General features: G+C 39.3%; 2 protein-coding genes, 1 long non-coding RNA gene and 1 pseudogene across 3 annotated transcripts in view; all 4 read right to left on the bottom strand.

The window, feature by feature from the left end:
• The window catches only part of vash1 (vasohibin 1), an 18829-nt gene extending 2870 nt beyond the window's left edge, over positions 1–15959 (bottom strand). The window contains exons 1-5 of the mRNA XM_026285236.1: positions 14941–15959; positions 3517–3605; positions 2515–2571; positions 2230–2304; positions 503–884 (exon numbers count right to left, since the gene is read on the bottom strand). Of these exons, the coding sequence (XP_026141021.1) occupies positions 503–884; positions 2230–2304; positions 2515–2571; positions 3517–3605; positions 14941–15270 (933 nt within the window). The 5' untranslated portion in view covers positions 15271–15959. The remainder of the gene's footprint in view (positions 1–502; positions 885–2229; positions 2305–2514; positions 2572–3516; positions 3606–14940) is intronic.
• A 31223-nt stretch (positions 15960–47182) lies between these two features.
• Positions 47183–51120, bottom strand: LOC113117877 (uncharacterized). Its single transcript, XR_003294216.1, has 3 exons — positions 49853–51120; positions 47431–47562; positions 47183–47270 (listed from the first exon to the last, which is right to left on the bottom strand). It is a non-coding gene; the product is annotated as an uncharacterized LOC113117877 (long non-coding RNA).
• A 3441-nt stretch (positions 51121–54561) lies between these two features.
• On the bottom strand, positions 54562–57806 carry LOC113116930 (uncharacterized protein K02A2.6-like; annotated as a pseudogene).
• Positions 57807–59226: 1420 nt separating this feature from the next.
• On the bottom strand, positions 59227–61677 carry LOC113117876 (uncharacterized protein K02A2.6-like). The gene has a single exon (XM_026286793.1). The coding sequence runs from the start codon at positions 61627–61629 to the stop codon at positions 60016–60018; it is 1614 nt and encodes a 537-aa protein (XP_026142578.1). The 5' UTR covers positions 61630–61677; the 3' UTR covers positions 59227–60015.
• Positions 61678–72089: the final 10412 nt, after the last annotated feature.

Here is a 72089-nt window from a genome sequence, read left to right as displayed (position 1 = left end):
TAGTGTCACTAAATAAGTGTACAAATCTTGTCTAGTAATACTTTATTTTAGTGCTGCCTTTGACACCAAAGATTATGCCATTTTCTTGGACAGATTAGAGAAATTCATTTTGCTTTTGTGGACAAGAATTAAGAAGTTTGCATGATCGCCTGCCACTTTTTTTTACAAGAGGAACAGTCAAATCTAATGCAAATTGAGTATGGAATGCCACAAGGCTCTGTGTTGGATCCATTTTGCATTTAGACAACCTAGAGAAGTACGATAAAAGTTTTTGAGAAACCTGTTTGTAAATAATCATTTTTGCAATTCCATTTGGTGCAGCACACCTTCACCTTTACATTTGCTGAAAGCATGTCATTTCTGAGACACATTTCTCTGATACCGGTCAGGTAAATTTTATGTGAGGTATTCCTTACAAAATTACTGATAGCACCTTTGTTTCTACACACAATTTGGTACTGTCAGCAGTATTATGATTTAACCATAGGTGTATCATCCGTACCTTCAACCTCATATCCCGAGTGTGTCTCTCCAACTCTTTCCTCAGCTCTTCTTTGGACAGCTTGTCCACATCCAGCACCGAATGCTTCCACTCAATCTGCTCCACACTGTGTGGGTCGTGTGACACATAATGACCGATCTTGACCTTGCACAGTGTGTGCCAGTACCTCCGATAAGCCACCTGGAACTCTTGAAGGAGGTCCGTGAGTGTTTTGTACTCCAGCGGTTTGTACATCAAATCCTCGCGGCGACTGATGCCCAGAGCACCAAAGCGACCGCCGCTGTGGACACCCAGCACAATGTGACGAAAATGACTCCCTGAGAATTGCGTTTTAAAGCTGAGAGGAAACCGCTCGACGGTCGGCATGCTGTTGGTGAGGTAACTGAAGCATCAGCTGTGTTAAGGGAGTCAGTGGTAATATATACAACAGACAGCTGTGTAGAGAGGGAGTGTTAAAGTCAGCATGAAATGAAAATCTACTTTCTAAATTCATGCTGATGTCAATGAGAAAGATTTATCCATACGTTTCATTTAAAAAATAAAACAAGCTTTCCATCAGTGTCCAATTACAAATTAATAAACATTTTAGGCTACATTGTTTTCATATTTAAGAACTATCTAATCAAAATCTTTTTTTTTCACCTTTTGTTTTATCTAGTTTAGTTTTTATTATGTCTTTACCATTTAAGACAGTCTGACAGAGCACTTTTATGGACCCAGCAGGCAATAATCTTTACAAATCTGTCTAAGCCCTTAATTCTGGACATCTCCAGGACACCCAAGAAATCCTTCATCCTTCTTTATGTCACTAAAATGTTTAGAAGATTACATAAAGAATGAACTGGATTCGGAACTTATTTTGATCAACAAGTAAACATAAGTTAATTATAGATCCATCTCAAATTTTCCATTTATGTCATAAATTTTTAGTTTAGATCAGAATTTAGCCATAGCACAATGACTGAACTTATCAGAGTTAATTTTATATCCTGATTGGGGTTTAATCTAATTTCTTATACTATTCAATCGCTGCCTTTAACACCAAAGATCATGCCATTCTCTTGGACAGATTAGAGTATTATATTAACATTTGTGAACAAGCATTAAGATGTTTGTATTATTGCTACCACTTTTTGTGGAAAACGAACTGTCAAAACTAACACAAATTAAATATGGAGTGCCACAAAGCTCTGTATTAGGTCCTCTGTTGTTTTCATTTCATGAAAATGGGATTTTAATGGAAAACAACTCTATATTTATTCAGTGGCTCTGTATTTACTACATACTAGAAGTTAGTTGAGTGCATTTTGAATAAGAATACATATAAACATGTAAAACATATTAACATTATTGTCCAAAAAAAAAAGAAAAAAGAAGAAGAAATAAATCCATAAGACCAGACGATTGCAATGCATTACTTGCTGAATGTCCTTTAGTAATAAACAAGATCAGCTGGTTGAAAATGCTACAGCAAAAGCTTCTATCAAAACCAAAACATAATTTGATAATTTCACTTTGATCCGAACACTTTAAGCAGCATTTTCAGTCCAGATTGTTTCTGAATGACACATCTGAAGCAGCTGTTATTGAATGATGGAGAAGTTCAAAGCTAGCCTGAACCAACCACAAACACAACTTGTATGAGTGCAGCTATTACACTTTTCATATGCTCAATGTATATGTTATTAAAATTTTAATATTTTCAATCCAGTTCAAGTAAAGGATACATTCCGAGGATAACGGCTTCCAAACATTTAATTGGTAGAGATTCTCTTGTCATTTCCTTGGCAATGTCCATCAATCTGAAAAACACATTGTAGATAATTATGCAACAAGAGTCTGTTTGCAAATTATATTTTTAAAAGATGAAAATTAATTATAAGGTCTATTATTAATAATAATAATAATAATAATAATTGAAAGTACTGAATTTCGTAAGCTAACAGCAGGAGTTTGCTTTAATTGAAGGATAAAGCTTTATGAAAGTAGACAGATGTGTGGACGGGTCTTACGCTGTGAGTGGCCTGATCTTCTTGATCTCAAAAAACTGTGTTCCAGTGTGATTGTATCTGACAGACAACGTTAAGCTCAGAACACTGTCAGGAGAAAAACAATGCACTATATAAAGTCAGCCAATATATCAAAGTTTATAGAAAATAACCTATATTATGAGTGAAATATATCATGAGAATTTCTGAATATATATACAGAGAAAAATGTCATGTAACAAATCATTGTGTCAAACATTGGCCAAACCAACAGCACACACAATGTTTCATTGTTCTTGACATTTTCTGATATTTCAGCTGTCATCATCATCAGAGTGAAAAACACTGAGCTCTTGTGGCCTAAATTCCATCTGCCTACAACATGACAATAAGCTGAAATCACTCGAAAAAATGTAATGGACAACAATCGCCAAACCCAAAGTCTCTGTTCACTGAAAACGTGTTTTTGCTGTCAAATCTTGTCTGATTGTGATCAAGTAAAGGTCAGAATAAGGTCAGTAATATCTCCAGATGAACTCTTACTGGACTGAAGCAGCTCAGCTTTACTTGATTCTACATCAATCATGTTTTAGAGTCTCAAATCTGATCCTCAGGATCTTTTGAGGAGCGTTTGTTTCCAGAAGCTTTACTTTCACTGTTCCTCAACAGAGGAATGATAAATAAACTAGTTTATTAAAAGAAATGTCATGTTTTTTGAATCATGACTTCCTGACGAGTTATATTTTATGATTTTAACTTTTTTCTTTGTTCTTTTTGGAGTTTGGTATCATAAACCACCAAACTAGTTTGGGCGAACTATTTCTTTAAAATGATCTACAGCATTAGTTCATGCTGACCGATTCCTGACCAGTGTTCATGATAGAGTCTGGACCAGTGTGATAGAGTCTACTCCAATAATGAACAATTTACCGACATTATAAAGTTCATTCAGCATACAGTAACAATGAGGAACAACATCAGCACATCGATGTCTCTCCTGACAGACGAGCGAGAAAGAAAGGATACTGCAAGTCCCTGATGTATCTCTGTATGGCTTCCAGACGCTGGGGAATACTGCTGTTGGGCTGGAATGTAGGCACACTTGGTACTGGTATCTACAGGGTTAAAGAAGAGTTAACAGCTGGACAGAGACATCACGTCATGTTAATTAACGACAGACCATGATATACAGTCCAAGCTGATCAGTCCTTGATTCAGTGTGAAAGGATGGTAATATAGGCTAGTGACAAATGGTCAAAAAGTGCTTTAGTTTTCGAGATACCCCTACCGGAGGTAGAACTAAACCCAACAATGTTTTTCTTAATCTCTAAGGTCTCCCATATATGAAATGGATTCTTGGCTAAAAATATTTTACTGCTAAGATTGTTAAATTAACAGATATTGTTATACACCACAAAACCAATAAAGGACTAAAATATAGCCTGTCCGTATGGGAGTTAAGGCATATAAACTAATGCAGATCAATCACACAAGCTCTGAGAGCTTTGAAACTTGACATGTTTGTAGTCAGGAAGTTGATTTAACTACTAGAAAAGACTGGATGTGAATATCTTGATGTATGGAATAAATAGACACATGTAAACACATATCTAAAATAAGCGGACATGCACAAATTTTATATCTATGCAGAATGTTTTCATTTACTTTGTGCTTGCTTTGCCTGGCATTATCATAGAAACACATATGATGGCTTGTTGGAAAGGTGGGGTTGTGCTGAATCCAGCAATACCAAATATGTAAATATATGATAAAAGAGAAGTGTTCTGTCACTCAATGTATGAGGTGTCCAAAATGAATGAAAATGGAACACTGACATAATTGAGTCCAAACCCATTCATTATCAGTGGTGAGGAGAATGTTGAGAAATTCAAATATAAGAGACATCAAAAAATATTAAATATGGCACCTTGTACTATATGGAAACAAAGATTGAAATCGAAAGATAACACCTTACCATAGCACAAACAGGAGACCAGGAGTTTTAACTTAATGAACTTTTTAATAAAACTATAACTTAACTTCACACAATACAACTTAAATTATTAATATGTAAATATATAATAAAAGAGAAGTGTTCTGTCACTCAATGTATGAGGTGTCCAAAATGAAAGAACGATGGACAAAATAGCCTCAAGTCCAAATCACATTAACAGTGGAGAGAGAAATGTTGACAAATTCATGGTTACTGCAAAGTAACTTACATTAGGTAAGTGCTGATCTATATTTATGATACATTTAATAATGATACATTTCATAAGGCACAGTATACTATACAATTCATATGAACCACAGATCCAATTGAATCAGGTTAACACTGGAATGGAACACCTTTATTAAAATATCGTCACTGACGGGCAGAATCCTCGCATGTCCAAATTTTGTCTATTTCATATTTTTTCACAATTCAATGCTATTGGTCAAACCCCACGTGGTAAACAATCTAAAGTGTTGAAAATAGATTGAGAGCAATTCTCTTAACTCCATTGGGCACTTCAACTGTCTGAGAATCCTCGTAACGCCACCTCTTCTTCCCTCCGCGGCAGGAACTTCCACGGCATTTTGTGTCCTCAGGATTTAAAGTCGCAACGATTGAGAAATCCTCGTCGAGCAACACATAAAGCAAGCCTTAACTCTGATTTTATCTATTTTAAACTATGATATCAGTTATTGATGTATTTTAAATGTCTACTTATTACTAGGCAAGGCAAGGCAAGTTTATTTATATAGCACATTTCATACACAATGGTAATTCAAAGTGCTTTACATAAAATAAAGTAAAATAATCATGAAGAAAAATAATAAAAATAAAGACAAGCAATTTTAAAACTTTTAAAATTATGAAAAACACTGCTTAACTAAAATGAATTTAAAAACAGTTAGAAAATGATTTTACATAAAAAAAAGTGAAAATATAGTGCAATCAGTTCGGACATTGCACAGTGCTCATTTAATAAATGCACAGCTAAACAATGAGTTTTGAGTCTAGATTTAAATGTTACTAGTGTTTTAGCACATCTGATCTCTTCTGGAAGCAGATTCCAACTGCAGGCAGCATAGTAACTAAAGGAGGACTCCCCTTGTTTTGTGTGAACCTTTGGTATTTCTAACTGACTTGATCCTAGTGATCTGAGTGCTCTGTTAGGTTTATATTCAGTGAACATATCTGCAATATATTTCGGTCCTAGGTCATTTAGTGACTTATATACGAGTAAAAGTACTTTAAAATCAATCCTATATTTAACTGGAAGCCAGTGTAAGGACCTGAGGACTGGTGTGATATGCTCAGATTTTCTGGTTCTAGTCATAATCCTGGCAGCAGTGTTCTGCATGAGCTGCAGCTGTCTAATGGTCTTTTTGGGAAGGCCGGTGAGGAGGCCATTACAATAGTCCACCCTGCTGGTGATGAAGGCATGAACAAGTTTCTCCATGTCTTGGCTGGAAACAAAACCTCTAATTCTTGCAATGTTTTTGAGATGATAGTATGCTGATTTAGCTACTGCTTTGACATGACTACTGAAACTCAGGCCGGTCTCCAGAATCACACCAAGATTCCTGACATGATTTTTAGTTGTTTGACCCCTAGAGTCAAGGTATGCATTCACCTTGAACACTTCATGTTTGTTTCCAAATGCAATGACTTCAGTTTTTTCCTTGTTTAGCTGAAGAAAGCTCTGGCACATCCAACTATTAATTTTATCAATGCATTGGCAGAGGGAGTCAATAGGCGGATCTTTTGTGATGTCATTGTTTATGTTTGTCGCGTTGCATCATGGGAATCGTGTGGCAGGAAACACCGCTAGATACCTGTAATTTGATTGTTTTGCACGTTTGGAGGAGGATTTAGAGAAGAGGATGGTTCACTCTTGCTGTGTGGTCGATTGTACGGTTAGTTGGGGGCCTGATAAAAAGTTTTTTCGAATTCCCTCCGAAAAGGATAGCGAAAAATGAAAGAAATGGTTGCGTGCAATTAGGCGATTGAACCTGGACGTTCCGAAGAAAGCCTGCAGCTTCTGATCGAGTTTGTGAGGCACATTTTGTTCATGGTAAGTCTTAGTGACTATGTATTTATAGAAGATTGAATAAAAATAAATAAAACTGAGTCAAATCAACCGAGTCATATGTTTTCGCTTTCTGATTCAGGTGTCCCAAACCGCAATCCACAGCACCCAGACTATGTTCCTCACATCATTCTGTAGCTGTGCTTTGCTGCAAGCCTCACTAGTACATGCAGCATTTGTAAGTCCTATCCTGACAGCTGCTTCTACTTTAAACATTAAAGCTGCTACACGACTGCATGTTTCTCCAAGACTGGATTTGTAAGAAGGAGAAATGTGTAAGCTGTGATATACAATTTTTCACCATTAGTACAGACGCCATTGAAAGTCTCACACTGAAAACAATTGAATTGGTACAACAGTCACTAAATTTTCAGTAAATAAATAAGTAAATAAGAACACTGATCAATGAAGACTTACCCGGATTTGCAGTCGCAGTGAGCAGTGATTATTTTGCCGTTCTCTTTGGCGATCACCCACGGGAGATGCGAATCATGCTGTGACTCTGCTTGGCCAGGTCTAACCTCTGCTTTTAGCACGATCACTGCTTTCTGTTTGGCAGAAAAGATTGGCCCAACTTTTTGAGAAACAAAATAATCATAGGCCTTCAGACTTTTGAAAGCCTTTAATCTTTCATGAGTGAAGGGTCCAGGGGTTTCTATTAAATAAGAATAAATGTCTCCCCAGCAGATTGGTGGCCAAGACACGGGCGAGTCGGACCAACGTTTTTTGTCATCCCAGATTTCATATTTGCTTTGAATAGCTTCGATTTTGTCACCAATACAAATTTTGAGCTTCTCTCCAAACCTCCTCCGGTCTTCAGATGTTAAAGTGCTTATTTATTGAGGATTTTGCCCGCTAAAGGCCCTTCACACCAAGCACGATAACTATAAAGATAACGATAAAGATATAGTTCTAAAAATTGTTCTCAATATTAAAGAATAGCAGAGTCCACACCATAACTATAACAATAAAGAAACAATATCGTTGGAATCACTTTCAGAATGATTTTCCCCCCTGATGAACGATAAAACATTGCCAACCAATCAGAATCAATCCTGCTGTAATGAGCTCGAGAATTTAAAGCAGCAGACATGCCGGTAAATCTGGGTATCATCAGCATAGCTGTGATAGGCAATTTGGTTCTTTCTCATTATTTGACTTAGTGGAAGCATATACAGGCTAAACAAGAGCGGTGCAAGAATTGACCCTTGTGGCACTCCACATGTCATGGACGTCCACTTAGACTTATGCTCTCCTAGACTCACATAATAGCCTCTCCCTTCTAAGTATGACCTGAACCATTTGAGTACCATCCCAGAAAGCCCAACCCAGTTTTCCAGTCTCTGTAGAAGTATGTTATGATCGATAGTACTAGGGTTATTATTACTAGGCTTATTATACTTGTGCATTGAAGTTTTAAAATGTATCTAATTTCTAATTCTACTTGTATTGAATTAAATGTTTTGGATACCAGCATTAAATTATTGTTTTTATTATTATTTTACTGACTCAAAGTTGGCACTGTGCATGTAAAATGCCCCAAGTAGGCCAACAGGTTTTATTTATGGGAGAAAAAAGGTCTGTCTACTGGCGCCAAGTAAGCCTATCTTTGCATAACTGTTTTTCATTTCTTACAATAACGAATGAAAATCGTTAGGTTAGATACATTTGAGTAGGCTTGTTTTGTTAAAAATCCATAGCTGTAATGCTTCGGTAATGGTCCACACAGCTGTAATGCTCCACACAGCTCACGCTGAAAAGCGACGCAGTGCTTTACTAGGAGACTGGCCCCATTCTCTCTTACACGGATGCTTCACTAGCATCATCGAATGCCTATCAGAATCCGGGAGTTAAGACCGCAGTTTGAGCCAGTGGCTTGAATTGATATAGCTCAGGCCCTGGCCCTGTGTCCTCAGACACCTCGACATCCTCCACTTCAGGTGAAGGTGGGGGAGAAAAGTCCTCTACTTGAAATGAACGCTCTGTTGCAAAACTACTTGCGTCACTAGAGTCACTCTCCATTTTAGCGACTCTAACAGCAGCTGTCAATTAATCTGTCACTGAGGGTCTCAGGTTCACGCCCCACCGGCTCAGCCCTGCCCTTGGTTTGTCCCCTCTATCTCCGCTGTGCTCTGCCCACTTTTTAACATTTTTCAAATATTGCCAGTGGGTGGAGTCAGGCTCTGACCAGGGGTTTAGTTACCCCTTAAAGACTTATCTCTTGTCAAAAGGCTCGACACGACCGCAGACTTTGATGAACACTGCTGGCAGCAACGACGTCTGTGTCTGTATCATTCTTATCAATGAGTGCATAACCTCGTATCTCCCCACTCCCAAGTCATAAAAATCTTGTATCTCAGATTAAACATGATTTTGTCCCACCCTCTTTGTTTTTTGATGATGGAAGCATAAAGAAGACAACAGCAGCTGCCAAGTGTAAAAGAACCATCAGCATATATCATTGATGGCATGGATCTTCTTCAAATGCTCAATGATTCAGCCTTTCAAACGTACAATGACCTGGGTGAGTGTGTCTGGAAAAAGATCGCAACTTTAATGGGAAAGGAAGGTAACAGCTGTGTCGTTATAGTTTTTGATAGATATGACCACCAACACTCAATCAAAGATCTTGAAAGACAAAGAAGAGGCACCAAGATGGGCATCCTAGCACCAACCTGGATGAACTGAGGTGTCAGCAGCAAATCTACCCCCAACAGAAGATGGCTTCCAGCAACATGTGCTGAGAGCCATGTACCTAACAGCAGTGTGGCATCACAGCCACCTGGCCAAAACTCTTCTCTGGAACCCAGTTGGTAGAGGATGAAGGCTCAGAGAAGGTGGCTGCATTTAATCTGTGATGTTCCAGAAGGCACCAGCACCTAAAGGAGTTAGAGACCTCACCCACCTCTACTGTAAAAACGAAAACTGCACCGATGCCACCAAATGCCAGTGTCTTTCTGTGGGCTTGACCTGCACAGGGTTTTGCTCTTGCCCTGACTGTCCAAATATGACCCACTTTGTCACAGATGACAATGTGGATGAGTGGTGTGTTGCAGTTGTAACATCATGGGGGGTTGACCCCAAAATGTTTCAAGAGGGTCTGGCTGCAGGCTTGTACTTACACTCTCAGACTTGCACACTCAGACATTTGCACTCCCGCTAGTGACATCACTTGCAGTCTTTATTTTTTATTTTGTTTATTTTTTTTATTACTTTTCGTTTGAATTTCCCAACATTTTATAAAGCCAGGTTGTGAAGACAAGAAAAAAGAAACTAAATTACAATGTCACTTGCAATTGCTACTTGAACTCTCCGCTACCTGTGACATCACTTGCAATCAACACAAATCGTGCATGTTGCCAATGGAGACAAGACGCTGTGGTGGTGATTAAATTATTAAAACTAATTTAGTACTATAACGTACAGGGTCCTGCGAGAAAAAGACAAGATCGGCAAATCCATGGCCAGAACACCAGAATATGAACATTTGCACAAAGTCTCTAGCTAAGCATAGAAAAAAAAACACTTAACATGGCTTAATATATTAAGATGCTATTAAAATATCAAATTAAATGTACAGTTCATTAATATAAGGAATATGTAGTATAGTATAGTATAGTATTTTCCTCACATACCGCAAAATGTGGCATAATGGACATAGATGAGAAAGGCCAAACTCATGCTTCTCTACTTTATTAAAATACATAACTAATATGTACAGGCAAGCAGGTGAGCCCAGAATAAACGCAACACGCAAAGTTTCACATTAAGCATTTTTCCATATAGAATAAACTGTCTACAACTTGTTTATATCACTGTCTTTGTCCATTAACCTACATTATGTGTTTTATTTATAATGATTTTCTATAGGAGGAAAATGTTTAATGTACAATTTAACGCACTGCGTTCTGTACTCGTCTTCTTGCCTGTACGGAGTTGATCCTTTTAAAATCACTTAATGCATAATGCCGTTCATATTTGCTGGTCTGTATATACTTAGAGTCAACAACAAGACATATAGGCTAGGCCTACTAAATTGTCTTTATCATCTTAGTCTGTTATTAGGCCACATTAAGTGTTATGTTGTATGGGAGGACAAAGTTTGCACATTGTGTTCATAGCCATCTGCTTGACTTGCAGTAAATTGAATAATAACTATATATCGAATTTGATCTTTTAATTGAACTTAATGTGTCTGAATACATTATGCCATATTAAGTGTTAGGTTTTTTCTACAGGAGGAAAACGCTTAACAAAAGACTTTGTGCATTGCGTTCATATTCTGCTGTTCTGTGGCCAAGGTCTGTGCTTGTCTTTTTCTTGCAGGACCCTGTACGTTATAGTACTAAATTAGTTTTAATCGTTTAATCACAACCACAGCGTCTTGTCTCCAGTGGCAACATGCACGATTTGTGTTGATTGCAAGTGAAGTCACAGGTAGCGAAGAGTGCAAGTAGCGATTGCAATTGACATTGTAATTTAGTTTATTTTTTCTTGTCTTCGCCACATGGCAACTGTTATAAAATGTTGGGAAATTCAAACAAAAAGTTATCAATAAATAGAACAAAATAAAAAATAAAGACTGCAAGTGACGTCGCTAGCAGAAGCAGTGTCTGAGAGTGCAAGTGCAAGTCTGCAGCCAGACCCTTCTCCAATGGTTACCAAAAGCAGTTGATGTTCCAAATGGTTGCTGCTAGAAAATAAACTAAACAGCCTGAGAAGACAGGGCTCATTTCCCCGAAGAGTGTTTGTTTCTTTAGTTAGATTGCCATTTGTTTTATTTAAGACAGTAATTTAGGTTGTATTGTATGAAGTTAAGTTATAGTTTTATTAAAAAGTTCATTAAGTTAAAACTCCTGGTCTCCTGTTTGTGCTATGGTAAGGTGTTATCTTTCGATTTCAATCTTTGTTTCCATATAGTACAAGGTGCCATATTTAATATTTTTTGATGTCTCTTATATTTGAATTTCTCAACATTCTCCTCACCACTGATAATGAATGGGTTTGGACTCAATTATGTCAGTGTTCCATTTTCATTCATTTTAGACACCTCATACATTGAGTGACAGAACACTTCTCTTTTATCATATATTTACATATTTGGTATTGCTGGATTCAGCACAACCCCACCTTTCCAACAAGCCATCATATGTGTTTCTATGATAATGCCAGGCAAAGCAAGCACAAAGTAAATGAAAACATTCTGCATAGATATTAAATTTGTGCATGTCCGCTTATTTTAGATATGTGTTTACATGTGTCTATTTATTCCATACATCAAGATATTCACATCCAGTCTTTTCTAGTAGTTAAATCAACTTCCTGACTACAAACATGTCAAGTTTCAAAGCTCTCAGAGCTTGTGTGATTGATCTGCATTAGTTTATATGCCTTAACTCCCATACGGACAGGCTATATTTTTGTCCTTTATTGATTTTGGGGTGTATAACAATATCTGTTAATTTAACAATCTTAGCAGTAAAATATTTTTAGCCAAGAATCCATTTCATTTATGGGAGACCTTAGAGATTAAGAAAAACATTGTTGGGTTTAGTTCTACCTCCGGTAGGGGTATCTCGAAAATTCAGGGGCAGTGTCACTAGCCTAATAGACTATATAGGAGTCAAAAGCTGTTTTTCACGGTGATGCCATAGAATAACTATTTTTAGTTCCCCAAAGAACCTTTAAAAACCACTTATTTCTTAGTGTGAAAATCCTTTTTGTGCAATGGAAAGATTCCATGGATGTAAAAGGTGTTTCATGGATTAAAAAATTGCCAATAAAGAAACTTTTATATTTAGAGTGTTTATATATCAGCGGAGCAGTAACGGTCTGGATCTGGGTTCGGCTGAACTCAATGGATATTGATTAGATGCATCTGCTCTGATCATTCCACAGGGGACGAATTAAAGAAATAAAGCCAGTAAGACAGACGGAAAGCAGTCTTCAAACTGCTGGGATATATCACTGATAGCACTAATAGAGTGCTGCAGGGATGAGGTATTTTTATAGACCAAAACCCAGAAATGAGTTCTAATTTTAGCACTTCTGTGTCCATCGTCCTTAAGTTGATTCGTTTTTTTTTTTTTTTTTTTTTTTAAATGGGTTATGGGTTAAATGCCTTAAATACGGTCTATGGTGAACATAAACTCAAGATATTTTCATGTTTTATTCCACAACATTAAATATCTAAGTAAAAACCCCTTGAAGTGACTAACAAGTATCTAAATGGGACAAGAAGGGATCAGGACATTAGTCTTCTATATAACATTAGTCTTGGACACTGACTTGTATTTCGGCTCCAAAATTCATAAAGGTTGTGCTTATTCATGAAGATTGTGATCAACAAACTTTTGTTGTAGGGTGATGTGAACTTCATCATCACCGCAGAGCTGTAATGTAAGAGTTAGAATAGGATCATGAATCACAGATGTCTTGGTATCTATTGCATCTCTTTTGCTTCAATGACAGCACCGAAGCTTCTTAAGCAAAACCTCATTGTATCCTTCGTCTGAAATATTTCTAAAACTTTTTCAATGAGGTCTGGCCCTGAGAAAAACATCTTAAAGTTGAATTCAGTTACGTAACTGTACATAACGAGTTTTTTTTGTTTTCGATTTGTTTTATTTCGTTAAGTAGTCATTTAAACCTTTGTATAGACACATTTATTATGTCTGTGAGGCATGCATTCACTGAGTTTCGGTTCATTAATGTACTCCTGTTAAAGAAGAGCCGCATAAAGTGCATCATGTTTGTTTTCTTTATTTTCTAAAAGCACAACTTTTTGCTGATGTTGTGAGTGCACACAAATAAAAGTAGACCCTTTGCAGTTACAAATGATGCATTACTCTTACCTTAATGAGCAAAAACAACAATGTATTTACTGAAAAATAATGCAAGTGATCATGCTGGTGTCTCCATGTCCTGAAGCATCTATTGGATATAGCGCACATTTATCTGGGTCTAACGTTTAAACATTGTTATATGCTTGAACTTTATATTTATACATTTTATTTTAGGCAAGTCGTGATGATTTGAAATGCTAAACTGATCAAACATAAGCTCACTATCTGCCGCTGGTTGCTTGGTCGTTATAAAAAAATAAAAAAAATAAATAAATAAAAAGTAAAAAAATATATATGCTCCAAACGTTTTTTTTTCCCTCCTTAAATTAACTTAATAATAAAAAAATTAAAATAAAAAAAATGAAATTAAACATAATCACTTTGCTATTACATACAAAACTGAAGTATTTTAATAGCTGAAACTGTAGTATAAGCTGTTTAGGCAGTGTTTAGCTGTTCAAATCGGACACTAGAGCATCCCTTCATTCACACACAGTGAAGATCTGATCAGAATCAGTGGAGATGGGCCAAGTCTGGAAGATTGTGCTGCTAGAGAGAGTGTGGCCAGCTGGTTTAACTTTTGTTCTGGTGCACCTAAGAAAAAGGCTCACCAGTGCAAAATGTTAGATGGCATTTTATTATTCTTTTTTTTTTTTCCTGACCTTTGATGATCCAGTTCAACCACACTAATAAGCAAAAATGTGCTTGTATTGTGTAAATGTATTTGTGTTTGATTTGAGTTATGGCTGAATATTGTTGAACTTTGTTCTCCTGCATCATATTCTTCACGTGATTAGTTTAAGCAGCGTGATCTACTGTTCAGTTTCCTTCAGCCTGAGGCACATTCACTTCACTTTTTATGTGAAAAGGTTTTTATATTTGTAAAAGAAGATCTTTTTATATTAGAAACAAAAAAGCAAGCCCTGCCCAGATTTAATAAGTAACTCAAAAGTAACTAGCACATTACTTTCCATTAAAAGTAACTAAGTAAAGTAGTTAGTTACTTCTTTTAGGGAGTAATCAATATTGTAACATTACTTTAAAAGAAAATTTTCCCAAGACCTACAGATCTATGTTCTTTATTAATACTTAAAGTGCTCTATTTTCAAATACTAATTTTATACTTCGTATGCTAAAAATTATTCTTTATTAAACTTCAGAATATCTCAACTGTGCTATTTCAGGAAACCGTGAATATGCACTAAAATGCGCTTTTAACATACTATCTCTTTATTTAAATAAATAAACAGTCACCACTGAAAGATGGTTTCTACGAGCAGTTATTAAATACATGTTTTAAATACAGAGATAGTGACACATTTTAGTTCATATTCATGGTGTCCCCAAATAGCAGAGTTGAGATGTTGTTAAGAAGTACTAAAGAATCATTTTTTGCATACTAATTACAAAGTTAATGAGTGAAACCAGAGCACTTTATGTGCATTATTTTTTGTTTTAACATGGGAAAGGGCCCCCAGAAGAACACCCACCGGGTGTTTGTTCAGGTTTCTCATGTGAAGCTGTACCTTGGGGAGGTCGCTGGTTCCCCGTATCCTCCTGGCCACTGCTTCTCCATCCGGGTGGATGCGGGCCACGTGCCGCCACATCTGCTCCCAGGTCTCCTCGTTTATGGGCAGACCCCCCCTGTTAATAATGAACGGTATCCCACCATCCCTCAGGTCTTCTCCTTCGTCCTCCTGCTCCTCGTCTCGCTCCAGACTGAGAGCAGTCCGCAGCATCCTCAGTCCAACAGAAGAGCACGGCTGACTCAAACAAGTCCTGATTCCTGGGTTCTTCTGGATGATCCTCCTCGGAGAGGAGCCGTGATGGACGGTCCCGCAGCAGGACACCGGCATGGACAGCCCACAACCCGGCCGGAGATAGGAATTCTAGGACCTTCTTAAAAGCACGATTAGGAAATTGCTGTGGGCCCCTAGAAACCCCTGGGCCCCTTCTGACCTCTGGGTCCAGCAGAGCCACGGCCCTCGGGGGGATGGCTGGGGTGTCCGGACACAATCTGACCCCCAGCCGCAGCTCTGTCAACATATATCAAGCAGCATACTAGTTCTGACAGCATGCAGAGCAAACACAACACGTTATAAAGCACGTATCTTCTGATCACAGCTTACAGTAGCACCAGACTGACTCCCCTCTGATTTATACACAAACAGCGTGTCAGATCACAAACAAACAGCATTTGATCTTAGATTATACATTTAAATGTAATACGCGACCGCGGAGAACACAGAAGTCACGTGGACGCGTTTAAATCAGGTGTAAGTGACGAAAACGAGCGGTTTTACAGACAATGAGAGGACAGCCGCTCCTCTGACGTCACCGGACCGCCGGCCGCGCGCTCGCTGTCAGTCACGCGCTTATTAAACACGGTGCGATGGAGTGCAGTGGTTTTCCGTGTCCAGCTTTATTTTGTCTCGGTGTAGGGTCCGAGCCATCGCCCTGCCGAGTCACAGATCCCGTTATACGACGCTGATTGTGATGCCTGATTCATGAACGACTCGTTCTTATGAACAGAATCATTTTAAAGACCCGATCGAATCGATTCGCGAAGCGCTTGTAGAACACCGGACTGTACGAGTTTGTATTAAGGGTAAAACTGAGATTGGACACCGGACTGGAGCAATAGTATTATATGTTACAGTAATGTTACAGAAGAAATAGCATTATTTTAACCTGCTGTTTATTACTGATGTAAATGTATTAATAATAAAGGTTGATACAACAGTTGATGCAGCTATTACTTCTAATAATTTACAAAAAGTGCTGAACAACGATTATATGCCAAAAATAAAGTACAATTCCATGCGGAAACTTACTAGGAATGTTTTTGAATTCAGAATGCCGTTAACAAATTGATGTTAATATAAATAATAATTTGATATCAACATTTGCCACATGCAACTATATAACATAATAATAAACAATAATTTTATGACAGAAAAGAAAGTAAAATTCCACGCGGAAACTTTGGAACGCTTTAGAGTGCTGACTCGGTTGTGAATCAGTTCATTGAAACGAACCGTCCGAACGAACCGATTGGCTAAAACGATTCAGATTCTCTGGCGCTGAAGACGTGGTTGACTCTCCCAAATCCCTGGAAAAACGCGCATGCGCACAACGATAAGATTAGATCTTGGCAAAGACATCTTCAATATAAAGTCCGTATAAGGAAAAATATGTTTTTCTTACTGGGATGTTACAGAAAATGGATGCATTAGTTATGGCTAACTCCAGGGCATATGCAATAATTAAATAACTACTGCATTTTTATTATTATTATTATTATTATTATTATTATTATTATTATTTTACAGAAAACACACCTCACAGTTTTTGAGAAAAGCCATAGAAAATTGAATAATTTCAATCCTGGTGAGACTGACAGTGGTGGCTTTTTTAGAAAATAGTAAACAGAAGAATTATCACATACACACACACACACACACACACACACACACACACACACACACGTCACTGCAATTAAAGAACTATAAATAACAACAAAAAATTAAATAAAAAATACCCCAAGATCAGTGTGACATTTTGCCTCACTTGTTTTAATTAAAAATGTGCATCAGTCAGTGTCTGATGTGTGTATGAAGCATAAAAACACATCAAAAACAAGTCTCAATGATAAGAGACATTTCAGAGTTCAGAAATGAAAGAAAAACAAATTAAAGAACACACACACACACAAACAACGAAAACATATTTGGTTGCAATTGCTTTAAAAGCATGTAAATGTGAAAGCAGCGCTGGAGCTGAAGCGGTTTCTGAGGACAGAAGTGAGTCTCAGAGATCTGTTTTCAGGCCCAACTCTGTGTTTTACCTTTGCTCCCAATATTTGGCCATATATATATATATATAAAAGAAACAAGAATGCTAAAGAAATCAAAATACAAGAAATTCAGTAGTTTTGGCATGATGTGTATGCACAATAGGCTAGTGACAAATGGTCAAAAAGTGCTTTAGTTTTCGAGATACCCCTACCGGAGGTAGAACTAAACCCAACAATGTTTTTCCTCATCTCTAAGGTCTCCCTTATATGAAATGGATTCTTGGATAAAAATATTTTACTGCTAAGATTGTTAAATTAACAGATATTGTTATACACCACAAAACCAATAAATTACTAAAATATAGCCTGTCCGTATGGGAGTTAAGGCATATAAACTAATGTAGATCAATCACACAAGCTCTGAGAGCTTTGAAACTTGACATGTTTGTAGTCAGGAAGTTGATTTAACTACTTGAAAAGACTGGATGTGAATATCTTGATGTATGGAATAAATAGAGACATGTAAACACATATCTAAAATAAGCGGACATGCACAAATTTAATATCTATGCAGAATGTTTTCATTTACTTTGTGCTTGCTTTGCCTGGCATTATCATAGAAACACATATGATGGCGTGTTGGAAAGGTGGGGTTGTGCTGAATCCATGAATGTAAATATATAATAAAAGAGAAGTGTTCTGTCACTCAATGTATGAGGTGTCCAAAATGAAAGAACGCTGGACAAAATAGCCTCACGTCCAAATCACATTATCAGTGGTGAGAAGAATGTTGACAAATTCATGTTTACTGCAAAGTAACTTACATTAGGTAAGTGCTGATCTATATTTATGATACATTTAATAATGATACATTTCATATGGCACAGTATATTATACAATTCATATGAACCACAGATCCAATTGAATCAGGTTAACATTGGAATGGAACACCTTTATTAAAATATCGTCACTGTCGGGCAGAATCCTCGCATGTCCAAATTTTGTCTATTTCATATTTTTTCACAATTTAATGCTATTGGTCAAACCCCACGTGGTAAACAATCTAAAGTGTTGAAAATAGATTGAGAGCAAATCTCTTAACTCCATTGGACACTTCAGCTGTCTGAGAATCCTCTTAACTCCACCTCTTCTTCACTCCGCAGCAGGAGTTCCACGCCATTTTGTGTCCTCAGGATTTTAAGTCACAACGATAGAGAAATCCTCGTCGAGCAACACATAAAGCAAGCCTTAACTCTGATTTTATCTGTTTTAAACTATGATATCAGTTATTGGTGTATTTTAAATGTCTACTTATTACTAGGCAAGGCAAGGCAAGTTTATTTATATAGCACATTTCGTACACAATGGTAATTCAAAGTGCTTTACATAAAATAAAGTAAAATAATCATGAAGAAAAATAATAACAAAAATAAAGACAAGCAATTTTAAAATGATGAAAAAACTACTTAACTAAAATTAATTTAAAAACAGTTAGAAAATGATTTTACATTAAAAAAAACAGTGAAAATATAGTGCAATCAGTTCGGACATTGCACAGTGCTCATTCAATAAATGCACAGCTAAACAGAGTTTTAAGTCTACATTTAAATGTGACTAGTGTTTTAGCACATCTGATCTCTTCTGGAAGCTGATTCCAACTGTGGGCAGCATAGTAACTAAAGGCGGACTCCCCTTGTTTTGAGTGAACCCTTTGTATTTCTAACTGACTAGATCCTAGTCTGTTAGGTTTATATTCAGTGAGAATATCTGCAATATATTTCGGTCCTAGGTCATTTAGTGACTTAAATACGAGTAAAGGTTCTTTAAAATCAATCCTAAATGTAACTGGAAGCCAGTGTAAGGACCTGAGGACTGGTGTGATATGCTCAGATTTTCTGGTTCTAGTCAGAATCCTGGCAGCAGCGTTCTGGATGAGCTGCAGCTGTCTAATGGTCTTTTTGGGAAGACCAGTGAGGAGCCCATAACAAGAGTCCACCCTGCTGGTTATAAAGGCATGAACAAGTTTCTCCAAGTCTTGGCTGGAAACAAAACATCTAATTCTTGCAATGTTTTTGAGATGATAGTATGCTGATTTAGTTACTGCTTTGACATGACTACTGAAACTAAGGTCTGTCTCCAGAATCACACCAAGATTCCTGACTTGATTTTTTGTTGTGAGACCCCTAGAGTCAAGGTATGCATTCACCTTGAAAACTTCATGTTTGTTTCCAAATGCAATGACTTCAGTTTTTTTTTTACTTGTTTAACTGAAGAAAGCTCTGGCACATCCAATTATTAATTTTATCAATGCATTGGCAGAGGGAGTCAATAGGCGGATCTTTTGTGACGTCATTGTTTATGTTTGTCGCGTTGCATCATGGGAATCGTGTGGCAGGAAACACCGCTAGATACCTGTAATTTGATTGTTTTGCACGTTTGGAGGAGGATTTAGAGAAGAGGATGGTTCACTCTTGCTGTGTGGTCGATTGTACCTTTAGTTGGGGGCCTGATAAAAAGTTTTTTAGAATTCCCTCCGAAAAGGATAGCGAAAAACTAAAAACTAACAGTTGTCAATTAATCTGTCACTGCGGGTCTCAGGTTCACGCCCCACCCGCTCAGCCCTGCCCTTGGTTTGTCCCCTCTATCTCCGCTGTGCTCTGCCCACTTTTCAACCAAGGTTTAGTTACCCCTTAAAGCCTTATCTCTTGGCAAAGGCTCGACGCGACCGCAGACTTGATAAACACTGCTGGCAGCAGCGACGTATTTCCCCGCTCCCAATTCATAAAAATCTTGTATCTCAGATTGGTCTATCATGCTAGAAACATGTTAACGACATGCCAGTCGCATGTTAGTTATGCTAGAAACATGCTAGCAACATGATAACAACATGCTAGTTGCATGTCAGTCATTATAGAAACATATTAAGAACATGCTAATCATGTTAGAAACATGGTAGCAACATGCTAGTCGAATGTTAATCATGCTAGAAATATACTAGCAACATGCTTAGCAACATACTAGCAACAGCGCTTGGCACCACCCTTACGCATGCACACATCATATACCTGGGTGCCGCACGCTATTTCACTCAGATTTCATGAACTGAAGAAGAAGAATGCTATCAAGGCATGGAACGGCCAGGACCGCAGCACTTCGTTCCCTATTCAGGGAACCATGGTTACATACGTAACCGAGATGTTCCCTTTCATAGGTCACTTCGATGCTGTGTTGGCGTCGCTTTCATAAGTCTTTAAAGCTCTGACAGGGCAAAGACTTAGATCTCCTGACCCCGCCTCAGCAGGGGGTAAAGCCTCCAAGACCACTTGTTGAAAACTAAAGGGATTAGAAGCGACCTTAGGGACATAATTAGGCCTCGGTCGCAACAACACCTTCAAGGAGCCCAGTGCAAATTCCATGCACGAGGGTGAGACAGAAAGAGCCTGTAAATCCCCAACTCTCTTGAGGGAGGATTAAGCCATAAGAAGAACTGTCTTCAGAGTCAGGATTTTATCCGGTATAGTTTCCAGGGGCTCAAACGGATGCCCTGATAAACATTGTAACACAATAGATAAATCCCATGAAGGAACTCGTACAGGGCGGAAAGGCCTCAGCCGTCGCGCACCCTGTATAAAACGAGAAACCAGCGGATGATGGGTCACTGAGGCACCATCTATATATTCGTGGTTAGCTGAAATGGCTGCCACGTAAACTTTCAGAGTGGCTGGCGTCACTCCATCAGAAAAATGGTCCTGAAGGAACTCCAGTACTGAAGCCACTGGGCAGTAAACTGGATCCATATTACGAATTCCACACCAGGTCGTAAACAGTTTCCACTTGAAAGCATATAAGTGTCTCGTAGAAGCTGCTCTAGAATTCAGTATAGTCTCGGTGGTTTCAACAGAAATACCGGGACATACTAGCTCACTCTGCACAGAGGCCACGCCCACAGTTTCCATAGATCTGGCCTTGGGTGCCAAATCATTCCCTGTGCTTGTGATAGTAAATCCTGTCTGAGGGGAATCTCCCATGGACAGCCCGCTAACAGACTGATAAAGTCCACAAACCTCGGCTGTGTGTGCCACTGCGGAGCCACCAGCAGCAGCTATTCCACTCTGTCCAGCCGTATCCTGGATAATACCGTCTTGACAATCTCTCGGAAAGCGCAAATTCCCAGCCGCACTCCGGCTAGAAGAAATTCGGTTGACATCCACAGTTTTATCGACATAACACACACCTCCGTGTCCCCGAAATCATCCAATGCAAAAGACAACGGGGTGAAATGTTCCGTCTTTTCGTCCACCACTGAAAAGGGTGCATGTGAAGTAATCCCAGACAGATTACGGGGGATGCCGCTGCCATTAGACCTAAAAGTCTGAGGCACAAGCTCACAGTCACTGTACGACCCGCTTTGAAGCAACGCACGTATGACACAATCGACATAGTGCGCAGGGAGAGATAGCTTAGCTGTCATCGCGCGAGAGTCCAAGTCTATTCCCAGAAAGGTTATCCGTTGACAGGGAATTAAAACACTCTTCTGGAAATTTGTGCGTAAGCCCAGGCTGTTTAAATGATTCAGCACAAGATCCCGATGAGAGTGTGCTTGAGTCTGCGATTGTGCTATCAACAGCCAATCGTCTAAGTAGTTCAAAACGCAAACGCCTTGGAGCCGCAACGGGGCCAGAGCTGCGTCCTTGCATTTTGAAAAAGTACGGGGAGCCAGAGCTAAGCCAAAGGGAAGAACGCTCTGCCCTCTAAAGCGAATCTGAGGAACTTCCAGTGTCTCTTGATGATCTGAATATGAAGGTATGCATCCTTCAGATCGATCGTGACAAATCAGTCGTTTGATTGAATCTGAGACAAAATAGACTTTACTGTTAACATCTTGAATTTGCTCGTCCTGAGTGCAAGATTCACCCGCCGTCTTTTTTTGGTACCACAAAATAGTGGCTGTAAAACCCTGACTCCATCTGAGAGGGGTGTACTTCCTCTATAGCCCCTTTACTCAGCAGAGTTGACATCTCCTGTCGCAGCACCGTTATTTCCTTCAGTTTTACAACCATGGGAAGAATTCCGCAGAAAGGAGGCGGGGCTTTTTGATGTCATTACAACATTACAACATTATTAGCGGTCTCAAGATTTCTGTTTCCTGCAACGCTTTCATACGCGTTAAAATTTTCGGGCACGAAAAGCTCGTAGCGTTCGTGAACAGGTGAAGTGCATGTGTAAAAGTTGTTGCGTCTTGTGTATAATCCTGAAACGTGTCCACGGCAGGAATTAATCCAACAAGATGAACATCGGGCTCTGCTGCTAGTGAAAGAACGGCGGCTGTATGAGCCGTCATAAACGGGTCGCCTTTGCCAGACCCTTGAACCGTCTTTCGGATCCTGAAAGCAGAATTGTGCAGAGTGTCTGAGGGAACGCTCGGCATGATAACTCAATCCAATGCTGCTCGAGGTGCTCTTTGCGGCAAGACAGTCAGTGTTACAGTGTGGGGACTGCAGTGAGAGGGTTGGATGCGCAAAAGTGGTCCAACAGCGCTCTCTAGTGGAGGGCACAGTCCCTGGCAAGCAGCGAGAACATCAGGAGCTGCTATTCGGGGCCCGAGAACGAGAGGCATTAGCCGTCGAGCTCAGGTTTAACCTCTTCCGTTGTCGCTGGTGAGCCGGTGGAAAAACCTTAGGACCGCAATCCTTACGAAGGGCGCTATACGTGAAGGCTGTTCCCGAGAGGCAACTCGTTAAGCCAAAGGCGGTGCTCGACCACAATCAAACCAGCCATGGAATGGCCCACCACTCGAGCAGTGTGTTTGGTAGCACGTAGCGCCAAATCCGTTGCTCGTCATAACTCCTTCACGGCCTCAGGTGTGATACCCTCCCCTTCATCGAGTTCCTTTAAGAGCCCCACTTGGTAGGCCTGAAGGACCGCCATAGAGTGGAGCAAAGCAGCCACCTGGCCAGCAGCCATGTAGGATTTACCAATGAGGCTGGAAGTGACTCGACATGCCTTAGAAGGAGGAAGGGGGCGTGACTTCCATGCCGCGGCCGAATTAGGCGCGAGATGTTCGGCGAGAGTCTCTTCAAACTGGAGGCATTGCTGCATAGCCATGGTTCGCCATAAAAAAAATGGTGGCGAAACCCGCAGCTGCAGCGTTAGTGATATGCGCCGAGTACGGCTGTTTCCAGGACCTCGAAACTTCTTGGTGGAGGTCCGGGAAAAAAGGCAAGGGCCTTCGGGGCTGCACAGGTGTACTTCTAGTTAAGAAACGGTTGTTCATCTTAAATTAAGGTTGGGCCTCAGTCCTCTAAACCTCCCAATCCAGTCCCAGTTTACCCACCGCATGAGAAACCACATCCAACAGCTCGCTGTAGGAGGGGGAAACTCGCTTCTCCTGTCCACTAGCGTCGGCCGCGAAGTCCTCAGATCCCGAGGCTGCAGTGGATAAAATTTCGTCGTCATAACGTCCACAACCGAAGGCGATGGCATCGCATGGTGTGGGCTGAAAATCCTCGTTAGAGAAGACGACTGGTTCAATAAAGCTCTTTTCCTGCACCAGGGTAGGGGAGAGCGAGCGACGTGGAGAAAATTCCAGCGCTGCGCTGTCCTTAAAATCCATGTCACACGTGTCACCCCAAGCTGTCGCCTCGTGCGGTGCCTCGGCAGTCGCAGAAGTGACCCAGGTATATGATGCACATGAGTAAGGGTGGTGCCAAGTGCTATTTGGCCAGTAAGATTGTCGGGATGGTATAGGGCTTCAGACATTCGTCACACCGAGGGGTGTTCCCATACCGATGATGTCACTGCAGTATCGAAGTGACCTATGAAAGGGAAGTGGTTGTTCCTCTGCGTTGTGTTATTTTGATGTTTGTAATAAAAGATTCTCCACACAAATCTGGTCGTGCCAAAGGTGATTTGATTGTAACACCTCTCCTCTCTCTCCTCTCTGTGTGGCAAAACACACAAACAAGCAAGCATTGTTTTCAGCAACTTTTCTCTTTTGCCTGTTAACCACAAAATACAATGTTTGAAAGTGAAAGTGAAAGTGACATTCAGCCAAATATGGTGACCCATACTCAGAATTTGTGCTCTGCATTTAACCCATCCGAAGTGCACACACACAGAGCAGTGGACACACATACTGTGTACACACACCCAGAGCAGTGGGCAGCCATTTATGCTGCGGCGCCCGGGAAGCAGTTGGGGGTTCGGTGCCTTGCTCAAGGGCACCTAAGTCGTGGTATTGAGGGTAGAGATAGCACTGTACATGCACTCCCCCCACCTACAATTCCTACCGGCCTGAGACTCAAACTCACAACCTTTCGATTGGGAGTCCGACTCTCTAACCATTAGGCCACGACTCCCTCGGCCACGACTCCCTCCCTTAAGTTATGCTGATGCATTGTCCATTATATCAATAAATGAAAGTCTTCAGTATACTTACAAAATATATTCAAATATATACCTATAATTATACATACACTTCTATATATTTTATTTAAACAATGTTAGCCGCTAACACATCTCTTTCGCATGACACACACACACACCAGGTCACCATTTCATGCAATATGCTATTCATGTTTAACAGATTGATAACTCAAACTAATGGTCATCACATGGAATACTTTTTCCACAATTGATCTTTTAAACAAGAAATGAACACCTATAAAACAATTTATCATCAGATGATCGGAGCTCATGAAACCGTACCTCTCCTCTTTAATGACATTGCAGAAAAGAGGACAAACTCCGATTGCGCTGTGATTTGAACCTCTCACCTGCGCATGACATCAGAGCGCACAATAATAGCGCAACAAGAGTCTTTCAAAACAAAATACCCCCCAACAAACAATTATTAAACAAATAATAAAATAAAAATAAATGTATAATCTGGTGTAACAACATACCCCTGCTACACTAGAAACATGCTAGCAACATGCTAGTCACATGTTAATCATGCTAGCAACATGCTAATCATGGCAAAACATGCTAGCAACATGCTAGTCGCATGCTAATCATGGTAGCAACATGCTAGTCACATGCTAATTGTGCTAAAAACATGCTAATCATGCTAGCAGCATGCTAATCATTCTAGTCGCATTTCAGTCATGCTAGAAACATGTTAACAACATGCTAATCATGCTAGAAACAATCCTAGCAACATGCTATTCGAATGTTAATCATGCTAGAAATATACTAGCAACATGTTAATTATGGTAGAAGCATGCTAGAAACATGCTAGCAGGATGCAAGTTGCATGCTAATCATGCTAGCAACATGCTAGTTGCATGTTAATCGTGCTAGAAACATGTTAGCAACATGCTAATCATGATAGCAACATACTAGCAGCATGCTAATCATGCTATAAACATTTTAACAACATGCTAATCATGCAATAAACATGTTAGCCACATGTTAGCAACATGCTAATCATACTAAAAACATGCTTCCGAAATGCTAACAACATGCCTATAATGATAGAAACATGTTAATAATGATAGCAACATGTTAACGGCATGCTAATCATGCTAGAAACATGTTAGCAAAACATTCTAATCATGCTATAAACATGTTACAGATATGCTAATCATGTCAGAAACATGATAGCAGCATCCTAACAGCATGCTAATCATGTTAGCGACCTGCTAGCAAAATGTTAATAATGTTAGCAAACATGCTAGTGACATGATAATCATGCTAGAAACATGCTAGCAACATGCTAGTCGCATGCTAATCATCCTAGAAACATGCTAGCGACATGCTAGCAACATGTTAATCATGCTAGCAACATGTAAGCAGCATGTTAATCATGCTATAAACATGTTAATGACATGCTAATCATGTTAGAAACATGTAAACAACAAGCTAGTCGCATGCTAATCATGCTAGAAACATGCTAGTGACATGCTAGCAACATGCTGATCATTCTAGAAAAATGCTAGTGATATGCTAGCACCATGCTAATCATGTTATCAACATGCTAATCATGCTAGAAACATGCTAGCAGCATGCTAGTTGCATGTTAATCTTGCTATAAACATGCTAGTGACATGCTAACAACATGCTAATCATGCTTGAAACATACTTCTAACTTCTGTCTATTTATCTATCTCTTTCTAAGTAATCTATCTTTCTTTCTAACTAATCTATCATTCTTTCTTTCAAACTATTATTTCTTTGAAACTAATCTATCATTCTTTCTTTCGAACTATTCTATCATTCTTTTTTTCAAACTAATCCATCATTCTTTCTTTTGATCTCATCTATCATTCTTTCAAACTAATCCATCTATCATTTTTTATTTCGAACGAATCTATCATTCCTTCTTTTGAACTCATCTATCACTCTTTCTAACTATTCTTTCTAACTAATATCTTTCTTTCCAACTAATCTATCATTCTTTCTTTCAAACTAATTTTTCTTTCAAACTAATCTATCTATAATTCTTTCTTTTGAACTAATCTATCTATCAGTCTTTATTTTGAACTAGTATATCTATAATTATTTCTAACTAATCTATCTATCATTGTTTCTAACTCATGTATCTTTCATTCAACTAATTTATCGATCTAACTTCAAACTACTTTAAACTTCTAACTTCTTTAAACTTTTTCAAACTTTCTGGTCAGGCTTTCTCAAGCCAACTTAAAGTTTGTCTCAACAAACTTTTTTTTTCTAGTTCAATGCTGTTCCCAAATAAAACACTCACTGTTTGTGTCCATACACACAGCACTAGAAAATTCTGAGCACTTTGGCTTAACATTAGCAGCATGAAGAGAACTTATGAATAGGCAGTAGTTATTTTGGTTAAACCCCTTCGGTCTTTTATACTGAGCACTGAACACACTGTATGCACTAGTAACAGGGTTGCCTGATCTCTCACTCCTTTAAAGTGATGTCATGAGCTTGTCTCACAGCTGGCTGTTGTCAGTGTTTTCAGTCTAACCTGTTTCTGTAACATCTGAATCTGGGCTTCCTGCTGCTTCACTGTTTCTCTGAGCTGTAAAGTAAAACACAACTTCATTACATTCAAATATCTCACATTCATAAATTCTAGCTTTTTAATACAAACATTTTAAAAACTGTAGTTTTGATAACTGAAGTAAGGCTATACATAAGCAGTATTAATGATGTTTTGAAAATGAAATCTAGACATTTTAAACATGACCTCAACAAAGTATTTGATATTTTTATACCGAGTTGTACTCTTATTCTGCTTTTTATATTTACCCTCCTGGCTCTTTTTACTTATTTCTGTGTCAATTCAAATATGTTTGAGTCCGATTCTGATCCCAAATTAATCATGAATGTAAAGTAAAACATAAAAATGTTTCAAGCTTGTGTTGTTGTGAAATGCAAAAAAGACAATATACTGCAGGTATACACACCTCTTGGAGTTTTAAAACCAAGTGTAAATCGCAGCACAGAATAAAGACTCATTCCAGCTTCCTGCGTTTCTTCCGCTGCCTCATAAGATTCAAAATCAGATTTGGGCTGACAGTCTGAACGAGGCTAGTGACCTCTTATATGTCTACATATCAATGAATATTTTATTTCTTGTGCAAAAACACTCTAAAGACACACGACTAGACATGTGCAAGGATTTGGTAATGTGATATATCACAATAATTAATATGTACAATATTGTTATGGTGGGCACTTCAAAATATAGAGAATAATTAATTTAGAAAAAAATATTCAGAATTTTTTATGCATTTTACAAATAATTTTCCTATCAACTGGTCACAATGCAATTGCATTTTTCCCCATTCAGAACTATAAGAGTGACATGTCTTGGGTTTTCTATGGTCTTTGATGAAAGCGCACTTTCACTCTCTGACAGCAGATGGTGCTAAACAGCAGAAATGCAGCTGTTACCCTGGAAACGGCATAAATAAAATAAACAAAACAGCTGCACTACTTTCTTTTTCTGAAACGTGTTTAAATTATTTAAATAGCCATTCAGATTTCTGTATTCACTATGACGTTCATCACAGTGCCAAATACTTAAATATATAGACTTTTTAGGCTACTTATTTTATAACAATTTTCTAAAATTTGAATCTGGAAGTAGGTGAACTATTTTGATCTAAAAATGTGAGTTTTCACAGAAATGTGAGTTGTTTGCATCTATGTCAATCGTTTTAGTTTATAAGAATGGCCTTGTTTGAGATCTGTGCTGAAGCAATGTATTGTTTAGCTGTGTGTTAGAAGCGTACGTGTGTTAGCTCGATGCTGGTGCCACAGCAGCTCTGCTCAGAGCGTCCCGTCTCCATGTCGTTCATCCGCTCATAATACATGGGTCAGAGACACAGCTCAGGGAGGCCCCGCCCACTCATGAGGAAACCCTGCCCCCGTTAGGGTTAGGATGCAATCTGCGTACCACAAGGCTCTTTCCGGCGGTGGCTTTGATCTGATCCAGCTCCTCGTAGGGCAGCGTGGCGCTCTTGGTGTAGGGCTTCGTCGGCAGCTCGATGGAGTCCTGGGAATCGTCTGGCATCGGGATGAACTCAGCATCCAGCAGCTCCTGCAGTCACACAGAAAGTGCTAGGGGTGTTTCAATTAATCATTGCAGCAATGCATCATGATGTGGACGTGATGATTCTGCATCCATGCAGTAATAGACCATAATCAATTATAACTTACTGATGTCATATGTAGGGATGCACCGAATCCAGGATTTGGATTCGGCTGAATACTGGGCTTTTTGACGGGGTTCGGTTTTGGCCGAACCTTCGTTTTTTTTGTCCACCGAACCGAACCCTAGGCTTACGCTATGCTGGTCAACTTCACGCAGCCGTTGATTCCTTGAAGGTGTTTATATGAGAAGGAGCACGGCCCGACAGTTCGCTCTAAACTAAACTGTTCAGGAATCTTAGGCCGGCTGGGACGATTTATACCGTAGCAATACAGAGCCAGCCAGTCACATTGGGTGCTGACGTGGAGATAAGCATTTTTTTTTGGTGAGCCTTTGATTCTTCTAAGAGAGGATCCTCTTCAGTGGTGGAAGACAAACCAACAGCGATTTCCACTGCTGGCAAAAATCTACCTTTGTGCCCAGTCAAAGACTTTTCAGTACTGCTTGGGACATCCGTTCCCACACTCGCAACCGGCTGTCACCTGTTAATGCAGAAAGTCTTGTTTTTTTTTTTAATTAAACTCTCATTTCATGTGAAAGATTAGAGGTTTTAAGTTAATTTAATTATGATGCAGGAGATGTGTGTTATCTTCCGTAATATTTTTCGTAATATTTGGCTACTGTTCTAATCGTAGCCTATCCTACTGTTATAAATGAAAACTAAACAGCCTACTATCCATGTTTATTGAGTTAATGTTCAATTACATTAATTTCAGTTAAGTCACCAAACATATTCTGATTTTTAAAAAGAAAAGAAAAACATTTTCTTTGCATTGCTGCACTTTTATTGAAAGGTTTTGGTTGTTTACTTGGGTAAGCATAAGCTTGGTAATTGTCAAAAAAGTTGTAAAAAAAGTTTTTCTCACTTGTCATCCTGGCATATTATTGCCTATTCTTTTTTTTCTTTTTTTTTTACAGTTAAAATAAAATGAAAAATACATTGCTGTGGACGTTGTTTACTTCATTAATGTGTTTTACTGTTTTAATGGAATAAGGATGCGAGTAGGATTCTGTATTTGGTTTCAGATTCGGCCGAATCTTAAACAGTGTATTCGGTCTTCAGCCGAACCCCAAAAATCTGGATTCGGTGCCTCCCTAGTCATATGCGCTTTTTACGGCAGTATTAAAAAATGCACACACTATTTTTAAATCCAAGATCTTGGCACATTTTGGAAAAACCAAGCTTAGTATGAAAAAAAAAAAAAAAAAAAAAACAGGAGCTTCAGTGCACAGAATATGCACTGTGAGACATTGCTTGACTGTGTGTTATTTCAGTGTTTTACATTAGATATGCGTTCATTTCTGCTGTTTGGAAAGCAGTACATTTTAGATTCACAAAATTCTCCTACTGACAGACTTTCATGTGCGCTGTATGTTTGTTGTGCTGAAGCTCGATCACGTCTGTGGTTAAATGCACTTGCATCTCTGAATACTTTTATAATAGGAAACTGATGTAGCACAGTGAGTTATGTCTTCAGAACAAGACAAAACATCTGTCATGTGGAAACAGATCTGTGCATTTGTGTGAATGCAGTCTCTTTTCTAGCATTTTAAATACAGTTGCTCCTTTACGCTTAAGGAAGATGAAGGAAAACGGTCTAAAACCATGGTACAATGAGCACACTTGCATTCTAGAGAAAGCAGCCCAGAAAAACTAGGGGTATTTTGTATTGCTTGGTGGGAAAGTACCCTATCCTACAGAAAAACAATTTAAAACTTGATAGATCTGATTACTTTTAGTCTCTTTTAGAAGAAAACAAACACAACCCCAGGTATTTATTCAATACAGTGGCTAAATTTACGAAAAATAAAGCATCAACAAATGTTGACATTTCCCAACACCACATCAGTAATGACTTTAAGAACTACTTTACTTCTAAAATTGATACTATTAGAGATAAAATTGTAACCATTCATCCATCAGCTACAGTATCACATCAGACAGTGCACTATAGACCCCCTGAGGAACAGTTCCACTCATTCTCTACTACAGGAGAGGAAGAATTGTACAAACTTGCTACATCATTAGAAGAATGGCATCTACGCTAATATTTGTCTGTTTCTCTCTTATTTCGAGGTCACCGTAGCCACCAGATCCAGTCTGTATCCAGATCAGAGGATCACTGCAGTCACCCGGATCCAGTACGTATCCAGACCAGATGGTGGATCAGCACCTAGAAAGGACCTCTACAGCCCTGAAAGACAGCGGAGACCAGGACAACTAGAGCCCCAGATACAGATCCCCTGTAAAGACCTTGTCTCAGAGGAGCACCAGGACAAGACCACAGGAAACAGATGATTCTTCTGCACAATCTGACTTTGCTGCAGCCTGGAATTGAACTACTGGTTTCGTCTGGTCAGAGGAGAACTGTCCCCCAACTGAGTCTGGTTTCTCCCAAGGTTTTTTTCTCCATTCTGTCACCAATGGAGTTTCGGTTCCTTTCCGCTGTTGCCTCTGGCTTGCTTAGTTGGGGTCACTTCATCTACAGCGATATCGTTGACTTGATTGCAAATAAATGCACAGACACTATTTAACTGAACACAGATGACATCACTGAATTCAATAATGAACTGCCTTTAACTATCATTTTGCATTATTGACACACTCTTTTCCTAATGAATGTTGTTCAGTTGCTTTGACACAATGTATTTTGTTTAAAGCGCTATATAAATAAAGGTGACTTGACTTGACTTAAACTTGTTAAATCATCTAAACCAATAACATGTATGTTAGACCCCATACCATCTAAGCTCCTAAAAGAGGTGCTTCCAGAAGTCATAGATCCTCTTCTGACTATTATTAATTCCTCATTTTCATTAGGATATGTCCCCAAAACCTTCTAACTGGCTGTTATTAAGCCTCTAATAAAAAAACACAACTTGACCCCAAAGAACTAGTTAATTATAGACCGATCTCAAATCTGCCTTTTCTGTCCAAGATACTAGAAAAGGTAGTATCCTCACAATTATATTCTTTCTTAGAGAAAAATGGTTCCACTCAGGATTAAGACTGTATCATAGTACTGAGACTGCTCTCCTTAGAGTTACAAATGACCTGCTCTTATCAGCTAATCGTGGTTGTATCTCTCTATTAGTTCTATTGGATCTTAGTGCTGCGTTTGACACTATTGACCACAACATTATTTTGCATAGACTAGAACACTTTTTTGGCATTAATGGAAGTGCATTAGCATGGTTTAAATCGTACTTTTATGACCGCCATCAGTTCTTAGCAGTGAATGAAGATGTATCATATCGATCACAAGTGCAGTATGGAGTACCTCAAGGCTCAGTACTAGGGTCGTTACTCTTCACACTTTACATGTAACCCTTGGGAGATATTATCAGGAAACATGGTGTTAGCTTTCACTGTTATGCTGATGATACCCAGCTTTATATTTGTTCATTTGAAAAACTAATGGAATGCATAGTCGATATAAAAAAACTGGATGACGAGTAATTTTTTTACTGCTAAATTCTGAAAAAAACAAAGGTGTTAATTATATGATATAAAAACTCTGCATTTAATAATCCAGAACACTGTCTAAGATTTGATGGGTGCTCGGTCAATTCTACGTCATCAGTTAGGAACCTAGGCGTGCTATCTGATGGCAATCTTTCCTTAGAAAGCCACGTTTCTTGCATTTGTAAAACTGCATTTTTCCATCTCAAAAATATATCTAAATTAATGCCTATGCTCTCAATGTCAAATGCAGAAATGTTTATCCATGCATTTATGACCTCAAGGTTAGATTATTATAATGCTTTATTGGGTGGTTGTTCTGCACACTTAGTAAACAAACTACAGCTAGTCCAAAATGCAGCAGCAAGAACCAGGAAGTGAGACCATATTTGCCCAGTCGTGTCAACACTGCACTGACTCCCTATCAAACATCGGATAGATTTTAAAATACTGCTTATTACTTATAAATCCCTGAATGGTTTAGCACCTCAGTATTTGAATGAGCTCTTGTTACAGTATAGTCCTCCATGTCTTCTGCATTCCCGAAACTCTGGAAATTTGATAATATCTAGAATATCAAAATCAACTGGGGACGGCAGGTCCTTTTCCTATTTAGCACCTAAACTCTGGAATAACCTGCCTAACAATCCTCTGAGTCTGTGGCCAAATCCTTCTCCAGATCCATGGAGGACGTGGAGCACTGACCTGCACGCCACACACACTGGGAACACTGGGAAGTCTGGGAACACAAAGACTCATCTACACATTCCCAGACTGATTCAGTGACATCTGAGGAGGAGGAACTCAAGGAGCTGCCTGAGGAAACTTTCAGCATTTCAAATATAAAACACTTTAACTTAAAATAATAATAACAAACACCTCGCCAACATGTTTCAGCTAGTGTTCAATTCAACATTTTCATTTTGTCGATCTTGATGTACTAAATCCAAAAACTGAATTAAAATCGATTAAAACTATATTGACTTACAAAAACAATAAAAATAATAATAAAACTGACAAAAGCATGCAACAATATTACTAAAACTTTAATTTAAAATGACAGAAGTAAATATAAAAATAAAAAAAAATACTTAAAATACTAAAAATTACAATAGAATCTCAATTATACTAAAATAATACTGGTTCTTACACATGGATAAAATAAAAACAACAAATAATTTGGAGTTCAGAACTTTTTCTGTGAATAAACATTGACAGAAATTTAACCTACAAACATTTACATGCTCATTTAAATAGATAATCAGCTGCTGGCAAGACAGACTTTGATAACACTTGGCTGTTTATGCAGTAGAAATAAGCTAAAGGACAAGACAAAACAGAGAGAAAGGGCAGTGATGAATTCTTTCACCAAAAAAATAGAGAAACTTTAACACCCATAATGCACATGTTTGATCCGACTGGTATACAAATAAAGTGGAAGTTCAATCTGTAATTTTGAAACAAGCCATGGAGCTGTCTAAAGCCCACTGAATGACACAAAATTGTGTGTTCTGTAATATCTGCTGGACTTTTTCTGTTAAATTAACATGCAGGAAACAGAGAAAGAGAGAGTTCACATCATTCGTTTACAAATACTTCTGACATAAGATCAGCACACTTGTGGTTTGACTGCTGTGCTACTGACCCATAATGAGGATGGTGTGCCAGCCCCTGCAGGACAGATCTGGCACGTTGTGCAGAGAACCGAAGATGGGCCGAGGAAGGGCGGGACACACCTCGGAGCCGAAGCCTTTATAAGCAGGCATCTCCAAATGCCCGTTCCCTGCATTCCCCCACGCAAAGATCTGATTATCTGAGAAAAACACAGCACACCGGCCATTACAGACATCACAGCACTGCAGCCAGACATTCATATATAATTATACTTATAACAGACACGCAAACAGGTAAGAGGGGAAAAGAAGAAATCATTGCATGGATCGGGAGCATGGCTTGACATTGAATTTCTTTTAAACTTGTATACTTTAATCCTTTAATACTTGCTTTAAATGCTCATTTGTAGTTTCTTTAAGGTGTTTAAAAAAATCAATAATATTTTTTTAACATCTTGTTGCAACATTTTACAAGAATCAAGATTGAACATATTTGATCAAAATCCCATGATATAAAAGGTTATTTAAGACAATACTGGCTGATTAGACGGCAATGCTGACCTAAAATACTAAATATTTGCCCTCTCTCTCACACCGTTCCCACATCTCAGACCTCAAATACATAAAATATTACCATTTTAGACATAGTTACTTAAGTAAAGAGAAAGAAAATACTATACAAATTAAAGAAACAACAGTTAATTTACACTTGTATGAACTTTATTTGCCCTTGTATCTACCTTTAGCTGAACTAAAACTACAACTGAATAAAAAAAAGAAAAAATAATAACACATTTTGGATTTACATTTAGTCATTTAGCTTATTTATCCAAAGCGGAAATCAACTTAAAAGATCAATTATGTACAGTACAAGTGCTGTAACAAGTATCAGTTAGCTTAACGCAGTACACATAGCAAGGATTTTTTTTTTTTTTTCATATTTTCATATTTTTCCTTTTGTTAACTGTATGATGAATAAAAAGAAAAGGAATAAATAGAATAGAAAAATAATAGAAAAGCTAGTGTTAGATTTTTAAGTAAACAAACAGCTAGTAAATGATTCTTGAAGATGGCTAAGGACTGTGGATTGAGTTGGGCAGGTCACTGGAGGAAACATTTAATTTAAAAGTCTGTAAAAGTGGTCTTGTGCTTCTTCGGGATGGCATAATCAAGCGTAGTTCACTTGCAGAAGACAAGCTTCTAAAGGGTACATAAGTCTGAAGTAATGAATTTAGGTAAATGGGTGCAGAGCCAGTGGTGGTTTTGTTGGTAAACATCAATGCCTTGAATTTTTATGCGAGCGCCTATTGGTAACCAGTGCAAATTGATAAACAGATTATTTTCGGCTCTTTAAAAATTAATATTGCTGTCGCATTCTGAATTAATTGTAGAGGTTTGATGGAATTGGCTGGAAGACCTGCCAAGAGAGCATTGCAATGGTCCAGTCTGGACAGAACAAGAGCTTGAACAAGGAGTTGTGCAGCATGTTCCCAAAGAAAGGGCTTGCTCTTCTTGATGACAGGACTGGACAGTTTTAACAATGTGTTCTGAGAAAGTCAGCTGATCATTAATCATAAGTCCAAGGTTTCTGGCTGTTTTTGAAGGAGATATGGATGATGTGCCTAACTGGATGGTGAAGTTTGCTGGAGCCACAAGCAGTTCTGTCTTGGCAAGTTTGAGTTGAAGGTGATGATCCTTCATCCAGCAAGAAATGTCTGTTAGACAAGCTGAGATGCGATCAGCTACCGTCGGATCATCAGGATGGAATGAGAGGTAGAGATGAGTGTCATCAGCATAGAAGTGGTATGAAAAGTCATGTTTCCGAATGACAGAACCTAATGATGCTATATAGATAGAGAAGAGAAGTGGTCCAAGAACTGAGCCCTGAAGCGCCCCAGTCGTTAGATGTTGCGAATTGGACACCTCACCTCTCCAAGATACTTTGAAGGACCTATCTAAAAGGGTAAGACTCAAACTATTGGAGTGTGGTTCCTGAGATGCTCTTTGTCAGTAGGGTTGACAAGAGGATCTGGTGGTTAACTGTTACAAAAGTAGCAGACAGATCAAGCAAGTGTATTAAAGGTAAGTATTAAAGATTTGTAATTCGCTCTTGCCAGTCTTAGGGCTTCAACAACTGAGAGCAAGGCCGTCTCAGTTGAATGTCCACTTCTGTAACCAGACTGGTTTCTGTCAAGGAGGTTCTGTATGAGAAAGGCAGAAACTTGGTTGAACACAGCTCATTCAAGTGTTTTTACAATGAAAGGGATAAGGGAAACTGGTCTGTAGTTCTCTAAAGCCCCTTTCACGCCACGATTCCGAAAAATACACGCTTAATGTATCCCGCAATTATTCCCAGTTTGCTAGATATTTCCCCTTTCACACTACCAGTGATCACCCGGAATCTTAGCGTGCGTTCACACACAACCCATAAAGGTCCAGTAATGACACGTGACATCAGGATGTGGCGTATAATGTAAGAGTCGAAAATGCTAGGCATGTTAAAGGTCCCGTTTTTCGTGCTTTTTTGAAGCTTAGATTGTGTTTACAGTGTGCAATATAACATGTGTTCATCTTTCACATGTAAAAAAACACAGTATTTTTCACACAATTCACCTACTGTATCTGTATACCGCTGTTTTCACTGTAATAAAAAACGGGCTGATGTCTTCTTTGTTCTATGAAGTCCCTCCTTCAGAAGTACGTAACGAGTTCTGATTGTGTTAACAGTTCCTGTGTTGTGATTGGACACCAGCTGAGCGCACGCTGCCCTCCTGGAAACACGATTGGGCTAGTAGGATTTGTTTTGAAAAGCTGGCAATACTGATCTGAACACACGTGCTGGAGATGTACTTAATCACAGGAGCATTTTTACCGACGAGATGCGCATGAAAATCGCATTCGATTTTTTTGCACAGCCCTAACATCTAGTTAACAAAGCTAAACAGCGTTGCCCTTTGTGTAATAAGTTACAGAAACTGTTAAATGCACCAACTTAAATAATTAAATACACTTACCGGTTGTGGTCCATAAACAACGCCTTCTCCAGACAAAGAGGGAACTGCTCCATCTTTCAAGAATAATCTTTGTGCGAATCCGGCATTAAACTGATTGAGATTGACGAAGCTGTCCTCAGCAAAATGGGCTTCACATAGTTTTACATGTGGATTATAATTTTCGGGAACCGACTTAAACATAAATTGTAACCATTGACCTCTAAGTACAGCATCTCTGGGAATGCCAAACAAAGATTATTGGACTCCGAGATGAAAATAACAGCCTTTCGACGACACGGCGACAAACATAAACACAGCTCTTCCTCTTCTCCGTCGGAGTGCAACAAGACCACGCCCCCTTCTTTGTGAATTCATGTGGGCGGAGGCTAGTCAAAAAACAGTTTTAGTGATGGCATTACTGCAGGAACTAGAGGGATGTAGTCCAAACGGGTCGTTCGTTGCAGGCGAATTCTGTTAAATAAAATATCTCGCTTGGCATTGAAAATTGAGCTTCAGAATTTTACAGATATTATTTATACTCTAACAACAACATTAAACACTAACTTAAGTTTAAAACATGGTATCAGGAAGAACGGGACCTTTAAAGTTCCATTAAACTGGCAAACAATCTCAGCTTCAGCCCGGATAGTGAGGAACTACCTGATCTCTGCTTCATTACAGTTTGCACATATTTATTTAGTTGTGAACGCGGATCTGTCTTCAAAACACCTGGTAAAAGGGTCGCACGATAACGTGATGACGCCATTACAACGACACGGCATTTGTTCTGGCTTTTGTTCACACAGAGCTCGTTCTGGGACTGAACCCGGCAATGTTACTAGGTCCCCAACCCGAGATCTATCACGGAATCAATCAATTTTCCAGAGAAAACAGCAGTGTGAAAGGGGCTTAAAAGAGATGGGTTAAGGGTGGGTTTCTTAAGTAGTGGAGTTATAAGAGCCTGTCTAAATGCTGAGGGAAAAACACCAGTGTGAAGGGATGTGTTAATGATGTGAGTCAGTGCAGGGATAACTGCAGGAGAAATGGCTTGAAGGAGATGAGATAGAAGTGGGCAAGTGGGCAAGAGAGCATAGGCAAGTAGTTGGAGAAGTGGGCAAGTAGAAGGATGAGTTTGGAGACTTCTGCCTCAGAGAGTGAAGAGAAGGATGTGAATGAGTGTAAGTTTTAATTTTTGTAATGAAGAACGTTGCAAAGTCGTCAGCTGTTAGAGTTGATGAAGGAGGGAGAGGACAAAGGAAGGAGGAAAAAGTTTTAAAAAAGCATGCGAGAGTTAAACAAATTGTTAATTTTGTTATGATAGCATGTCCTTTTAGCAGTGGAGACATTAGTAGAGAAGGAAGAGAGTGACTGACTGATTCACATTATGGTCAGTAGGATTTTTAGATTTGCGCCACACCCTTTCAGCAGCTCTAAGCTCAGAACGGTGTTCGCGTAGAACATCAGATAACCAAGGGACAGAAGGGGTTGTATGGGCTGGCCTAGAAGACAAGGGGCATACAGTGTCTAAACAAGATGTAAGAGTGTAAAAGAAAAGATGCTAACAGTTTAGGGGAAGGAAGTGAAGATGAAACCATTGCAGATAGTCAAGAGGGTGAGAGTGAGCGTAGGTTAAGTAGAAAGATGACGTGGAGGGATAGGTGATGTGTCAGGGACCATGTTGAGATTAAGAGTGAGGAAGAAGTGATTATAAGGTGTGCATTGGAGTAACCAGTACTTGATCAGTGGAGCAGTGTCGAGTATGAATAAGGTCCAGCTGGTTGCCTGATTTGTGAGTAGCAGTAGTTGACACACTGTTGAGATCAAGAGATTTATCTAGGTGGATTGAGGTTGAGAGCAGCACATCTAATTCATCCAAGAAGTTACCTAGTGGTCCTGGGGGTCGAAAGACAACTACAAAATATAGTAGATTTTAAAAGGGTGAGTAATAGTGACTCAAATGAGTTGTTAATACCCAGAGAAAGTAAAATAATGTATTTCCAATCATTAGAGATGAGCAGACCAGTACTTCCACCTCTTCCAGTCAGACAGGGGAAGTGGGAAAATATTGGAGAGTGCTGCAGGTGTAGCAGTGTCCTCTGGTTTGATCCAGGGCCATGAGGTTTAATCTTGAATGGTTAGAATTGGATGAATCTGCTTTGTTTAATTCAGACTGAAAATTCCAGAGACCAACAGAAAAACAAAGTAGTGTGTTAGCAGACATAGGCAAAGTGCACAGGTTCTTAGGATTGTGCTGCCTACAGATTGTGATATACATCATACAATTTTTTATATCGACTATGCATTCCATTAGTTTTTCAAATTGGTGTGTTTCACCGGGCTGCGAGGAAATATAGAGTATCATCAGCATAACAGTGAAAGCTAACACCATGTTTCCTGATGATATCTCCCAAGGGTAACATATAAAGCGTGAAGAGTAGCGGCCCTAGTACTGAGCCTTGAGGTACTCCATACTGCACTTGTGATCGATATGATACATCTTCATTCACTGCTACGAACTGATGGCGGTCATATAAGTACGATTTAAACCATGCTAATGCACTTCCACTGATGCCAACAAAGTGTTCAAGTCTATGCAAAAGAATGTTGTGGTCAATTGTGTCAAACACAGCACTAAGATCCAATAAAACTAATAGAGAGATACACCCACGATCAGATGATAAGACCAGATCATTTGTAACTCTAAGGAGAGCAGTCTCAGTACTATAATACGGTCTAAATCCTGACTGGAAATCCTCACATATACCATTTTTCTCTAAGAAGGAATATAATTGTGAGGATACCACCTTTTCTAGTATCTTGGACAGAAAAGGGAGATTCGAGATTGGTCTATAATTAACAAGTTCTCTGGGGTCAAGTTGTGTTTTTTTTATGAGAGGCTTAATAACAGCCAGTTTGAAGGTTTTGGGGACATATCCTAATGACAATGAGGAATTAATAATAGTCAGAAGAGGACCTATGACTTCTGGAAGCACCTCTTTTAGGAGCTTAGATGGTATAGGGTCTAACATACATGTTGTTGGTTTAGATGATTTAACAAGTTTATAAAATTCTTCCTCTCCTGTAGTAGAGAATGAGTGGAACTTTTCCTCAGGGGGTCTATAGTGCACTGTCTGATGTGATACTGTAGCTGACGGCTGAATGGTTGCAATTTTATCTCTAATAGTATCGATTTTAGAAGTAAAGTAGTTCATAAAGTCATTACTGTTGTGGTGTTGGGAAATGTCAACACTTGTTGAGGCTTTATTTTTCGTTAATTTAGCCACTGTATTGAATAAATACCTGGGGTTATGTTTGTTTTCTTCTAAAAGAGAAGAAAAGTAATCAGATCTAGCGGTTTTTAATGCTTTTCTATAGGATATGCTACTTTCCCGCCAAGCAATACGAAATACCTCTTGTTTTGTTTTCCTCCAGCTGCGCTCCATTTTTCGGGCTGCTCTCTTTAGGGTGCGAGTATGCTCATTATACCATGGTGTCAAACTGTTTTCCTTAACCTTCCTTAAGCGTAAAGGAGCAACTGTATTTAACATGCTAGAAAAGAGAGAGTCCATAGTTTCTGTTACATCATCAAGTTGTTCTGAGGTTTTGGATATGCTAAGGAATTTGGATACATCAGGAAGATAACTTAAAAAGCAGTCTTTTGTGGTAGAAGTGATGGTTCTTCCATACTTGTAACAAGAAGTAGAATTTACAATTTTGGCTATATGAAGTTTACACAGAACTAAATAATGATCTGAGATATCATCACTTGGCTGAATAATTTCAACACTATCAACATCAATTCCATGTGACAGTATTAAATCTAGAGTATGATTTTGACAATGAGTAGGTCCTGAAACATGTTGTCTAACACCAATAGAGTTCAGAATGTCTATAAATGCTGATCCCAATGCATCTTTTTCATTATCGACATGGATATTAAAATCACCAACTATTAAAACTTTATCTGCAGCCAGAACTAACTCGGATGTAAAATCACCAAACTCTTTAATAAAGTCTGTATGGTGCCCTGGTGGCCTGTATACAGTAGCCAGTACAAACATAACAGGGGATTTATCATTAACATTGGTTTCTCTGGATAATGTTATATGAAGCACCATTACTTCAAACGAGTTATACTTGAAGCCTGCCCTCTGAGAAATCCTGAAAACGTTGTTATAAATTGAAGCAACTCCTCCCCCTTTGCCTTTTAAACGCGGCTCATGTTTATAACAGTAATCTTGGTGGGTGGACTCATTTAAAATAATGTAATCATCAGGTTTTAGCCAAGTTTCTGTCAAACAGAGCACATCTATATTATAATCAGTTATCATATTATTTACAAAAAGTGTTTTCGTAGAAATGGATCTGATATTCAATAAGCCAATCTTTATCATTTGTTTATGCATATTGCATTTGTTTTTTATTTGTTGAACCTCAATTAAATTGTTAACCTTAACTTGGTTTGGACGTTTTTTGTATTTTCTAGTTCGGGCACAGACACAGTCTCTATAGTGTGATATCTAGGTGAAAGAGTCTCTATGTGCTGAGAATTAACTGACCTCTGTGACGGGAGGCAGCTAGCAGACGGTCGGTTTAGCCAGTCTGTCTGCTTCCTTACCTGGGCCCCAGTTAGTCAAGTATAAACACTAAGACTATGTGCCATATTTCTAGACAGAAGAGTGGCGCCACCCCAGGAGGGATGAAGACCATCTCTTTTAAACAGGTCAGGTCTGCCCCAAAAGCTCGTCCAATTGTCTATGAAACCTATGTTATTCTGTGGGCACCACTTAGACATCCAGCCATTGAGTGATGACAATCTGCTATGCATCTCGTCACCACGGTAAGCAGGGAGAGGACCAGAGCATATTACAGTGTCTGACATCGTGCTCGCAAGTTCACACACCTCTTTAAAGTTATTTTTAGTGATCTCCGACTGGCGAAGTCGAACATCATTAGCGCCGGCATGAATAACAATCTTACTGTATTTACGTTTAGCATTAGCCAGCAATTTTAAATTTGCCAAGATGTCAGGCGCTCTGGCTCCCGGTAAACATTTGACTATGGTGGCTGGTGTCTCTATATTCACGTCCCGTACAATAGAATCGCCAATAACTAGAGCACTTTCATCAGGTTTCTCAGTGGGTGAATCACTGAGTGGGGAGAACCTGTTTAATGTTTTGATCGGAACAGAAGAGCGGTGTTTTGACCCACGACTACGCTGCCTCACCGTCACCCAGTTGCCCTGCTGCAGGGGCTCTGTTGCTGGAACCGGACAATGTACAGGAATCCCTGAGCTAGACGCATCCAAAGCCGTATCTAGATCCCTAACATTCTTACTGTCCTCAATTAAAGTTTGGATGCGTGTCTCTAATTCTGAAATCTTCTCTTTCAGCCTAACTATTTCCCTGCATTTATCACATGTGAATCCCTCATCAGCGACAGAGATAGATAAACTGTACATGTGGCAAGAGTTGCAAATAACGATAGTAGGCGAAGCCATTACTCACCGTGCTTGATTAAATATTCTTACTGCGGTTGTTTGATGAACTTGTGAAAAACTGGAGCGAGAGAGAGGAGAGGAGAAAAGAAAACGCTAATGACAAGCTAACGGGTGCTAACGCTTTGCAGGTGTACTGCAGTCACGGAAGAGTGAACGATCAAAGTTAATCTGACAAGATTGATCGATAATATCAGAAATATGGTGTGAATTAAGTTATATTTTACAACTTAAAAAACAAACAAACAAACAGACAGTGATAGTAAGAAAGATTATAGAGAAAAAATATAAAATAAAAACAGCTACACGGAGCTATGATTAGCTACAGAAGGCCAACAGGAAGTAGAGAAAACACTGTCCAACCAGAAAACACTGTCCAACACTGTCTGTCACACTCTCGGGATGGAACAAAATGCAGCAGTAAATTAGCAGAATAATTTGGTAGCCTTTTTCTCCGCTCATACCAAGTCCTCAAAAATCCTTGTTTATACGACTTCCCGCACTTTGTAGATACTTGTTTGATGTTTAAATTTGGTCTTTGTGGTCATAATTCTTTAATTGCCAATTTATCCTTATTGCTACGACAAATTAATGGTATTTCTTTCAATGACATGATATAATAAATATGCACTGAGGTAACGTTTGTGATGTTGATTAAGTTCAGCTGACAAAGGCATAGCTGTCCCCTTCTCTCTGTTTTTTTTTTTTTTTTTGTGTGTTTTTTTCACATTCGCTAATGATATTAAAGTACTTTTTCATTTTTTTCTCATTGTTAAAATTCAAAATAGTTTTTAAATATTATTGGATGTCACTGTTCCCACCAGTCATTGCACAAGTTAAGGTTATGCACGATGATGAAAGTATGTTAGGACTAGCCCTCCCGGAACTCATTGGGATTGCATTGCAGTGGTTGCAGTTAAAAAAAAAAGATCTTTGAATGGAAGTCTATGGGAGCACTCAGTGCGATTCTCAGTCTGACAGAAATCGCCGAAAAAGGGGCAGTACTACACAAAACGCGACTCACCGCTGATTGGACTATTTAAAGGCAGCACAAACAGTCTAGAATAGTGAAAGCTAGTGTAATATTGTGGTTCAATGTAAAAGAAAAAAAAAAATCCCTCAATTTCCTTTGGTGGTGTGTCGCCCAATCGCCCTAATGGAGAAACCACAACTGCTAGTAGGGATCTGGAAACACATAGTAAGAGTTGGTCATGAAAATTGAAAAAGAAGTGAAGCAAGGTATAGAATTGAGGATGAATCAAAACTGATACTCGTGTCCCTTGATTGTGTCCCTGTATGGTAGAGTCCATGGTTTTTTAATTAAATTAAATTACCCTAATTCCTCAAATAAAAGCCAGGTCCTTTATTTACCTGAGCTGCAGAAGGTGCAGAAGCAGGCTTTTATTAGAGGCAGGCCTTTATTTCTAATTCCATCTGTTTGATAAGTAATTGTTTTAAATAACCCATTTTAAATTAAAAGCGATAGCGTTCCAGTGGACAGAGATCATAACATTAGCACAGAATCAATTCAGAATCAACCACCAAAAGAATCAGTTCGGTTCAGATGCGCTCTGTGTCAGTCTGCTTCACGCTGAATCACGCATGCGCAGTATCATGAGCTCCTCGGTTCTCGAATCGGACACATCTGACAGAGATGCTTCTCGGTTCAGTGTACTGGTGATCCGAAAACTGATGCAACCAGTTCTTGACTCAAGAACGAGAAACGCTCAGACAGTGCGTTATTTACTACAAACTTTACTATGTACGTTCGTTATCTGGCTCTGCTGCACAAATTCTCCCCCGGCCTTTATTTAAAACCAGCCTTTATTTGTCCATGTTGACCACGCCCCCGGCCACTATAAGAGGCCCGGCATTTATTGGACTACTGGTTTTTATTTGAGGAATTTTGGTAAATTAAATTTATGCATTTAGCAGACGCTTTTATCCAAAGCGACTTATAGTACATTCAGGCTATCAATTTTTACCTATCATGTGTTTCCGGGGAATCAAACCCACAACCTTGTGCTTGATACTAGGGCTTTATGAAAAATATCAGTTGATAATTAATACGATAATACATAATACTAAAATAGCCTTGAAATCAAGGTTTTAAACAATGAAAATAACAGCACACACACACACACACACACACACAGACAGATCCCATTGTTTCAGATACATATTTAATCAATATTTAGGTAAAAGTATCAGATTGGACTAGACATTAGCAGATAATATTAAAGAGAAAAAAAGCTTTTTTTGGAACATCCATATCGTAAATCAACATATGTGGTTATCCATTAACACATAAACATGGTAAGAATTAGGATCATATGTAAAATACGTACCTGACTCTGACTCATGTTCGCTGTCCAAGAGCACATTTTCTGTAAAGGGTTGGGCTTTCACTGTTAGTGAAAGCCCAATGTAATTCATTAGATCCAGACACGCTCCCAATTACGCCAAAAAAAAACATGTATGAGACATGAAGTATTCATGTTGAAATCTGTGAAGAAAAATTTTATAAGTAGGGCTTTCAAAGTTAACGTGATAACAAATTAACTCAAATTTCTTTTAAAGGCAAAATTTTTTTGTATACATGTACGTTTATTTTTCTCCACCTGGTTGGGTGGTGAGTTTGTGTTGCTGTCAAGCAAAAGTATTTCTTATACGATTACTCGACAAATCAATGTAATAATCTATAGAATACTCGATTACTATAATTATTTTAGCTGCAGCCCCAGATATGATTAATGCAGGTGCGTTCAGTAATTATGACCGTCGAAGAGGTGCAGCAGTACCGCTGTGTATGGCAAGCAGAAACAAAAATCCCTTTAAGGTACATTCAGAACAGATAAAAAAATGCACTATTAATCTGCAAGTAATCGTGAGTGAACTATGGACAATAAATATTTTAAGTAATTGACAGGCCTAATAATAAGTATCTTCGGGATCAATGTTAATGTCATCCAGTGTCTTGCCCTTGAATTCTGCCAGGCGTCCCTGATCCAGAGCCATGAGGACTTTGCTAATTTTTGCAAGTTGGAGGGTGCCTTCAGGAAGTCTATAGAACTGCCGGTGCACTCTAACGTCATGGTCAAGAAAATCCGCTAACTGATCTAGCTCTGTATTACTGAGGTTGAGAACTTGAGACAGTGTTCCTGTTTGTTTTGCGTAGTTTTGTAGAAGTGAGACTTGTCTGGACATCTTTTGTGAATGGAAGCAACAGAGGAATATTCCACTTAGACTCCTGAAGTGTTCTCAGTGATGCGGCTGATATCAGTTCATTCCATCTGGTTTCATACACTCTGCAGAATTTACGAGCATCTTTTGCAGCACTGTAGTCGTTCTGTAGATTTGCATGGCTTTCAAGAAGCATTGAAATCTTTGTCAAGATCAGTCCAATTTTGAGAGCTAGGTTTGGGCACCTGTATGCATGGGTTTTATTGTCATAGCCTGCGAGGTGTTTTACTGATTCCATAACTTGCATAAAATTGGCAGGTTTGATGTGATCTTTAATGATCTTCAAGGAAGTGGTTTTTCTTGAGCATGTCAGAAGCCTTCCTAGCTCTCTCAGTTTCTGATGGATGTATTCATGTTTGCCAACAACCTATCCAAGCCTGTTATACAAATGCTCACCATACTCCATGATACAGACATCCGATTTCAGTACAGAACAAACTTAATCTTGAACCATGTTGTTTAGCAGCTTCCAAAATTCCACCTTGACACCAGGTGGTGGAGGTACAGCAAATGCACAGAGGGCCTGGACACGAGTTTTGCCAGGTTTTTGTGGAACACTAGGTTTGAACTTGCAGGTCATCATGTGTCGCCAAAGAACATTCTTTGTGAAGAAACCATGACAATGTATACAATGCAGGAAATTCTGTGCTTGACAATCCTTCCTTGGTTGCTTGCGAGGAACAAGATTTCCAACACCAGTATTTAATACATCCACATTGTGTGCAAAGTTGCCCCTGTTTCTCAAATATTCCATATGCATTCGTCTTTCTTTGGAGCCTTTTGGAAAGGACAGAGCCTGTGCAACCTCTGGTTTATCTTTATGAGCATGCTCCAAATGCCTAACCATTTTTACGAATCCCTCCCTACAGTACAAACAGTATTGCTTTTTGTTGTACATTCTTGACCCATTCTCCTTTTTACAGACAGCAGATATGGAAAGTGAACCATCAGCTACATCTTCTGTATGGAGGGAAGAGGCACTGTCAGGAAGATCTTTCTCCAGATCAGGTGCTGTATTCTGTAATACAGATTCAGGGTCTCCCTCTCCACTCCATTTTGTTGAGTGACCACTACTTGCTTGTGTTGTAGGGTAGGATGCACGTCTTGAACTGCTTGAACATTGCCTTTTACGTCTCATACCAGAGTTGCCCCCTCTTCTTGAAGGTGAGCGTCCTCTGTTAAGGATTTGCTTTGACGACACATCGTCAGTTCTCGGATGTCAGCATACTTCCCTAGGATTGGAAATCTAAGCATGCTCTCTTTCTGATTGACTGGTTGAATGACTTCGCTTGTGTCTGTACCTTCAGATGAATCCTCACTACTGTGAGGAATATATTCCTCTCCACTGCTACCTGAGGTGAGGTCAAAAAGCTCATCTGAAGCAATCTCAACCTTTCTGTTCATCTTCAGAAAAGAAAAAGTGAAGTCAAAGTCAGCACACTGATTAAACATTCATTTTCTGTTACGTACAAGATGCTAAGTATGTTAAGTATGTACATCCATCTTCTACATTTTGAGTTGCTTACCTGTATGCTTTTGGTCCTCCTCAGCCTTGGAATATAATCTCCGTCCTGGTGGGTGAGGATTAGTTCAAACTCAGAAGTCGGACACCATGTCTAGAGTGTTGAAAAATATGTAATTAACATTTAAACCCAAGGACAAGGGAAAAATAGGTACTGAAAGCAGAACCAATAATGTCTGAGCTAACTGATACTATATTTTGGTACCCATTCCTGTACAAATACATGCAAATGCTCAGAAAAAAAAAAACAATACCTGGCAGCTTGAATTAAACTGGTCATGATTTGTGCTTGGACTCTGAGATTAATCAGAATCTGTGTAGTCCACCAGGGAAGGATTCATTCCAACTTTGTTCATTGAAGGTAAGGGTTCTGGATCATGTTGGCACTATGGAACATCAAAGAAAGTCATAAGATATAAATGACCACACACATACATAAATGTATACCTATGTACATCAAATGGTATTTCAAAAACACTGGAAACCCACACTTAATCTTAATATTTTTTCAATAAAACAGACATGTGGCATAAAAATGGTTTAAATATATAGCAAGGACAATACTGCACTTTTAGAAGTGGAAATGACTAGGGCTGAACTTGAATATTTCATTGTAAGTAAATAAAGTAATTAGTGATATGAGGAAGGCAAAAACTGCATATTTTGAGCAATTGGTTACAGAATCAGGAGGAAATAGCTAATCTCTTTGGAAGTGTATAAATAAACTTTCTAAAAAAGAGGGTACACAAAGAAAACCTTTAGTGGAGCTGAACATAAATGGTAGATTAAGTACTGATAGCACTGAATTTGCCAATTAATTTAATAGATATTTTACTCAGTCTGTGGAAGAGCTTGCTATGTGTTTTAAAACTATACAACTACCTCAAAATGTAATAAATGGCACACCCTCATCCTTTCATATTTCTGAGGTTGATGAACATAAGATACTTCAAATTATTAATCAACTGAAAAACTCAAGGGCTAAAGATATATTTGGAATGGATACTGCATTTGTAAAAACATATAGTGCTTGTTTGATAAAGCCCTTGGTAAATCTGATAAATTTATCAATTAGAGAAAAGAAATTCCCTTCAAATTGGAAAACTAGTATTGTAACTCCAATTTTCAAAGCAGGATCAGCTGATGAGGTTCAGAATTATAGACCAATTTCTATTCTTCCTGCAATTTCAAAAATTCTGGAAAAATTGGTAGCTGAACAACTTATCAATTATTTAGAAAAAAACATGATTTACTTTATTCTAAACAGTTTAGTTTTAGGCCTAAGTATTCAACAGAAATGGCAAACTGCTATCTCACAGAATTTATTAAGGAATCCTTAGATAAAGGTAATAGTAGATGCAGTGTTTTTAGATCTCAAAAAGGCATTTGATACTGTGAATCATGAAATTCTCCTACACAAATTAAATTTATTTAACTTCACTCAGCAGGCAATGAATTGGTTTAGATCATATTTAAAATCCCGAGATGAGTGTGTTAAAATGAATAATTCAAGATCAGCTTTACGAAATAATAATATGGGTCTCCCTCAAGGGTCAATTTTGGGCCCATTGTTGTTTTCCTTATATGTTAATGATTTTCCAAACTGTTGTAAGCAAACAAAATGTCAGTTATATGCAGATGATACAGTCATTTATGTATCTGCAAAGACTCCAAGTTTAGTCGCAGAAATATTAACAAATGAAATGTTTGGTGTGTCACAGTGGTTACAGAACAGTTGTTTGACCCTGAATTGTACAAAAACTGTCTCAATGTGTTTTTCAATCAGAAAGAAGGAAATGAGTGGTTTTATAATTAAGATCAATCAAAAGGAAATTGAAACAGTTAATAATTTTACATATTTAGGTGTTATTTTAGACTCTCATTTTAAATTTCATATGCATGTTAAGAAGCTATCTAGAAGAATCATAACAAATCTGAATTGTTTTTACATGATTAGACCATATATATCCTTGAAAGCAGCCAAGTTATACATGCATGCAATTATTTTTTCACACTTATCTGTCTGGAGTCAGGTTTCTCAACTGACTATTAAACCTGTTAGATCCCTATAAAAACGAACACTAAAAGTTTTGGATAAGAAACCAACCAGATGGCATCACTGTAGCATTTACAAAAATATAGTTTGCTTAGTTTTGAAAATTTTATAAATTAATGTGTTATTAAAATGTTTTTCAAATGTTTAAACAATCTTGCGCCAAAAGTTATATGCAAATTAATATCAAAACAGAGTAGTAGGGGGATCACTACAAGAGGTGTGGTGCAACTACACAGAACTGTATAGCACCACAGAGAAAAACTAAATTTGCACAATCTACATTTACAGTTCAAGGTACATTGTTATGGAACAGCTTGTCAGCTGAATTGAAAATGCAAACACAGTTGAATATTTTTCAAACAAAACTGAAAAAGTGGTTCAAACAAAAGCAGATATGTGAACATTGATAGTTGTACGTAGACTTAGTTGTTTATTATATTTTATTTCATTTGTTGTTGTTGTTGTTTTGTTTTTGTTTTTTTTAGCCTAACGTGGGACTGGGACTGCAAATTAGCCTTTGGCTAGAAGCCTATATGTAGAGCATCGTCTGCATGAAACTGTAGTAATGTTATACTGCATTGTCCCTGTTAAATAAACTGATAAATAAAAATAATAAGTACCTTCAGGATCAATGTTAATGTCATCCAGTGTCTTGCCCTTGAATTCTGCCAGGCGTCCCTGATCCAGAGCCATGAGGACTTTGCTAATTTTTGCAAGTTGGAGGGTGCCTTCAGGAAGTCTATAGAACTGCCGGTGCACTCTAACGTCATGGTCAAGAAAATCCGCTAACTGATCTAGCTCTGTATTACTGAGGTTGAGAACTTGAGACAGTGTTCCTGTTTGTTTTGCGTAGTTTTGTAGAAGTGAGACTTTCAGGACTTTTTGCACCACAGACCTTGGCAAAGTGTTGAAGGCAATCAGACCCATGGAAACAGTTAAAAGACGATGGTCTTGCAAATAGGTATACGTTCTCCCGAGGAACCTCACATTCCTGCCGTGTGCTGACAAGCAGATCCAGTCCTTGCTTCATCACTGGGGTCAAAAGCACAGGAACTTTTCTTCCCCTTTTTTCTCTTATCTCAATCCTGCTGAAATGCTGACAGAGTTTCTTCTCTAGATCTGAGAGGGCTTCATTCACATCTTCACGTGGGTCTGATGCATTTTGACATACATATGCAGAAAGGGTCATTTTTGACACCTCCCCAGCTCTTCGTCGATTAAACAAAATGACTTGTGCCAAAATGACCTTTGTCAGTTTTGCCCACGTCTGGGGGGATACCTCTGTAGACAATTTACTGTGAAGATCTTGTTGTTGCAGTGTCTGGACATCTTTTGTGAATGGAAGCAACAGAGGAATATTCCACTTAGACTCCTGAAGTGTTCTCAGTGATGCGGCTGATATCAGTTCATTCCATCTGGTTTCATACACTCTGCAGAATTTACGAGCATCTTTTGCAGCACTGTAGTCGTTCTGTAGATTTGCATGGCTTTCAAGAAGCATTGAAATCTTTGTCAAGATCAGTCCAATTTTGAGAGCTAGGTTTGGGCACCTGTATGCATGGGTTTTACTGTCATAGCCTGCTAGGTGTTTTACTGATTCCACAACTTTGTTTGATGTGATCTTTAATGGTCTTCAAGGAAGTGGTTTTTCTTGAGCATATCAGAAGCCTTCCTAGCTCTCTCAGTTTCTGATGGATGTATTCTATTCTGATAGCTAAACTATTCCCGGATTCTGCTCTGGATCAACTGGATCAGACTCTCTCACTCTGAACTCTCATCTACGGTTTCCCCTGCTCTGAACAGCAGCCACCAACCCGGTTCAGCATGCATCTATTTCACCCGCACAATATTAGATCCTTTTAACCCTGCAATAAATATTCCTCTTTTGTAACTAATCCCATTCTTAGTCTTGCACTTGGGTCTGCTAGCCTTGCCATAACAAAGTTTTGGTAATAATCACTTAGTTTGCCTTGCTATGAGAATAAATAAAACGAGTAAAATTTCACACTCACAAACACACACACACACAGAATTACGCACCCATGCCTGCCGTAATCTCTCTCTCATCCAATTCTCCTTCACTCATGTCACTGGCAGAACTTCCTGGGCATTTATCATTCTTCTGCTGTTATATCTATTACATACGTAGCTGTAGCTGGCAAAATGACAGCCTGCTTTTAACAGACGTTTAAACAGGACCAGTGACAAAAGCACAGATGTTGTTCAAAAAAGACAAAAATATAACCGCAGGACAGCTACCTGTGAAAAGTAGGTGCATGATGGGATTTCATGTCGTTTGTCCAGTGCATTCAGAAGCTTCCTGAAGCCTTCTCTTTCTACTGTGTAAATGGGCATATCTTTGGCCAAATGGAATGTAATAGCATAAGTGATTTCATTATGTCCCTTTGAGCTTGCGTCTACAACTAGGAAAATAACTTGCTAGTGATGTTTATTTGGCTACCTCTGGGATATTAATAGCGACAGCTTTGAAGAGTTTTTGTTTGAATGGTATTACTAAAGCATGTGGTGGCAATGTTTACATGTGTCCTGTATCTGAGGCTAAATCCAAGTTACTTTTGATGGGTTCAAGTTGGCTGTGATTTCTGTCCAATCAACTTTGCTTTGAAAAGCTGCACAAAAGTAAGATGGGTTACTCGATCCTGGACAACAAAACATGGGATATCCAGATCATTCTGATCAAGATCAAACCTTTTAAACAACCGGCCCCTGAGGTTTAATTTGATTCGGTCATCAGCTCGCTCCAATCCTTAGTGAAGATGAACAGCAGCAGCCAGTTGCATAAACTGCTTAGACTAGTCTTAAGAAGTTAGACATCTATTTTATTTTTTATTTTTTTTTCATTTAACTTTCTAAATTCAGTTACAAAATGGTAGACTGATCACCTCTTGGTTAACTTAAGTCTTAAGACTAGGGGTGTAACGATTCACTCGTTTTCTCAATGCATCGATTACAAACCCTGATGATGCATATGCATTGATCTTGAAACATGATTTTTGCACAACTTGGTCTCACAGAATTCCGTGAAATGTCCACGGGCCCTTAACTCAAAATCCGTGAAGCCTCCGGACTTTCTAACTGAAACAAACGTAATTTTTATGATGACAGGACAATGCAATAACTACAACAGCTGTCTGGTTAATGTCATTATGGCATTTGATTTTGGAAAAGAAACAAATACTTCAAATGTTGCGTTTTCAAATGAGAAAGCACGTCCGTTCAGCGAGTTCTGTACTCCGTCATTGAAACGGGTATCCGTGTGTGGACCACGGGAGGTCAGTGTCATTGACTTGCGTTGGAGAAATATCCGTGGCCGGGTCACGGAATTTGGGGCAATTCCGTGATGGCTTCACGGATTTTGAGTTAAGGGCCGTGGACATTTCACGGAATTCTGTGAGACCAGGTTGGATAACCAGAGTATTTAAAGATGCACGCAGACATTGCTGTTTATCATCTTTACTAAACTCATAAGCAAATACAGAAACTGGCTTGCAAAAACGGCAACAACACATTCAAAACATCCGGTGTGCAACAGCTTAACTAGGACCGGGGGGGAAGCAAAATAACAAACAAACATTCCTGGTTTCACCCCGGCCTACACCGCAAATAGTCCCTCTGCAACACTTCTCCCTCTTAAAGTGCACACATAAAACATTAATACACACACTGTAAGATAAGTGCCTCTCTACCAGGAGAAACATTGGCAGCAATATGAACATCAAATTTTTGTTAAACAAACAACACTCTTTTATATGGTATATTTAATGTTTGCGTATCTGTAGCTCAACATGTCAGTCTGTTTGGAGGCTTGTGTTGTCTCTTAGATCTCCTAAGCTCAGGAATGGTGTCCTCCGAACTGGAGGCAGGCTCTGGTCCCCCAAGTAGGCTCTGATCAGGGTCAGCCGTAGCTGCCTGCTCCGACAATTCATCAGGTGCCTCCTTTGAGGGCTCAGACAGACCCTCATGTGACATTTCCGCGTGCCCTGGAGCTATTGGCACGGCCTCTGCAGCAGTGTTAATTTTGACACAAAATTTTAATTTAGTTTTAGTCTTAGTCTTTTGACTATAATTCTTTTTAGTTTTAGTCAAGTTTTAGTCATCTGATTTGTTTTAATTTTAGTCTTATTTTAGTCGACTAAAATTGCTTGGTATTTTAGTCGACTAAAATTGCTTGGTATTTTAGTCGACTAAAATAAGACTAAAATCAATAACAGATTTACTAGACAATTTTTTACAGCTGGTATAGGAAACAAACTTAACCAAAATATATAAAACACAAATTCAACTTTATTTCAACACAACTGTGTCTTTTTTTCGATTCAAAAGCTTTTATGCAGCAACAAACACTGTCATGATAATGTAAACAATAACTAGCTGACAGTTGACCATCAATAAAAGAAAAATAACGTTAGGTCCAGGACCTTAAAGCTTACAGCTGAGCTGAACAATAAGTGCATACATTTAAAGTAAATATTTAATAAGTTGGCAGCTAGGTGGATAAAAAAAGTAACAAGATTTTATAAGGTATTCATTTGTCTAGCAATATTGTATGTTTTAAATACTACAATATTGCTAGATTAGTATGTATAATGATAGGATGTGAACATTCATGTTTCACGTGACTAATATAGAAATATTTGTGATATTGTCAACAAGTAGAACATTATAAAATATACTAAACATTAGTATTAATCAAATGTATTTATCATGATATTACGTATTAGTATTGTGCTCTCATCTAACTTGAAGAAGGGGCTATTTTACAGTACTTTTCAGTTCGTAATATTTAATGCTACAACATCTACGCACTGCAGTCTTCCAATTTTGCTTAGCTCAATAAACAAAAGAACATCGTTGTGAAATTACATTTGAGAAAATGTCTGGGTGGCTCGTCTGTAAATGTCTTTTCAAATTGGTGGTGTTCTTGCCACGAATGAGCGCTCCACGTGCTTTACACTTTGTTTTGTTTTGTTCGTTGTCAAACGTGAAGTGAGCTGTGGACATTTTGTCGCTCTTTTAGACATCACCTCTTCGAATGCCGTCTTCCCGGGAGCTCATTTAAAAACTGAAAACCTTCGCTTCACGTCTCAATAAGTCAGGCTCGGATTGGTTCTCTTCTCTCATGCAGTCTCGCCTGTTATGTTTTGCCGGTTCTTTTGTTCATTCCTCGCATCTCTCCCGTCTGCTGATTTGATTTTCGGCACAGTCTATTTTCGTCTCGTCCTTTATTCGTTGACGATAATGTCAATCAATTTAGTCATAGTTTTAGTCTCCATCAGTGCCTTCTATTTTAGTTTTCGTTTAGTTTTCGTCCGCAAAAATATATTCGTGACGAAAATAATGACGAAAATATTTAGACAACGAAATTAACACTGCTCTGCAGAGCCGCCCCCACTGACTTTGCATGGAACCCCCTTGAGAACTCTTCCCTCCCCCATCATGGCGGACCCGCAAGTGATCTTGGTGCCTGCGCACCTGCCTACCATCACATAATTCTACAACAAAAGATACTGGCCCTGTCTGGCGGTAGATTATCCCTGGCAACCAGGGTGAACCTATGGCAAAGTTCTTGACATACACTCTGTCCCCTGGGTGAAAATGTCTCTCTTTGGCATGTTGGTCCCGCCTTGCTTTTTGCTCCTCCTGATACCTGGCAACCCTCGCTCTGATGTCTGTCTGGCTGGAGGAGGTCCAGATGAGACTTTGGTCTCCTCCCCAGCAACATCTCAGCTGGAGACACTCCCGTAGTTGTGTGTGGAGTAATCCTGTATTGAAACAGGAAGCGTGCGAGCTTGGTTTCCAGCGATTGTCCTGACATCTTCCGCTGCCCCTCTTAGAAAGTCTCCACAGCCCGCTCTGCCAAGCCGTTGGACACGGGATGATAGGGGGCAGTGCAGACATGACGAATCCCGTTTCTATACATAAACTCCTTGAAAACCTCACTGGTGAAAGTGGGCCCGTTGTCTGTCACAATTGTGTCTGGCAGCCCATGTGTTGCGAAAATGCTTCTCAGTGTGTCTGTAGTAGTAGGTGCAGTAATATTTGACATGATATGTGCCTCGAGCCACTTGGAGTGCGCATACACTAGCACTAAAAACATCCGACCCATAAATGGGCCAGCAAAATCCAGGTGAAGTCTGGACCACGGACGGCCGGGCCACTGCCATGGGTGTAGTGGCGCTGCCGCTGGCATCTTCAGGTTGCTTTGACACTGAGAACATACCTTCACCTTTTCTTCTAAAGCACAGTCCATCCCAGGCCACCACACAAATGATCTGGCGAGACTTTTCATAGTGGGGTGGGCCTCATGTAGTTCGTCCATCACTTGAGCCCGCCCTGGAGGTGGGACAATCACTCTGGAATCCCAGAGGAGACAGCCATCAAGGACACTTAATTCAAGTTTGCGCTTGACGTAAGGTTTGAACCCCTCCTGTTCCACAGTGGCAGGCCACCCCTGCATCACCCACCTCTTCACCTGCGACAACACTGGGTCTCTTTCAGTCCACAGCTTTATTTGCTTTGCTGTCACTGGAGCCTGTGACAGTCTGTCCATCAGAAAAACAGTCTCTGGGGGAAAGCCTGTGTGGTGTGGTGTGTCTGGGAGAGGCAGACGCTAAAAGCATCAGCATTTGCATTGTCGCTACTCGCCTTGTACTCTATGCTATACTGGTATGCTGACAGGGTTAATGCCCAGCGCTGTATTCTTGCTGAGGCCATGGGTGGAATGCCCTTTGTCTCACTGAACAGACCCATTAGAGGCTTATGGTCTGTGAAGATGGTAAAAGGGCGACCAAACAGGTAGTGGTGGAAACGCTATACTGCAAAAACAACCGCCAGGCCCTCCTTCTCTAATTGCGAGTACCCCTTTTCTGCTGCAGTAAGAGTGCGTGACACTTAGCTGATTGGCTTTTCACTTCCATCCTCCATGCGGTGCGAAAGAACTGCCCCCAGTCCATACTGGGAGGCATCACACGATAGAATGTCCTCCTTGTCTGGGTCAAAATGTACCAGCAGTCGTGTTGAGTGTAACAGTCCCTTTACGTGCTGGAAAGCGTTGTCCTGATCCTGCTGCCATCTCCACACACAGCCTTTGTGTAGCAGCTGGTAGAGTGGGGCCAGCACGGTCGAGAGGTCTGGTAAAAACTTCCCATAATAGTTCACTAGACCCAGAAACGACCTAAGCTCTGCAATGTCCTTTGGTGTTGGGGCTTCCTTAATTGCTCTCACTTTGTCTTCGACTGGAGACAAGCCCTGAGCTGAAATCCGATGGCCCAGATATGTGACACTTGGAGCTTGAAAAACACACTTACTGCATTTCAGACGCAGCCCAGCCTCAGACATTCTATCTAACACCAGGTCAAGGTTTTGTAAGTGTTCCTCTTCTGTTTTACCTGTGACGAGAATGTCATCCAGGTAGACGGCAACCTGGGGAATGTTATGAAACAGATTGTCCATGGTGCGTTGGAAAATAGCCGGGCTTGAGGCAACGCCAAACACCAGGCGGTTATACTTGAATAGGCCCTTGTGAGTGTTTATAGTCACATATTGCTTAGAGTCTTCATCTAGCAAAAGTTGCTGATATGCGTGATTCATGTCTAGTTTAGTGAATGTTTTTCCACCTGCTAGTGTAGCAAATAGGTCCTCCACTCGCGGTAGGGGGTAGGTGTCGAGCTGTGAGGCCTGATTAATGGTCATTTTGTAATCCCCACATATGCGCACTTCCCCGTCCTCCTTCACCACTGGCACTATTGGGGCTGCCCAGTCAGAAAACTCCACAGGCTCAATCACCCCTGCCCTTTGTAGCCTTTCCAACTCCGCCTCAACCTTAGCTTTCATGGCATATGGTACTGTTCGTGGTTTGAAGAAACGCGGTTGTGCTTTGGGGTCCACACACAGTTTAACTGTGGTCCCTGGGAGGGTACCCAATTCCTCTTTAAAGACATCAGCATATTTCCCTATGATGTCCTGTACCACAGTGGTATGTTTGATTTCACCCCAGATCTGTCCCCAATTCAGGTTAATTTTCTGGAGAAGATCCCGCCCCAACAAACTCGGCCCCTCCCCCTCGACCACAAGCAGTGTCACCGCGGCTTGCTGTTCTTGATATACAATGTCCACCTTGATAGCCCCCGCAAGTGGAATGCACTCACCCGTGTACGTTCTGAGCCTAATACTTGTCTCTTCCATTGCAGGTGCACCCCCTGAGCTCCACAACCTGTTGAATGTGGTTTGACTGATTACTGAAGCTGAGGCCCCAGTGTCCACTTCCATGTTTAGCTCTTTGCCATTCACCTTAATTGTTGCATATATGGGCTGAGCCCGGGGCTGGCCACGGATATTAAACATGTTGAATGAGCACTGCTCCTCAAAATCCTCACTCTGCAGGTGATGTGTGTTGTGCTTTTCCCCACCCTTTTGTCTGTTTATTTTTAGCACCCCTGCACTTTTTTGCAATATGCCCCCTTTTCTGGCAATTATGGCAAACAGCGTCTTTAAAGCCACAGTCATTCGCAAAATGCGGACCCCCACACATGGCCGCGGGAAGTGGGGGGTCCGCTGCAGCACCCCCTAGTGACGAGAGGGAGATAAAAAAAAATGTAGGCCTATTAAAATATTTTGCACAATTTATCAATTCCTTATGAATATTTTAGAAAATGATTTTGACACACGTAGGCTATTACGTATTTATTTTGGATTTTAATTTCATATTTTGAGGCCTAATCAACACAGGTTCGGAAGTTACGTTGTCAACGTCAGGCAGGCAAGTTTGGTCGCCGAGTAACAAGGTTTCCCGCTCGTTCCATGCAGAATACATCCATCTTTATATAATACAGCGCACCTCGACATTTGGACACCTGTAACCAGGGCACCCCGCCTGCATGTAGCTCAGGTAAGAGTATTGTGCTGCCGCGCTTGTAACATTTATTTTTTTGGCAACAAGTGTGGGATCAGCTTTGACTAGCGAAGCAATTGTAAGTAGTACACTATAGTATTTTTGTAAGGTGGTGGGGATGGAGATGGAGAGTATTATTTTGTTCGTGTGTTCTTTGCGTAATGGTTGTGGAGAACTGTTAAATAACGTTTAAATAGTCTGAGATTATTTCCTTGTGGTTTGTGTAAAAAGGTTGGAGATGGAGACAGAAAGCTTTATACTGTGCGTGTGTTCTTTGCGTAATGGATGTGGAGAACTGTTCAATAAACAAATTGCTTAAATAGTCAGAGATTATTTCCTTGTGGTGTGCGTAAAAAGATTTTGGAGTTAATAGAGTTGCGTGTGAAATAAACGTGCAGTGACTCAAGCCAGCTGACCAAATCGATTGCATTGTTTTAGCATTATTGTGAAGTTTGATTAATCTTATATTTTGTTGTAATATTATTTGTTGTATCTAAATAAGTTGCATGTACAGTATTGTTCAAAATAATAGCAGTACAATGTGACTAACCAGAATAATCAAGGTTTTTCGTATATTTTTTTATTGCTACGTGGCAAACAAGTTACCAGTTGGTTCAGTAGATTCTCAGAAAACAAACGAGACCCAGCATTCATGATATGCACGCTCTTAAGGCTGTGCAATTGGGCAATTAGTTGAATTAGTTGAAAGGGGTGTGTTCAAAAAAATAGCAGTGTGGCATTCAATCACTGAGGTCATCAATTTTGTGAAGAAACAGGTGTGAATCAGGTGGCCCCTATTTAAGGATGAAGCCAACACTTGTTGAACATGCATTTGAAAGCTGAGGAAAATGGGCCGTTCAAGACATTGTTCAGAAGAACAGCGTACTTTGATTAAAAAGTTGATTAGAGAGGGGAAAACCTATAAAGAGGTGCAAAAAATGATAGGCTGTTCAGCTAAAATGATCTCCAATGCCTTAAAATGGAGAGCAAAACCAGAGAGACGTGGAAGAAAACGGAAGACAACCATCAAAATGGATAGAAGAATAACCAGAATGGCAAAGGCTCAGCCAATGATCACCTCCAGGATGATCAAAGACAGTCTGGAGTTACCTGTAAGTACTGTGACAGTTAGAAGACGTCTGTGTGAAGCTAATCTATTTTCCGCTGGCATCTTCAGGTTGCTTTGACACTGAGAACATACCTTCACCTTTTCTTCTAAAGCACAGTCCATCCCAGGCCACCACACAAATGATCTGGCGAGACTTTTCATAGTGGGGTGGGCCTCATGTAGTTCGTCCATCACTTGAGCCCGCCCTGGAGGTGGGACAATCACTCTGGAATCCCAGAGGAGACAGCCATCAAGGACACTTAATTCAAGTTTGCGCTTGACGTAAGGTTTGAACCCCTCCTGTTCCACAGTGGCAGGCCACCCCTGCATCACCCACCTCTTCACCTGCGACAACACTGGGTCTCTTTCAGTCCACAGCTTTATTTGCTTTGCTGTCACTGGAGCCTGTGACAGTCTGTCCATCAGAAAAACAGTCTCTGGGGGAAAGCCTGTGTGGTGTGGTGTGTCTGGGAGAGGCAGACGCTAAAAGCATCAGCATTTGCATTGTCGCTACTCGCCTTGTACTCTATGCTATACTGGTATGCTGACAGGGTTAATGCCCAGCGCTGTATTCTTGCTGAGGCCATGGGTGGAATGCCCTTTGTCTCACTGAACAGACCCATTAGAGGCTTATGGTCTGTGAAGATGGTAAAAGGGCGACCAAACAGGTAGTGGTGGAAACGCTATACTGCAAAAACAACCGCCAGGCCCTCCTTCTCTAATTGCGAGTACCCCTTTTCTGCTGCAGTAAGAGTGCGTGACACTTAGCTGATTGGCTTTTCACTTCCATCCTCCATGCGGTGCGAAAGAACTGCCCCCAGTCCATACTGGGAGGCATCACACGATAGAATGTCCTCCTTGTCTGGGTCAAAATGTACCAGCAGTCGTGTTGAGTGTAACAGTCCCTTTACGTGCTGGAAAGCGTTGTCCTGATCCTGCTGCCATCTCCACACACAGCCTTTGTGTAGCAGCTGGTAGAGTGGGGCCAGCACGGTCGAGAGGTCTGGTAAAAACTTCCCATAATAGTTCACTAGACCCAGAAACGACCTAAGCTCTGCAATGTCCTTTGGTGTTGGGGCTTCCTTAATTGCTCTCACTTTGTCTTCGACTGGAGACAAGCCCTGAGCTGAAATCCGATGGCCCAGATATGTGACACTTGGAGCTTGAAAAACACACTTACTGCATTTCAGACGCAGCCCAGCCTCAGACATTCTATCTAACACCAGGTCAAGGTTTTGTAAGTGTTCCTCTTCTGTTTTACCTGTGACGAGAATGTCATCCAGGTAGACGGCAACCTGGGGAATGTTATGAAACAGATTGTCCATGGTGCGTTGGAAAATAGCCGGGCTTGAGGCAACGCCAAACACCAGGCGGTTATACTTGAATAGGCCCTTGTGAGTGTTTATAGTCACATATTGCTTAGAGTCTTCATCTAGCAAAAGTTGCTGATATGCGTGATTCATGTCTAGTTTAGTGAATGTTTTTCCACCTGCTAGTGTAGCAAATAGGTCCTCCACTCGCGGTAGGGGGTAGGTGTCGAGCTGTGAGGCCTGATTAATGGTCATTTTGTAATCCCCACATATGCGCACTTCCCCGTCCTCCTTCACCACTGGCACTATTGGGGCTGCCCAGTCAGAAAACTCCACAGGCTCAATCACCCCTGCCCTTTGTAGCCTTTCCAACTCCGCCTCAACCTTAGCTTTCATGGCATATGGTACTGTTCGTGGTTTGAAGAAACGCGGTTGTGCTTTGGGGTCCACACACAGTTTAACTGTGGTCCCTGGGAGGGTACCCAATTCCTCTTTAAAGACATCAGCATATTTCCCTATGATGTCCTGTACCACAGTGGTATGTTTGATTTCACCCCAGATCTGTCCCCAATTCAGGTTAATTTTCTGGAGAAGATCCCGCCCCAACAAACTCGGCCCCTCCCCCTCGACCACAAGCAGTGTCACCGCGGCTTGCTGTTCTTGATATACAATGTCCACCTTGATAGTCCCCGCAAGTGGAATGCACTCACCCGTGTACGTTCTGAGCCTAATACTTGTCTCTTCCATTGCAGGTGCACCCCCTGAGCTCCACAACCTGTTGAATGTGGTTTGACTGATTACTGAAGCTGAGGCCCCAGTGTCCACTTCCATGTTTAGCTCTTTGCCATTCACCTTAATTGTTGCATATATGGGCTGAGCCCGGGGCTGGCCACGGATATTAAACATGTTGAATGAGCACTGCTCCTCAAAATCCTCACTCTGCAGGTGATGTGTGTTGTGCTTTTCCCCACCCTTTTGTCTGTTTATTTTTAGCACCCCTGCACTTTTTTGCAATATGCCCCCTTTTCTGGCAATTATGGCAAACAGCGTCTTTAAAGCCACAGTCATTCGCAAAATGCGGACCCCCACACATGGCCGCGGGAAGTGGGGGGTCCGCTGCAGCACCCCCTAGTGACGAGAGGGAGATAAAAAAAAATGTAGGCCTATTAAAATATTTTGCACAATTTATCAATTCCTTATGAATATTTTAGAAAATGATTTTGACACACGTAGGCTATTACGTATTTATTTTGGATTTTAATTTCATATTTTGAGGCCTAATCAACACAGGTTCGGAAGTTACGTTGTCAACGTCAGGCAGGCAAGTTTGGTCGCCGAGTAACAAGGTTTCCCGCTCGTTCCATGCAGAATACATCCATCTTTATATAATACAGCGCACCTCGACATTTGGACACCTGTAACCAGGGCACCCCGCCTGCATGTAGCTCAGGTAAGAGTATTGTGCTGCCGCGCTTGTAACATTTATTTTTTTGGCAACAAGTGTGGGATCAGCTTTGACTAGCGAAGCAATTGTAAGTAGTACACTATAGTATTTTTGTAAGGTGGTGGGGATGGAGATGGAGAGTATTATTTTGTTCGTGTGTTCTTTGCGTAATGGTTGTGGAGAACTGTTAAATAACGTTTAAATAGTCTGAGATTATTTCCTTGTGGTTTGTGTAAAAAGGTTGGAGATGGAGACAGAAAGCTTTATACTGTGCGTGTGTTCTTTGCGTAATGGATGTGGAGAACTGTTCAATAAACAAATTGCTTAAATAGTCAGAGATTATTTCCTTGTGGTGTGCGTAAAAAGATTTTGGAGTTAATAGAGTTGCGTGTGAAATAAACGTGCAGTGACTCAAGCCAGCTGACCAAATCGATTGCATTGTTTTAGCATTATTGTGAAGTTTGATTAATCTTATATTTTGTTGTAATATTATTTGTTGTATCTAAATAAGTTGCATGTACAGTATTGTTCAAAATAATAGCAGTACAATGTGACTAACCAGAATAATCAAGGTTTTTCGTATATTTTTTTATTGCTACGTGGCAAACAAGTTACCAGTAGGTTCAGTAGATTCTCAGAAAACAAACGAGACCCAGCATTCATGATATGCACGCTCTTAAGGCTGTGCAATTGGGCAATTAGTTGAATTAGTTGAAAGGGGTGTGTTCAAAAAAATAGCAGTGTGGCATTCAATCACTGAGGTCATCAATTTTGTGAAGAAACAGGTGTGAATCAGGTGGCCCCTATTTAAGGATGAAGCCAACACTTGTTGAACATGCATTTGAAAGCTGAGGAAAATGGGCCGTTCAAGACATTGTTCAGAAGAACAGCGTACTTTGATTAAAAAGTTGATTAGAGAGGGGAAAACCTATAAAGAGGTGCAAAAAATGATAGGCTGTTCAGCTAAAATGATCTCCAATGCCTTAAAATGGAGAGCAAAACCAGAGAGACGTGGAAGAAAACGGAAGACAACCATCAAAATGGATAGAAGAATAACCAGAATGGCAAAGGCTCAGCCAATGATCACCTCCAGGATGATCAAAGACAGTCTGGAGTTACCTGTAAGTACTGTGACAGTTAGAAGACGTCTGTGTGAAGCTAATCTATTTTCAAGAATCCCCCGCAAAGTCCCTCTGTTAAAAAAAAGGCATGTGCAGAAGAGGTTACAATTAGCCAAAGAACACATCAACTGGCCTAAAGAGAAATGGAGGAACATTTTGTGTACTGATGAGAGTAAAATTGTTCTTTTTGGGTCCAAGGGCCACAGGCAGTTTGTGAGACGACCCCCAAACTCTGAATTCAAGCCACAGTACACAGTGAAGACAGTGAAGCATGGAGGTGCAAGCATCATGATATGGGCATGTTTCTCCTACTATGGTGTTGGGCCTATTTATCGCATACCAGGGATCATGGATCAGTTTGCATATGTTAAAATACTTGAAGAGGTCATGTTGCCCTATGCTGAAGAGGACATGCCCTTGAAATGGTTGTTTCAACAAGACAATGACCCAAAACACACTAGTAAACGGGCAAAGTCTTGGTTCCAAACCAACAAAATTAATGTTATGGAGTGGCCAGCCCAATCTCCAGACCTTAATCCAATTGAGAACTTGTGGGGTGATATCAAAAATGCTGTTTCTGAAGCAAAACCAAGAAATGTGAATGAATTGTGGAATGTTGTTAAAGAATCATGGAGTGGAATAACAGCTGAGAGGTGCCACAAGTTGGTTGACTCCATGCCACACAGATGTCAAGCAGTTTTAAAAAACTGTGGTCATACAACTAAATATTAGTTTAGTGATTCACAGGATTGCTAAATCCCAGAAAAAAAAAATGTTTGTACAAAATAGTTTTGAGTTTGTACAGTCAAAGGTAGACACTGCTATTTTTTTGAACACACCCCTTTCAACTAATTGCCCAATTGCACAGCCTTAAGAGCGTGCATATCATGAATGCTGGGTCTTGTTTGTTTTCTGACAATCTACTGAACCTACTGGTAACTTGTTTGCCACGTAGCAATAAAAAATATACTAAAAACCTTGATTATTCTGGTTAGTCACATTGTACTGCTATTATTTTGAACAATACTGTATGTATAGGCTATCTGAAATTGTAATGAAAGTAATTATTTCATTTTCTTTCGATTATTAAACTATTATTTCTGATTCTGTCTGCTTCAGCTTAATAACACATTGCGCATATCTGAGAACTGATGTCTGTGTGTTTCAGACCCTGGCTGGCTGTGCACTGAAGTGTATATGACAATAAAGTAGTAAATCTCAATGTATTTATTTTTAAAATGTATTTTAAATAGGCCTATAGGCTCATAGGTTTTTTGTCAAAAAAAAAAAAAAAATCACAGCACCCCCTGTTCAAAATTACTTCCCGCGGCCCTGCCCCACAACGATAACACTCTGTGGGTCTTCCTGAACTACTTTTGCTTTCTTTTGCTACTAAATGGGCAGTATCTGATAGCGTCCCTCCCCCTGCATTTTTTATGTCCATCGTGTTGTTTGCCGCCGTCTCCATGGCTAGGGCAATGTCCAAAGCCTTTTTGAAAGTCAATGTGGCTTCACCCAATAAGCGGCGCTGTATGACGTCATCGTTAATTCCACAGACTAACCTGTCCCGCAACATGTCCTCCAGCACTGCCCTGAACTCACAGTGCTCAGATAGCTGCCTCAGTTCCGCCACAAACTCTTTTATTGGTAGTTTGCAATCATTGTGCATTACCACCGTCTACTGGGCTGAAGTGTGATTACACTGGGATGTCATCAAAAAAAAAAAAAAAAAAAAAACCTTTAAAGGGTTAGTTTACCCAGATAGCAATTCTATGTAATTAATAACTTACGCTTATGTTGTTTCAAACCCGTAAGACCTCCGTTTTAAGGCTCAGTGTTCATCTTCAGTTCTCTCTTCAGAGCAGTTCAGTCAGTGTACTGTTTGAGTTCATGCATTACTCCGGGATATTGGTTTGTTTGAACTCAGACTCAGAGGGAGTGTCAGCCACATTAAAAAAGTGAACAGCTTAAGTCATTTGTGGATTAATGCGTATGGGAGATGCGAACCGTTTAAAACGATTCAATTCGATTTGATGAACTGAATGATTCGTTCGCGAACCGGATATCAAGACTGCTTTGTTTTGAACTCTCTCACAACAGACACGGAAGAGAAGACAATGCTGAATAAAGTCATAATTTTTGCTATTTTTGGACCAAAATGTATTTTCGATGCCTCAAAAAATTCTAACTGACCCTCTGATGTCACATGAACTACTTTGATGATGTTTTTCTTACCTTTCTGGACATGGACAGTATACCGTACACACAGCTTCAATGGAGGGACTGAGAGCTCTCAGACTAAATCTAAAATATCTTAAACTGTGTTCAGAAGATAAACGGAGGTCTCATGGGTTTGGAACAACATGAGGGTAAGTTATTAATGACATAATTTTGCTACCTGGGTGAACTAACCCTTTAACATCCTATAGGACCAAAGCCCAAGCTTCAGCTGGCGCTGCGTGTTCAGCTCCTCCAGCTTCCACTCTGAGCTCCTCATCCTACAAGAGAAATAATAATAATAATAAAGAAAAAGTTATAACTGCCCTAATTGTGAACTGTGTGTTGGTTGTAATCAATACATTTTCCATTGTTTTTGCAACACGAAATGCTGTCAATTTCCATATCCTTTGCCTGTCTATTCCCATGCCACCCAAAACTGCATAATGGGCGGCCATACTCCCAGCATTCTAATAACAACTGCTTTGTGGGGTGTGTTTCTTCAAGACCTTGCAGATTTTTCCAGTAAGACATGGATAGTTTTAATCGCCTTAGATCTAAACGCATTTCTCCCACTTCTATTTGTAATGATGGAATAAACGCACATTTTCGAAGTGCCTTGGCCTGTACTCTATCTAGTTATTGCATTAAGGTTTTAGTTGTTGAACTATAAGCTATGCTTCCATAATCAAAAACAGAACGAATCAGTGCAGTATAAATCCTTTTCAGGGACATGCCTGAAGCTGCCCATCTAAACCCTGCTAAACACTTAAGTATATTTATACCTTTTTTGCACTTATCTATCATTTTGTGAATGTGCGTTTTAAAATTTGATTACACTACTTTCTTCGCACCCCGTTTCTTCTTTTCCAAACTGAACTACACAAGAAGATGAAGTTGTTGTTTGGATTCATGTCCGAGAAGGAATCGATTCATTCGAGCATTTGTTTTGAACAGGCCCTCGTCTGAAGCGAATGAATCTTTGAGAGTCGACTCCGCTCTGTTCGGAAGCAAACAATAAGCGACGCCGGAACCGGAAGTGATTAGATTTCACAGCGCTCACGGCATTTTATTTAAAAATAAACTGCACCATTAAAATAAATCGATCAAATGTATTATTATTATTGTTATTATTATTATTATTATTATTATTATTATTATTATTATTATTATTATTATTATTATACCACATTCATAGTAGCCACGGTACTATACGACAATCGTGTGACGAAAGGGATGGAAAGATATGTATAAAAAATAGCTGATGACTAAAATCCTAATAACACGACTTTATTACACACATGTACACAACATATATTGTGCATATTTAAATATCTTTGTTTCATATTTTTTTAAATGTAGTAATTCAAAGTAGTGTTACTTTAAAATAAAACCTTTTATGTATTTTATGCAAATAGTTATACAAATAACAATAGTAATATTTGATTTAAGAAATGCGTTTCTTCTGTAATATTTTGTAAGAGAAGACGAAATCAACATGTTCTACTTGAACATTCTGTATGCTGTGACCAAACTAATAAACCTGCTCTCATCATGTTATCAATGCTGTATTACACATTTTAATTTTATTTAATTTTATATATTTGTGGAACTGCTACTAATTAATTAACTGTTTTTAAACTTTCTAATGACCTTCATTAATATCTATATGGCAGTTCATTAAGAAACATTATGTAATGCTTATCAATGTTTACATTCATGTCCTCATCACAATCACACACACACACACACACACACACACACCATTCTACATCTGTACATCCTTTACACGTCATGTGTGGAAAATTTATAAACAAATGCAAATTAATACATTTTATGTTTACTGTACATAAATAATCTTCAAACTTGTCTTATCTGCACAGAGCAGCCACAAGAGAGCGACACACTCCACTGAAGACAGAGCACGCTGATCTCTCTCTCTCTCTCTCTCTCTCACACACACACAGACACACACACACACACACACACTCACACACAAACACACACTAGAGTGTAAAATACATAATTTATAGTGCTGTCAAGCGATTAATCGCATCCAAAATAAGTTTACATAATAAATACGTGTGTATTGTGTTTATTTATTATTCATATAAATACTCACACATGCATGTATATATTAAAAAATGTGTTAATGTATATGCATATATTTACTATTTAAAATATATTTATATATGATATAAATTATATAAATATTAAAATATATATGTAAATACTTTCAAAATAAATTCTGTGCGTGTATTTATATATACATAAAATTAAACACATTTTTATTATGTAAAAAAAAACCTAAGTTATTTTTTCTACCTATCTAGTTTATAGACGTTGAATGTCTTTCGTGACATTGTTTAGAAGCTGTTTCACTAACTCTAAACTAAACTGCTTTAGCTGCAGAAAACACCTTCTATACACCTGAAACATGTTAAAGAGCCACAGGTTTAGAATGAGATCTGAATGACAGAGCCATCGTCTGAGTGAACAACAAACACAAATATACAGACGTCTGAAAACACAGAGAGAGCATCACAGATTACAGTCTGAGCTGGAGATCATCAGTCAGAGAAGGCCAGCAGGAGGCAGATCTTCAGCAGGACCGGACGAGAGCACAGGGGTCTCACACACACACACACAGTGACCCTCGACAGCTTGTGGCTCTGAGTGCAGACATATGGTCAGCGCAGAGGTGTGTGTGTATACACAGAGGAGCAGAAAATCTTTAGTTGGCCATTTGCAGCAGATTAACAGCTTGTAGAATCTGCAGAAGAATTGATCGAGAAGGTCTGTAAGCGCAGAAGAACACACAGCAGTCACCTGATACGCTCTTATATTACATGACTACAGCTGCTCGGGGTTCTTCAGAACGCTTGACCCGTCTGATGACTCCAGGTGTTGATCTTCTAACGTTTAACTAGACAGATGTGGTTCAAGAACATTCTGTTTATCAACACCATCACAGCTCACATCACAAATGGTTTTACTCTGAGTGGAATACACAGGAACAGGAAATGACACAGAAAACACGGTTCTTGTGTTGCCAGGTTGTTGGTTTGCATGTGAACTGTTTAATAAACTGATTTGTGTTAGTTCTTGACTGATGTGCATGTGAACATCTGCTTGATTTCTGAGGCGCGTCAGACACCTCCTGCAGTGCTTCCAGAGCAGATTCAGGCTTGAGAGTGGGCAAACTTACGAAACCAGCAGGGGGTCAAATGAATATTTCCCCAGAGCAGAAGATGGGCACAGATAAATGTGTGCTTATGAACTCATATAGTTCAGAAGTGCTTCTGTCTCAAAACATATCATTGCTTTCAGCTCCACTACTGCAGCATTATCTCTAACAGAACACAGAGAATATTGAAGCCTTCTGAATGATAACAACATAAAACAGTGATATCTTAGTTTATTACTGGGAAACTATACAGCCAGGAATCATTTGAATACATTTTTAAGTTTACTTTTTGTCTACATTCATTTGAACACTTTTAATACATTTTATTTATCTTAAAGTTTTAGCAAGTATGTTTTTTGTCAATTTTATTTTTTAAAGGATATATATAGTTTTAACACACACACACACACACACACACACACACACACACACACACACACACACATATATATATATATATATATATATATATATATATATATATTCATGCTGTTACAAACAACACAATACACTGCCTTTGAATTCATTATATATACAGTAATCAACCTTTGAACTGGATCAAAAAAGTGAATCAAAGTTGTCCTAAGAGAAGAATGCATTTTGGTTTTAGGTTTTAGGACAACTTTTGATCCACTTCAAATGTTCACTACTGTTTATATGTGTGTGTGTGTGTGTGTGTGTGTGTGTGTGTGTGTGTGAGAGAGAGAGATAGAGAGACTTTTTTTTAAAGCATTATTATTAGTTTTTTTTTTGTACATCATAACTAAGGTGTTTGTGATCTAAGACTATATGTAATAACTATAATGATAACTAAAAGTTAACCTTAATCCTAACTCTTGTCCACAGACCACAGTTCTGCTGGTGATTTCCTGATGTTATGGTCATTCTCAGATGCTTACATGAGTCTTCATGTCTAAAGTCAAATAATGAGAAAGAACCAAATTGCCTATCACAGCTATGCTGATAATACCCAGATTTACCTAGCCTTATCTCCAAATGACTACAGCCCCATTGACTCCCTCTGCCAATGCATTGATGAAATTAATAGTTGGATGTACCAGAACTTTCTGCAGTTAAACAAGGAAAAAACTGAAGTCATTGCATTTGGAAACAAAGATGAAGTTTTCAAGGTGAATGCATACCTTGACTCTAGGGATCAAACAACTAAAAATCAAGTCAGGAATCTTGGTATGATTCTGGAGACAGACCTTAGTTTCAGTAGTCATGTCAAAGCAGTAACTAAATCAGCATACTATCATCTCACAAACATTGCAAGAATTAGATGTTTTGTTTCCAGCCAAGACTTGGAGAAACTTGTTCATGCCTTTATCACCAGCAGGGTGGACTCTTGTTATGGGCTCCTCACTGGTCTTCCCAAAAAGACCATTAGACAGCTGCAGCTCATCCAGAACGCTGCTGCCAGGATTCTGACTAGAACCAGAAAATCTGAGCATATCACACCAGTCCTCAGGTCCTTACACTGGCTTCCAGTTACATTTAGAATTGATTTTAAAGTACCTTTACTCGTATTTAAGTCACTAAATGACCTAGGACCGAAATATATTGCAGATATGCTCACTGAATATAAACCTAACAGACTAGGATCAAGTCAGTTAGAAATACAAAGGGTTCACACAAAACAAGGGGAGTCCTCCTTTAGTTACTATGCTGCCCACAGTTGGAATCAGCTTCCAGAAGAGATCAGATGTGCTAAAACACTAGTCACATTTAAATCTAGACTCAAAACCCATCTGTTTAGCTGTGTATTTACTGAATGAGCACTGTACAATGTCCAAACTGATTGCACTGTATTTTATGTAAAATCATTTTCTATTTTAAATTTTTTTAAATTCATTTTAAAGTTATTAAATTGCTTGTTTTATGTTTGTGATTATTTTTCTTCATGACTTTTTACTTTTTTTTTATGTAAAGTACTTTGAATTACCATTGTGTACGAAATGTGCTATATAAATAAACTTACCTTGCTTAATGAACTGCAGAGTGGACCAGACTTCATGCTAATTGTTTCATTGACGTCTTCAGGAGGTCTTCCTGCCAAACGCTCCAGACTCAATCCCTCTCCAGAGACTGTCTGATATCACGAGAAGATCCCGTCAGCAGATCTGATGTTCTGCATTCAGACTGGCAGCACATTATCCTCAAGACAAACTAACTGTCACACGGCAGACTCTCAGACGAGACACTCTCATTTCTATTCTGCGTCTCACACTATAATTTCATTTCCTGTAAGAAGTAACAGCGAGGCCTGCATTCAAAGCATCACGAGTGTCAGACTGATGAACGACTGCAGCTGTTCTCGAGAAGCTCTCGGCTCGACCCGACTCTCAGCGGACTGCAAGACACTCAACATGTGCTGGGGCTGCTGATACCCTCTTCATATGATCTCAGAAACACTACTGTACAAGTGTAGTTACACTGTCAGCCTTCAGAAGATCTGGAATATACAGCACAGGTCAGATGGACCACTGCTGTGATGATTTTTTGTCGTTGTGACAACTTCAGTTCATTCAATGCAAAAGAGCAGCCAGGATATTCTCCAAAATCACTTCACAGAATGAATCGTACAGGTTTGGGACAACACGAGGGCCAGATTCATCAAAATCTGCTTCAAGATGTTCAGAAATTTTGTGAAGAAACAAAGAATCAAGCAAACAACAAAAAAGGTACATAAGAAGTGAAATTCTTAAAAAATATATATATTTTCTTCTGATGAACATCTGTTTTCTTTTTTTCTCCTGTGAATGCTGCAGAAAAGGTTTTTTTTTATGAATGAATTATGAATATAGCAAAAAGCAGGAAGCAATAAGTCACATCATGCCATAATCATGTCAGATCACTGTTTCTATAGTATTAGGTCATATTACTAATAATAGTTAGATTTGTCATATGCTGTATACATAGGTGGTGTTTTGTTGCAATGTTTAATATTTTATTTATAAAATATTTATAAATTTGTTAACAATCCTATTTTGAAGCTGAAGGCCATGATTTCAAGAAGATTCATTTAAAAAAACAAATAGTAAAATTATTCTAAAGGTTTGTCTTTAAAACTAAATAAAGAAAAAAAGATACGATCATTTCTTGTATGGGAAACACTAAATATTAATAGAAAATAAGAAAATAGCAGTTAATAATAATTGATTTGTATTTATAAATGATTATATTTATTTAACATTATCTGCATGACTGCAAATGTGATACTGATTTACACAACAGTTTAATAATCAAGAATCTAATAACTCTCTGCTATTTTGGCACTGAATAGAACTGTAAACAGAACTGTGTGCAGTGTTTTGTTCCTGAGTGAATCAGTCTTTCTGAACGAATCACGTTTGAATGAATCAGTGTGTGTGAACAGTGACGGTTGTGACGTGCACCACACCTCTCTTCCAGCTACAATTCAAGTCCATAATCCACCATAACTCTTAAACGTGCTGTGGATTATTGTAATGTTTTTATCAGCTGTTTGGACTCTCATTCTGACGGCACCCATTCACTGCAGAGCATCCATTGATGAGACACTGATGCAGTGATACAT

The sequence above is a fragment of the Carassius auratus genome, chromosome 17 (assembly GCF_003368295.1).
Source record: "Carassius auratus strain Wakin chromosome 17, ASM336829v1, whole genome shotgun sequence".
Classification (NCBI taxonomy): Eukaryota; Metazoa; Chordata; class Actinopteri; order Cypriniformes; family Cyprinidae; genus Carassius; species Carassius auratus.
This window is presented reverse-complemented; position numbering and strand designations above follow the sequence as displayed.

What these genes read in the sequence shown, in the direction of transcription:
- LOC113117876 (XM_026286793.1), bottom strand. Translation starts at nt 61,629, where the DNA reads ATGACTGTGGCTTTAAAGACGCTGTTTGCCATAATTGCCAGAAAAGGG.